Below are 60,948 nucleotides of genomic sequence, written 5' to 3'. Positions count from 1 at the left end.
GTACTATTCCAGGCATTATTAGTGGGGTAATTTACGAGATACACCTTTGGATCCATTAGCCCCTGCACTAAGCCATTTGGCTGATAGCGCTAACTCGCCCAATGTTAGACCAAGGGAAAAAAGCTTCTGGGGGGGTGGGGTGGGGGGTGTTTGGCTCGAGGTCATGGTGCAAAGGACCCTAGGGTGAAATTACTCCGAACCATGCCTTTAACCAAGTCCAGTTGCCCTTGATTTTAACTCTTCCTTGGATCACAAGGTTTCTCACTGTTCATAAATGCTATTATTGTTATCATAATATCATAATTCCGAGACAGTTATTAGAAGTTGTAAACAGGTGATTACAGAGTTGTATTGTTGTTAATTATTTCTCTAACAGAACCAGTATCTATCCATATGGGGACATGTGTTATAAACTCGTTATGAATAAAAAGTATAACATGGGTGTGTTGTGGATTCAGATCCTTTACTTTCGCAATAATCATACTAATAGCAGCAATACCACAATGGGGAAGTACTACTCCATTTACAAGGTAAAGTGTTGCATTCAAGATCTTACTCAAGTAAAAGTAGGCTACCCTAATGTATTTAAACCAGTATAAGTAAAAGTAGTTGGCGTGCAGACAAATGAGTGTGAGTGTTTAACCATCATATATTATTGGATTATTAATACCAGTGATGAATTCATGTGTAAGAAGCATTTTACTATTGTAGTTTGCCAAGTTAGTACTTGGGTAGATTAATCTACAACAATGCATCATCTTTTATAACCTTATAATATGCTTTATATATCTTAATCTAAAGAGTAATAGTAACTAAAGTTGTTAAATAAATGTAGTGGAGTATTGCAGTATTTCTCTCTAAAATGTAGTGGAGTATATAAAGGAACACAAAATGGAAATACTCAAGTAAAGTACCTCAAAACTGAACTTAAGTACAACACCTGAGAAGACCACTCAAGTATTATACCCACTGAAACTGGGTTGATATTTTGTACACCCTCAGAGTAAATAATACTAACCTTTCAAACCAGATCATGTCGCAGAAACAGAATTCAGATCAACAGACAAGCCCACAGGACTTGGCCCAGGCTCAGGAATATCTGCATAAATGATTCACGACAAAGGAAATATTGCTCAGAGTGGCTGGTGTAAAGCGGTCGTTTGTGGACTAATGTCGCTTCTTAATGCGCTGATTATCACCCATTCTTCAGGCAGGGGGCGGGAGAGAGACTCTTGGAAATCCGCTCTTCACCACCACCACCGCTGCGTAATCAGGCAGGTCCAGGGCTGAGGCGCACCGAGCCACACAGAGCTTTGCTTATTGATAAGACTCCTTGGAAGAAGAAGACCGCAAACTACCGTGCTGACCTGGCTGCGACGTTTTTTTTTTTCCTTTTCTTCAGACGTTAGGCCTGTGAGCTGGACTTTTGGGACGCATCACGGTTAAAGAGACCCACTGGGGAAAGACAAGTCAATTGGATATATTGTATTTTTGAAGAAACATCCTTGGAACTTCGCCTTTCTTTCTGAGTGTCCTGAATAGTTTAGCCTTGTATAGTTTGTCACTTGTCGTTAGGTGTTTTGCTAATTAAATGTAGGCTATTGCGCTTTTAGACGAAAACGCACACTTGTGCGCAAGTTGAACTAAATAGATAAGACTGAACAACACGTTGAAGAAAAAAACTCCTGAATTGAAAGTTGGAGGTTTATAATTCACCCAAAACGGTGGAGCTTCTTCTTCTATTTGTTTTTATTTTTTTATTTTATTTTACAAGGGGGACTTAAACGTTGCGTGCTGCTGACCGAGCACGAGCGCTTTCTTCTTCTTCTTTGGATATCTCGGCCGGAGAGACAACAGTGTGGACAGACCGTCTAGGCGCGCGCAGTTCCGCAGGGCGAGCCGCTGTCCCCCCCCGCGCGCAGTGCTGAGGAGAAGAGGGACTCTCGCGCTTCCATAAATGCCCGGTCCATCGAAGAGGCTCGAGGCTGGGCAGCAAGATGAGCTCGTGGGTCCAGCTGCTGCTCGCGTTGCTGGCGGCGTGTCTGCAGTGTGGCGTAGCCGAGGTGAGTTCGCATCAATCACAGTTTGACGAACACTTCGAGGTACTTTACCCTTCGACCGTGAAGCACCAAGTGAGTTTTAAAGGACATTTTACACGAGCACTGACACAATATAGAGCCTACCGTAAAAGTATGCTGGCTAATATAAACTTAGGCTACAATTTAAAAGCTTCTATGTAGCAAATTTCCCCTAAGAATTAGCCTGCTTCAAAATTAACTAGGCCTAAAGTATGTTTTTTACGTTTTACATTTGAACACGTAGGCCTATAATTCTGTTTTATTTATTATTTTACTTTGGACTAAATTACACACACACACACACACACACACACACACACACACACACACACACACACACACACACACACACACACACACACACACACACAGATAGACCAACATGATAATCAAATCCAGGTGATTTTAACTTTGGAGTTAGTGCACCTGCTTCAGTCTAGTCTGATAATAAAAATCCAGTCTTTCCTTTATTGCCTCTGAGAGGGGTGGCATCCTCGCAGAAAATAATAATTATTCCTTCCATTAACTGGCATTATGAATGGACGCCCAGGGGCAGGCACACACACACACACACACACACACACACACACACACACACACACACACACACACACACACACACACACACACACACACACACACGCAGAGCTCGTCCTCTGTAGGTGATGATGAGCCAGGAAACAGAGGCTGCCATGATAGGCCATTCTACAGCTGGATGCTCCACGTGGTGGAGTGATGCATTCATGGATGCGGCTCCAGATGTTGAGCGAGTGCATAAATCAGTCAGTGAGATTCATCGTACTGTGACATGATGCTGTAAAGGCCAAATGTTAGTTGCAGTAGACGACCAGGAGATACCACAGTTGCAGTGACACTTTTTTGACACCCAGGGTGAAACATATCTGGGAGGCAAGATGACACAAAATGTGTGTTGTGGTGTGAAGTATTTGTCATGCATCAACACAATTTAAATCACTTGTCTTGCCAAATGTCGGGCATCTAAAAACACATACATTAGTGATGTTTTAAGTGCAGAACCCCATTACATTTTGAGCAAAAAAATGTAATGTAAATGTAAAAATGTAGTTTAGTTTGTGACAGGGATATTGCCATATAGACACAGATGATGCACATATTACTGCTGTTTCCACCTCCAGTGAACGACTTTTGCACTGCTGCTCCATTTTAATACATATTTGTCTGTGGAACATGTTCTTTAAAACTTGTGAAAATGAACAGGCAGTAGTGATATATGGATGTGGGCTAGATGAGCAAAGTCTGACCGTCTGCTGAGGTCAAACAGGAAGACCAAACTTAACTGAGGGTCTCATCTAGGTCAAGTGAGGCTTGATGATAAATGACATTGTTATGTTCATTTATAAAAAAAAAAAAAAATCTTCAATAGAAGTAGGTTCAGATGCACATTGAATCAGATTTAGGGCTGGGCGATATGGAGAAAATCAAATATCACGATATTTTTGACCAAATACCTCGATATTGATACAGCAACGATATTGTAGTGTTGACTATTGGTGTTTTCACAAAATATTTACACAATGAGATTTCTGATAAATAATCACCAGTAATGTTGATATAATGACTAAGTGGGTAAAGGCAAGTAATAGAACAGTTACAACAGTCTGGTAAGTTCAGAAAAGTACATCACTTTACTATAATGCAGCCTTTAAAACCAGGAAAAGACAACACTTATGCCATATTATGATATTACGATATCCAAAATCTAAGATGATATCTAGTCTCATATCACGATATCGTTAAAATATCGATATATTGCCCAGCTCCAGATTGTATCTGCATTTCTGCCTCCGTTGACATTTTATCTGTGTTTCCGACCCAGGAAATTCATCTCCACAATGTAACACCAGTTTCAGCCACTTAAAACTAAACGGGGTCAAACACACACAGTTAACAAGTCAGTCATGGGAAGTGGACATTCAAACAAGTCAAAAAGAGGGCACAACCCTTTGTGAGTTTGCCTTGTTTTCATCCAGACATATGGAGGGGTATGGATATTGCTTTCAATTAAAGTAAAACCAATATAAAAGAAGGGGGGAAAAAAACACAAGCACAGAGTTTTTGCAGGATGTGAACTGGCGTCTTTAATTCCTCCTTTCATTCACTGAACCCTTACAATTTAGTGTATGCATGTAGTCTACCATCACCATGACTACTTCACATAAAGCTAGATTTAGGGTTGAAACACAGCTATGATGGATGACTTTAAATTCCTATCATCAACCAGTCTTTTTATTTTACGGCCTGGGTAGGCAGATGTAAAAGAAAACTCAAACTTGACAGGCCAAGTGTTCTAGAGGGAGAACGTTACAAAGGCTTTGACATATACAACCAGGAATTCCCCCATGTCTAATTTTAAAGTTATAGTATGGCAGCTGTGAAATGTGATGGAGCATGTATGCAAGGCTCAATCACATACACACACATTATCATAAGAGAATAGGTTTAAGACACATCTAGTCTTAAGAGTGAATGATAATTTAAAAGCTGCTAATATATGAAGAAGTGCATATGTACATTCAGCTGTGGACCACCAAAGAGGAATCCAGACATTTTCATTTAGCGAACACAAACTCATCATTATCCTTAATTGCATCAGGCGCCTTTCCAACTCAGAGATAAATTATGACAAAGGAATTAATTAAAGTCACATTTATCCACACATTCCAGTTTTGCGCACGTGTAGGCGCAGTTTCAGGCAGCAAACTCGACCCCCTAATTATGTACTATTAGATGTTCCTCTCCTCCCCTGCCCACTGCAGCCGCTGCCTGTACCTGGCATTCCTCAATATGTCCAACAAACCTTCAGGGCATGCGAGCTTGCTTTAGGTGATAAATGCTTGATTATGTCAGAATTTGTTTTCCTTTGGACCATGTTAAAATGGCAAACAGTATACGGGACAAGTTGAATTCTCGTGATATTAAAATGGAAATGTTATCATATGACAATATAGGGAGCAGTTTGGTTATACAATACAGTTCTAAGTAGGGCTGGGTAGGCACCAACTGAATTGCCTCCTTAGTAGTCTGTTTTGCCAGACCTTCCTCCACAGCGCTGCGGAGGAGGGTCTGGCTAGTCCACACAGCATTCCAGGATGTGAGAAAAAGTGCTCTGGTTTATTGGTATTTCTCACAATCGTCATGGGCGGCGCCGGACAGAGCCATGGTGCCGCTGCAAAATAGCCTCGGGAAGAAACTTGTTTTGGTGGAACATGGGTCCGTTCAAAAGTTTTCTTAGTCGTGCAACAGAAAACTCAGATTGGACAGATAGTCTAGCTAGCTGTCTGGATTTACCCTGCAGCGATCTGAGGAGCAGTTAACCGTAGTCCTCAGAAATCCACCGGAGTTATAAATGCCAACACAAAGAAAGCAAAAGGTATCGGACCTCCGGCTGAAAAGATCCCGGAAGTGGAATGTCGTGGATATAGACTACCTCCTTAGTATCCGAATATGGAAAAGTACCTCGTCATTCAATACCCAATTTCAATACCTAAGGAGTAAATCTCATCAGCGTCAATGAGCCAATAAGCATGCAGCATGCTTCTACCAAGATCTAATAATGCTGGTGATTGGCTGTCTAACGTTACACGTCGTAGAGACACGCAGGAAAAATGTCTACGTTACTCATAGAGACGAGACGAGATGAAAAATAAATGAAAAGATTTGTGCCGTAACTTGTGATGTTGTAATTTCTTTTTGGTTCATAAAATTGATATTGAAAGTGGTTTTGCCGTACCTGTTTAGGAACCGGTCTCAAAGTCACAGTATTGGTAACGGTACAAGTATCGAAATTCTTTTGAACGATACCCAGTCCTAGTTCTAAGAAGTGGTACTGCTAGGTCTCCTGTGTTGCTGTAGATTGACAGTAGGCCAACATTTAGTATTATGCCTGTCAAACAGCTGTCTCTCTTATAATGAATAGGATCCTGCTGTTGCTTACTGATATCATCCTTTTATGATCTTGTATATCTTAGTACAGGTCATAATACATTTCCCTATAGGCACCTATTTTATTAACTTGATATATTGAATGTATCGTAATCTCGATCTCGTGGTTGCACGTTGAAAATTACCATTGTGTGTTTAAACATTCCGTCTGTGGATTTTGAATCTGTTTACATCTGTTTTGTTTATCAGAACCAAAGTGTTTATTTAGTATTTCCCGCTTAGACACAAATTGTCATGACAGCAGGCAGGCACCACTGTGAACAAAGGCACACGTCCTATAATTAACATCAGACACAATTAGCCAAGCAGATGGGTTTGCTCCGTTTGGCGAAGGAAAGAAATCATCATGATGACTCCTCAGGGGCAACGACAGCTCTGCAACAGAGATGTAAGTGTAATGCAGCAGGCATTTCCCCGCTGTATTATTTGACTCTATGAAAAGCCAACCAACAATGTGGGAAAGTCAATGGCGTATAGTACGGGCCGGATGAGAATACATGTCCATGCATGGATGGCTGCTTCCTTTGGCTAAAACCTGCTTCCCGTAGGGATTCATTATATTCTCCAGAACCTGAAGGGAATCGTACACACAGTTGACTGGACTGGACATCCATTATAAAATCAAACTGTGTTTAAAAAAAAAAAAAATAGATGTGTAACCTTTCACATATGATATATATTCGCTGATGTATGTTAATTATAAGACCGTGAAGACTACCACCAGACCACATTTGCTCCTTTGAGACCATCTCCATTGGTTCGCGAAGCAAATGAAGCACATCCACAGCATTTAAACCAATGTGAGGAAGTGTCTCGACCCACGTCTGATCCTCGTTCCATTTCAACCCGTCTTTTATTCATCTATTATCCCTCTTTTTTTTCAGATGCACCTCCCTTCTCTCCATATCACTCCTTCCCCCACTTCCTGACTCCTTCCTGGCTCCTTTGACCCCTAAATGTTAGCAGATGAGAAGACACAACGCCAATAGTCATTCACCCTGCTCTTAGTGACCATTGTGTGTCTGCTTTGGTTAATACTCCCCCCCACCCTCCCACCACCACAACCACCCCTCAGCTCTCTTGACCATTAATGACTCGGGGGTGGGGGGGGTTAAACCCACAGACAGTCCATAGAATCACAATTTTGAGCTGTTGCTTGGTTTCTGGTGTGGCGGTAAGGCTGGAGTTATCTTATCCTTTTGTTATTATCCACACAAACAAAACAAAACAGAAATTAATTTTCCTTCTATCAAGTATTTCCTGTGGAGCCACAACCTGATATTGTTTATAGTCTCCATGCTATGAAACGCCATTGTCTTCCAAAAACTAAAAAAAAACCAACATAAAAGCCAGTGTTCATTCCGTCATTGTTATAAGCAGAACGAGTCAGTGTAGATGATGTTTAAAGGCCTGAACAGTAACAGTAAACTGAATTTGAATATGAGTTTGAGAAAGATCTGCATTTTTTTGTCACATTTTTTTAAATTCAGCCAAACTGAAGTATTTACAGCCGTCACTGATGTGAATAAAACCTCTCACAGCCCCAGAGAGCATCACAAACTTTAAGGTAACCTTATGTTAGTCTATGTTTTGAAGACTGACAGCAGCTTCATGTTTCTAATCTCGGGGGTTGGTTTTTGATAGAAGGGATACCATTTTGTTTATATTTTGACCACCCTTGTTTGTGCCCCAGACGTGCTGCAGTCTTATTCCATTTCCTCAAAGGAGTTGTTTGGAAATCCTCAAAAAGCTATTCTTGTAGTCTTGTGCACTTCTAAAAAAACAAAGTCTAAATGGTTATGTGCCTTTTCCTTTTTTCCCATAATCGTGTTCTAAGACGGTCCAGAGTAATGTATGTTATTTCTTTGCTCTGTTATATTAATTCCTATACACTTGTGTGTTTCAGGGGGAGCCTCTGCCTGCAGCCCTGGTGGAGCTGGTTAGAAACAGCCCCATCTCCTCCATAGAGGACCTTCAGCTGCTGCTGCTCACTGACTCCGTAGGTAAAGACCAGCGCATTCTCATATTACTGTTGATACATACAGTATGCTGACACCGGACTCCGTATTGGGGTGGTATTATGGATCCTAACACAGTTACTCTCTGTCCAAATCTTTATTTTAAACATTTTCAACTTTATAACCACATGGCGCTAACTGAATCTTTCCTAAACCATTTTTTTTTAATGTATTGTATTAACAGTATTTCTAACCAGAATACTGGTGGGTTGCCTAATCTTTTGTATGCATTTAACACAAATTCATAAAGATCATATTTTGGCAACATTATTAAACATCGTGTTATCAAGAGTTCACTATAATAATAATACATAAACCGCGTGTGGGCAATGCAATGAGGAACTGAAAACTATCAATAAGTGGCTACTTTTCTACCAGAATTGTGACTTGTAAACATAAACAACTCAGACAAACAAACGGAGAAACAAGAAGCAGGGATAATGCATGTTCTTAGAAACACGCACACACCCTCATGAAAAATACACTAGAGTAAATATTGTAACTCTTTCTATCTCAGTCTATTTCTCTCTCTCGGCATGTGCATGCTCATAAGCACAAAGTGACGTGAACTACCCCCACACCCTCTTTGTTTCTCTCTCTCCTGTTTTTGTCTTCTTGTGCATGCTCACATCTACACACCCACACGCAAGGTCTTGAACTCCTGTTTTATCTCTATACATGCAGAGGGCGCTAGAAGGCCTTAGCATAAAATATACACCACATGCCGAAAACAGACCATTCATAAATCAATTGTTGTGTTTATATAAGTCAAATAATGTTTGTTTATTGTTTTGTCTCAGATGAGGAGGACGGGATTTCTGCAGCAAATGGAGGCCATAGACTACCAAGGAGCCTCGGTGAGCCAAGCCCCCTTTCTTCCTTTTTTTATTCCCCCACAGTGTAGAGGTTGAAGGGTTTCTTGTTGCGCTCAACTTGTGAATTTATTGTATGTCACGAAATACAGAGACATCCCTGCTATTACTCTCGTGGCTTCTTCAGATCTTAAAGAGCATTGTCATGGTATGGCTGACAGTTTGTGTGGATGGATATCTGTGATTCATACTCATAAACATGTTAATAGAAGGTTGGAGTGCTGACATGGAGGATTCCTGATTTTCCTCATGAATGTAAAAGTACTCCATCCTCATTAGTGGAGGACTGCGGTTGTGTTCAGTCTGCCTTCCTGGGAGTTGATTGATGTGACAAGTATGGCTCTAGTGACACGGTAAAATTCTTCCCATTAACCTTTTTTTGCAATCACGATAAAACAGATGTCTGAATTACTGGACACTAATCTACAACAGTCTGGGTGACTTTCCTGGATTCCCTCTAGCATGAGGAGATACTAATGGCTCTACATTAATCACTGCCCCCAAACTATGCCCAATATTTTATGTCCTTGTATGTTCAAACAGAATTGAACAGTGAACCTTTGTGATGCAAAGTGGAATGAAATCCTCATGTTTCTGTGTAACAGACCAATACAATGCAAAAATCAAGTTGTAGAATACTCATTTGAAATGCATGAGTTTCACATTATAATCCGCAGCAGATAGAAACAGGTGGTAGTGGATGCTGCGGTGCTAATGCAGGATAGTTGTAGGAGAGCTGCATAAGTCTTAAGCCACTATTGTATAAAATGGTAAATTGTGCTTCAATGATGAGAGCTTCTTATCGTACAAAATACACATGCAAACAAGCTAGGTGAGTCACTGTCAGGCACTGATGAATGAGTAAGCGTAGTTGAATTGTAAGTAAGTAATTTGGCCTCTTAGCAACTTGGGAGGGTTTAGATTTTGGTGGCAAATCATGAGGAGTCCCATGTGCATTTAAATTTTGTCTTTTACTTATTGCTTCAACAAACACAAATTAAAGAGGTTTTCTAAAGTCAGTGGCTAGTTCAATATTTAAATAGAGTTAAAGATAATTTTTATAATGCATGCATGTTCTGAATACTAATGCTAATATGAACACAAATACAACCAGTCATACTTAAACTCATGGGTGGATTAATGACCGCAAAGAGACACAAAGCGACTACAAAGAGACACAGAGCGACAACAAAGAGACACAAAGCGACTACAAAGAGACACAGAGAGCGACAACAAAGACACAAAGCGACTACAAAGAGACACAAAGCGACTACAAAGAGACACAGAGCGACAACAAAGACACAAAGCGACTACAAAGAGACACAAAGCGACTACAAAGAGACACAGAGCGACAACAAAGAGACACAAAGCGACAACAAAGAGACACAGAGTGACAACAAAGAGACACAAAGCGACTACAAAGAGACAGAGTGACAACAAAGAGACACAAAGCGACTACAAAGAGACACTAAGCAACAACAAAGAGACATAAAGCGACTACAAAGAGACAGAGCGACAACAAAGACACAAAGCGACTACAAAGAGACACAGAGCGACAACAAAGAGACACAAAGCGACTACAAAGAGACAGAGCGACAACAAAGAGACACAAAGCTACTACAAAGAGACACAAAGCGACTACAAAGAGACACAAAGCGACAACAAAGAGACACAAAGCGACCACAAAGAGATGCAAAATGACTAGAAATGCAGAAACAACTGCAAATTGACAAAAAAACTATGAAGAGACTCAGGGTCAATGCCCAGGAGTCCATTGTTTCATAATCCGTCCATGCTCACACTCACACACAGTCATATCTCATCCCTCAGATGCCCAGCCAGCTCAGCAGGCTCTGTGTAAAGTTCGTACAGAGGTGGTTGAGGTCACCAGGGCGATGTTGGACCGTAGCAACGCTAACTTCCTGTTATGGCCGCCCTGCGTCGAGGTGCAGCGCTGCTCTGGCTGCTGCAACACCAAGAGCCTGCAGTGCGTCCCTGTCGTCACGCACACCAGATACTTGCAGGTAAGCATTACCACACACACACACACACACACACACACACACACACACACACACACACACACACACACACACACACACACACACACACACACACACACACACACACACACACACACACACATAAACATACAGTACACAAATGTCCAAACACACACATCTACAACATCCCGGAAAGGCTGCACTGTCTTTATGTTATTCTCAGAATTAACTCTGATCTGACTCCCATCTTCTTCTCAACCTCTCCAGGTCATGAAGATCGAGTACATCAACAAAAGACCCACTTACGCTAAAGCTGTGGTGTCAGTGGTTGATCATGTGGAGTGCCGATGTCAGCCCGCTCCACATCCCTCTGTGCCCAAGAAAAAATCATCTCGCAGACAGCATAACCACCAGCACCGAAACCAGACACTCAGCCAAGGACATGGACAGGTACAATATAAAATGCTAATTTGCATCCTACCTGGTGTTTGGGGAATGCTTTTACTGCACTACGTAGTAAGGGTGGAATGGTACACAGAAGTCACGGTTCGGTTCATACCTCGGTTCAGACATCAAGGTTCGGTACAATGGAGGGAAAAGTAAAACAAAAATGCAGAAGGCAATTTTTTTTATTGTGCACTGAAAATACAGCATCTCTGTTCTCTGCAAAGACAAACTAAATTACCTGATTAATGCAACGTTATCACAACGTCTCCCGGCCGTTTTTCACCGCAGAAAGCTGCTCCCTGTCTGGCTAAAGCTAATATAGTTAGCCTGAAGAAACAAGGCGTCTGTCCGTTACGGTTCGGAGCCGCGATGCTGAAAACGTAACACTAATCTACAACAGCAGTCTTATCCACCACTCTCTCGCCTGTACTACTGTAACTGACTGGGAAACAGAAGTTTTCCCAAACTTGCGATCTTAAAGAGGCCGGCGGATCCTCTAACTCTTTAAACCGGAGCTCGGCTACATAGGCGGCGCGCCAGAGCTTCAGAGCTAAGGCGGGGCTACAGACTAGGTGTCCCTAAAGATCCCACCAACACGACTATTCTAAGCTTGTACACACTGTTAAGATACCTCAACACTTCTGGTACCTGCTTCACAATAAAAGGCATAATCAACTTTTGTGGAGCTGAGGAGTCTTACTTAGCTTTGTAGCAACTTGCCAAACTTTTGGCAATGGCTTGAATGTAACGGACGTTCATTAATATCAAAAAGCTACGCACTAAAGCTTTAAATGTGTAGGACTAACACTTTGGTTGAGCATCAATGGACTAAGCTGAGATCTAGCTGAATTTAATTTTTGAACTTGTTTTTTGTGAAAGGTCAAGGTGCACTCCAAGGATGAACTCCATCAGTGGGATGAACTGAAGCAGAACCAGAGGGCCCACCTGGAGGACCTCCTGGAGCATCACTGGAGCCCCAGAGGAGACACCTTCACTCAGCCTGGAGAAGGGTACAGCCTGGTTAGGGAAGACACATCTCGCACTGGAGAGGCTATTCCTTTTGCTCCACACTGGGCACATAACTCCACCAGGCTCCTTGGGACTAAAGACCAAACTGAGAATCAGGAGAACATTTCCTCAGTGGACAATGTTGGTGCTGAGGGAAAGAACCAGTTGGTAGAAGGTGGGGAGTTGTTGCTTCTCAACAACACTGAAGGGAAAGTTAACGAGGGAAACGAGAGCAGGGACGAAGGGACGCAAACGCACAGTCCATTATGGCAAGAAGACAGATCCAAACTTTCAAAGAGCCACACGAGTGGTTCCTCACACCCTGTCACTCCGAATCTTCGAGCCAAGCTCAGTCCTACTGAGGCACCCGGTGAGAGAGTTGGGAGCAGGTTCCGACCGACCAAAGAGCCAAATCCAGAGCCTCGAGAACAGGCGAGACGAAGAGACAATGAGACTCCCGAGGTGGTGAGGATATTACAGATCGAGGAGGAAAAACTGGAGCAGGAGAGAAAAGAGCTTCTACTTCTCCACAAGAGGCTGGACCAAGAGAAGGAGACCCTGAGACAGCAGCAGTTGAAACGTGAAGCGGAGGAAAGGGAGAAAGAAAAGGAAACGGATAGACAACATCACCTGCATGGTAAACATCATCATCATCTGCAAACAACTACAACACAGAAACCAGGTATAAGACGTTATTGAAAACTATGGGTTACTAAAAACACAAATAAGAATACTAGGGCTGAATGATGAATCGCTTTCAAATGGAAATTGTGATTTGAAAGCGATTAGCTAATCGTGAACACCGCAATTAATCGAATGTGAATTATTTAGTTAAATGTTTGGTGTAACATTTTTTATCCCCCTTTTTTATTATATGAACTGTTTTTTCTTAAGATACATGCTGGAATAATGTTACATATCACAGATTGTTTACAGAAACAGTGGATTTTTCATTTATTTTGTATTACTTTATTTAACAGAATTGTAGAAGGTGCAATATGTAGCTAAAAAAAAAATCGCAAACCAAATAGTAATCACAATATCTGGCAGGAAAATAAATTTTTCCCCCCAAATCGTTCAGCCCTAAAGAATACTAACATTTAGTAACCTGTCATGATAAAACAATGTGCTCAAAGCAAACTCATTAACAGGTTTTTATTTTTCTTGTTCCGTTAACTATTGTGCATTTTTAGCTCACAATAACCAGAGCCGCAAGAGAAAAAGTCATAGACGTTTGGTCATTATATTCATTGTAAATCCTATTCCGACAGCGACAACATCTACGACAACCACACAGCAGCCATCAGCTCCAGCAGGCCCCAGACCCCCCGCCCGTCCAAAGAAAAGGATGAGGAAGAATCGCAAACGAATCAGCAAGGCAGCTATGAGAGCAATGCTAATGTAGAGTTAAAATAAAGCCAGGTGAGTTCCTCCGGATATTTACATAATGAAGGTGAATGTAAAATTTATATTTACTGATTATAAAGGTACTTATATTCAATTCACTGTCCCAGTATGTACGCAGTTCAAAATACGTCTTCCTATGTTCCCCCCTTCAGGGACACAAAGTGAACTTGGTGTATTTCTTGGATCCAGAGGTGAAGCAGAGTGACTCCCTTCATATAAGTATTTATTCACGTGTCAGTAACCTGCTCGTCCTGTGAGATCTCCTCCGTAACACTACTAATGACTGTCTGGTGAACCTGTAACTACACCTGTGTGGAGTAAGAGGAGGGCAAGAAGAAAATGGGATATAAATTAAAAAAAGGTGGACCTGGTCAAGAAAATGCTTGGCTCTGCAACAACAGTTGCTGGTATGAAGTCACAAGTTTCATCCGGAAACTGACAAATTGTGTGCGAGCGCAGAACCTGCGGGGGGCATGAAACTGCATCGCTGTAAAACTGTGGACAATGGTGCAATTTCAAAACTCTTTTTGAAACCTTGCTTTGATATCAACAGAGAGAAACTGCACTTATACGTATGTCGACAGAACCGAGTCTACATGTGGTTTAAATGACGTTTGTCACTGAAAGACTTTTGTGATAAGAACGATGAGACGGACGATTTGGTGGAAAAATGGACATAACAATTTTGTGTCATTGAAGAATCTGTTGTATTGTAATTGGATAATCTTAGAGACAATCATCGATAGACTGCAACAACAAAGGATGTTGATTAAAATGAGCAGTATATTTCCATGTGTGATAAAACTCATACTGAGGGCTCAGTGTTGGGAAGATAAAGCTGTGTAGATTTACCCTACTAAGGCCTGATATCATTTATTAGCTCCGTAAAAACAGTGATGGTCTCTCTTTAACCATATTTAATTATATTTAACTCCTTGCAAACACTGGAATTACACAGATGTGATTGGAGGGCAAAAACATGAAAATGTTGCATTTCAAAATCTCATTGTAGGTGTGAAGAAAAAGGTGCTATCTGAACACGAGGTGATAGCGTTACACCTGCGACCTGACGTTGTGCTATGTTTCCTATTTATTTATCTCTGCCATTACTGTGGATTAACTTTTATACGAATACTGCATACAATATGTGGTTGAGATATGTAACTTTGTGCTTTGTGATGGCTGGGTAGTTCAAACTGAAAGAAAGACAGAACCAAAAAAGATAAAAACCTTCTGTGTCCTCCCAGGATCATGCAGTGTTTAACTTCTATGTAAAAAAAAACAACTGTGTGTTTGTTTTATATGCCTAAGTGTGTGGTGTAGTGTGTGTAAGGGATTGTGCCTACACCTACTGTACACTTCTGTCATGCATCTCAATACTCGTGTAGAAGCATGTATCTGTTTCTCTGATTGATAAAGACATGTCTCTCTTCCACTGAAAAAATCACATTCCTTTTGAACTCTGGCAGGAGAGGAAAGAAACACCTAGCCTACAACACATTTTTCTTTAAGTGCCCCTACTGTTTTTGTTTTATTAAAGCTTTAGTGCGTAACGTTTTGATATTAATGAATGTCTGTTACATTCAGGCCATTGTCAAATGAGTTGATACAAAGCTAATTAACACTATCAGCTCCATAAACCTCTCTCTGTATTTCTCAGTGTGGCTATGTTCAGAAGTCGTCCTGTGACTTTCCCGCGCAGAAACTCAAGTGAAGATAATTACCTCTTCTGAAGAGTCTTTGACTGATTGATGTTTTTTTTTAATCCTCCGTGTCTTCCTTGGCTACTAGCAGCTGCGTGGAGGAGGGGTGGGGTCACGTGGGCAATCATAGAAGACTTGTATCATGTGGATGCGCCGACAGTTTTGTTGTCAATACTTAGAATTCCTCATGGGGTAGACAGAAACTACACACTATAGCTTTAATCTACCACACATTGTTTTTGACATTTTAATTACAGAAAACTAAAAGGGTCAAAACAAGAACATCAAAAAGCCAAACATTTCAAATGTAGATATTGTTTTTTGTGTCCTTTATATTTCCATTAGTAACAAGACGTAGAAACACACTGGTGATGCTGTTTGTGACCAATAATCCATAATCAATCAAACATCTTAAGTTATTGAAAAACATGGCTTGTACTTTCTCCATGCCAACTTACAACTGTTACTGATTTTGTCTGTTTTATTATAAGATATGATGGAAAAAAACAGAATGTTTGTGATAACTTTGTCACTTAATGCTATTTTCAAATGGGTATAAGAAGCTAATGTGCTTAGATCTACTTTTGTTTTGTGTTTTTATTCCTTTTTAACAGTTAACCTTCTATATTCACAAATTAGCTTCCAAAAGGCCAAAGTTGTATTATGACATGTGCAATATGCTATTCAAAGAAACTCTCAGCTGCGCCAACAATGAATGTCAACACGTGATGAGCAACAGACAAATTAAGCAAAAGTGATTTTCAGTGTCTACTTTCATACTAGCTGTTCTGCGAGGTTGTTAAGGTTAGAGTAGTCTCGCATTGCCAGACCTTCCTCCACAGCACTGCGTAGGAGGGTCTGACGAGTCCACACAGCATTCCGGGATGAGAGAAAAATGTGCTCTAGTTTATTGGCATGTCTTTAAACCAATCACAATAGTCTTGGGCGGTGCTAAGCGCTGGACAGAGCCACGGTGCCGCTGCAAAATAGCCTCGGGAACTTGTTTTGGTGGAAGATGTGCTCGTTCAAAGGTTGTTTTAGTCGTGCAACAGAAAACTCAGATTGGACAGATAGTCTAGCTAGCTGTCTGGATTTACCCTGCAGAGATCTGAGGACCAGTTAACCATAGTCTTCGTAAATCGACTGGAGTTTAAAATTCCAACACAAAGAAAGCGGAAGGTAACGGACATCTGGACGAAAAGAAGGACATCCGGCGGAATTTCCGGCGGCACCGGAGCGGAACGTCGTGGGTATAGACTAAGGTTAGATGAGAAGACAGGGTTTGGGTAAGGTTTACGTCTCGTTACTTATAAAGTGAGTCACGTGTAAAATTATAAAGTAGATTATAGCTGCGTTTGGCATCATATTTATTCACTACAATGTCGCGTTGTAGCAGGGTTAGGGTTAAATCGTCTGTGTTGACGCCTACGCAGTATGCCTGTGTTGTCGTTCACTCCTACGATCTAGCATCTACCCAAAAGATTTGAACAAATTTAAATGATGACTTGATGACCGTGCTAGAGGAAGTGAAGGGATCACCAAAGTGATTACAATTCATCCTGTGGGGCACATTAATGGTTGTGACAAATTTCATGGAAATCCATCCAATTAAAATCCACCAACGTCATTAGGGTTCATCCTCTAAACATCATGGATGTCTGTACCAAATTTCATGGCAATTCATCCAATAGCTGAGATATTTCAGTCTGAAATAAAGCAGAAAACAGTTCTTTTGTAACTCCAAACTCTTAAAGGAAGGACAAAACCTTACTTTTGTATGACATCATGAACTCTCTGACTTTATACCACCTTGTGAACCCTGGTAGATTTATTTACTAAGCCTGTTTGGCATGTTGTGTCTACACAGAGCATCTGCAGCCTCCAGAGACATCATATTGACTCCTGAAATTCATTTTGACGTTCAGCACTGCCTTGTATTGAACGTTAGTCCCAGTGATGCACAATGAGGTTTGTCAATCTGACAAAGGGAGGAGAGAAAAGAAAGAGTGGGGGTTGATGTACTGTAGGTGAACTCTGGCACACACTCTCTTTGTGGTTTGTTTTTCACATTTACCCACTTGACTCTTGGCTGCAAAAACTCCCCAACTCAGCAGCCAGCTGCACAGCTTTGTCTGCTAATTATCTAGTCAAGAAGTAATCTATTCTGTTGTCTAAATGGAATCATACGAGGAATGGCTTTGACACACACAATACATGTCCTCAGATTTAAACCATATTTAAGGGGGCATAGTTACATGTACGCAGTTGTAATTGTGGCCTTCACACATTTAGGGCTTAAAGAGTCACGTTTTTGGTCTTGACTTGATGGAATTTGCATTAATCACTAGGTTTGATGTCTGCGCCAAATGACATTTTTGCAGAAAGCTTCAAGCATCTGCGTCTCACCCTAAATCCCCCTGTACGTGACTCCTGAAATTCAATGTGTATTCTGGAACTCATGCATTACTTCCAGCTGCCCTACTGTCCATCTCACACGGACGTACTACTTCTAAACAGCAGACCATCTCCAAATTCAGCATCGAGGTGGGATGCCTGTTTTTCCGCGGGTGTCCAAGCAGCTCCCTAACCCCCCCCCCCCGTGCTTCAAACAGGAGCGGGAAAGAGAAGTGCGTGTCGGCTTGTTGACTGTGACAAACATACACAGGGGTCAACCACCATGACAGTGTGGGGTGGGGTCTCTGAGGAACCAGAGACTGTGACTAAAGACACAAGATGGTCCATAGCTCACTGATTGACCTTAAAAGACGATATGGCTTGTTGGGTCTCAACAACACTTTTACCTAACCAGCAAAGAACCACTGGAACAATATAATTACCCCATCGAGACCAGAACCTGACGATCAATTTAACAAAGACCAAACTGATTATGAACCATGACCTAACCATTATCATTAGTTAGTTTCAATCAAAGCCTGTTACATAATGTAAACTGTGTTGGGCTTCATTGGTGGGGCATACTGATGCCTTTACCAGGGTTTCCGTTGGGTCTTAAAAAGTCTAAAATTTCAAAATCAACATTTTAGGCCTTAAAAAGTCTAAAATCCACTAAAGTATTGTATTCTAGGTCTTAAATAATTTTAAACAGGTCTTCATTTTTTCTTTATTCTGTCGTGTTGTAGTTCTTTCTTTTGCTAGTCCAAATATAATTTGCTGTATTATGACTACAAATGAAACCAACATGCAACTTATTTTGAAGCCAATCAGCTTTCGTGTTATTGGTCTCTTTCGGGTTGTACCACAGACATAAAACGGATTTTATTTGTTTAAATTTAATTCATAATGGTCTTAAAAAGGTCTTAAAAAGTCGTGGGGAAAATCTGCAGACAACCCTGCTTTACAGTACTCATGTTGTAAGGACATAAGTCACACAGTCACATTGTGGGGACTCATCTCACCTTTTGGAACAAACAGCGTTAAGGGGTTAAAGGTCCCATCTTATTTTCATTTTCAGGGTAAGGGTATGGTGAATGTCAGGGTAAGTCTCTAGAAACAAGTTTGTGTGTGTGTTTGTGTGTGTGTGTGTGTGTGTGTGTGTGTGTGTGTGTGTGTGTGTGTGAAATCAGCCACTGAAACATGTGGTGGGCCTCTGGGAATGTGCATCCATGCAGAACAGGAGCAGCTTCAACGTTACTTAATTAAAAGCCTGTTTAAGTTCTATTCTTCTTTTCTGTTATCTCGTTTATCGGAGGGCATTTTTTTTAAATGTCAAACTGTAAATTTTTAAACATCAATGAGAAAGCAATGCTGTGCTTGTTATAGGTCTTCTCCATCAACAAAAGAGTAATTTAGTCACAGGAAATAGTGAAAAGGTCATAAAGCATAACTCCTTTAAACTTCCATGCTGTGAATGGTGGTAGTTTTTAATGAGTTGGTGTTACAGAGCATGTGGTTTTCTATGATTACTCATCTATGGTATCTATGGTATCTCATCTATCTATGGTATCTGTGGTTAATGAGGACATATATTTCAGATGTTTTGAGGAGAAAAAATCAAATGGAAAATGTATGTAAACAACAACGACTATACTACACTATACTGCCCTGACAAACAAATGAAGACATAACTGTCTGTGTTTTGGTATGACCTGGATTCCCTGATGTACAGTAGCGAGGAAACAGCAGGCCCTTGAACAGGAGGTTACACAAGCATCCGTGTGGCGCCACACGCTCCCTACACCTTCCAGCGCTTTTATTTTCCTGTTTTTATGTACTAAAAAGGACAGGGACATGCTGTACACAGATGACCACACAACTACCCCTGTCATCAAGCACATAAACACTTACTCTGGCCTTTCCATCACCTTTGTCCTTTTCTTTTATCTTTTATGAATTTGTCACTCACTCACTCACTCACTCCCTCACTCACTCCCTCACTTACTCACTCGCTCGCTCACTCGCTCACTCGCTCACTCACTCACAGCATCCTCGCCTTCCAGGGGAACAATAGCCGACAGACGGAGACCGTGAGGAATGTGACTGTTTTCTGGGGCCGACCATCTTAAAAAAAGCCAGGAATGCTGGGAAAACGCATCAAATCACCTTACCCTTGCCTTCCATTGTCACGGTCTTGGCCAAATACAGGAGTGTGTTAGTGCCATAGGGGCATCATGACTCAGTCGGTGTGTGTCAGACTGCTCCTCAGCCTCATCAGACAGGAAGTTGTACCTAGCGATGTGCTAAAAACACAGGAAGTCGATATCAACATGCCTGGAATTCCAGCATTGTGTTCTCTCTACAGAGACAAGAAAGAATTGTGCATCGCTTATGCACATTATGTTCATGATATAAATGTGTTACAGCAATACCGCATTGCAACCTACAAACATGCATGTACGCCACACACTCACACAACCCTGAATACTCCGCACAGCCCTGTCAGGCTAGACAGATGTGCAGATAAACAGAGCAATAAATTAGATTAGGTACAATGTGAATGTGTGTGTGTGCGTGTGCATGTGAGTGAGAGAAAGAGGGTCTAGCTATACACAGTTCTGCATTCGCAGTGACAACCACCTTCTGATCTGGAAGTCAGCTGCCAAATTACTACGTCTAACCTGAAAATGTTACACCTGTAACAAATAAAGACACACAGGTCGTATGTTGTATGTTTGTATGTATGTATAATATATAACGAGTCAGGAATAAATCTATACACTAACTCATGTGATTTCAATTTTGCATATTTAAACATATTAATTTGTAGATTTGATACTACAAATATCACATCTGAAGTCTTAGAATATTATTTTGTCATCTGTGGTCATTTCCCCTTTTAGGAGTTAGGAGAGATGTTTGTGTACATTTTGAAGTTGTTACATTATTCAGCATGTCAGTTGCTACAGGCTTTAATATCTCATGTTTTCTTTTAATCTTAAGTGGAATAATATGAATACATATTAATAGCAGACAGTATACCTTCATTGATTCAGTGGGCAAAGTAATTAAAAGAAAACCTGTATGTATAGAGCATTACAATTCAACAGCACCACAAACTACATCCTCCAAAATGACAGTGAAGTTGAATTAACACCTCTTTAAAACAGTTTCAACAAAAACGGAACAATACAATCTTCATGAAGGTAGAATGTATTGCAGGACTGTTGTATCAGACTACCTTAGCTTTAGCTAGGTGTACCTAATAAACTGCCAACTGAGTGAATGTTGCGCAGTTTGCCAGCCAGCCTGAAAACTTTAAACCCAGAACTTTTAAATGTTTGTGGGGATGAGTGTGTAAGCCATTAAAAAAAACACACACACACAGTACATTTTACAAGTTTAAATGATCACAATACAAAAGTGCAGCAAACTTACATTATTTTATAACTGCAAGAAGGTGGCCCTTAAAGGTAGCTTCGACAATACAGTATTTTCACTAGCTTGTTATTTCATTGCAAACGTCTCTGTAGTACCTAAGTAAAAACTTCCAAACAATAACAGTGCCAAGAAACATAGCAGTATTAGCACATCAGCATGTAGATAGCATACTGTATATACTGTATATACATTCAGCAACACATAGGCTTCAACATTGACAACAAGGTCCTAATTCACACCTTTGTGCAAACATGCATACATGACCGCAGCGAACATGCCAGTCAATACAAATTACACATTTTTCCCATGAGTGCAGTTGACATAGTTCTGCTTTTTACCTCTTTTGTGAGAGAGACAGAGCCTTAAGGAAGTAATGAAAACTACATTTCTACACACCTAAGAATCTGTCCTTAGACATGTACATTATGTGTGTTAACGCCTTTACATGCTTGGAAATATATACATGGAAGTAAATAATTACTTTTCTGAGAATCTCTCTAAGCATAGAATATAACAATCAAGCAGAGCTGTTGATTTATATTATATAAGATTTCAAGGTGCTCTTGTTATTTCATTCCACCCTGGAATGTGTGAGGAAGTTTCCAAAAAGACAGAATTATTTTGTTTGCCATACTGAAGTCCATCCCTTAGATTTACTTGCCCTCACAGGCTCAGCTCACTACTGCCCTCCATTGGTCAGACATCCAACCTGATGTTGGTCTGATAAGACATAGAACCAAGCAAAATGGGTCCTTTCAAATGTGTCAAAACCTATTTATTATTACACACGATTGCATCTTTTCCAAATGGAAGCAGATGTAGCTTAACATAAAGTCGAAAGTTTATAAAAAAAAAACAAGAAATCACTGATTATTATTGTTAAATAATTATTATATCTGCTGAGAAAGCCTTATAAGGTCCTCCTTGATGTGCTCTTCCCTTGTATGCTGCAGGTCATGCTGTGACGCTCTCATGAAAGCTGCGGGGAGGTGGCAGTACCCAGAGGGCTGTGCGGTGCTCCCTTGAGGCCAGGGAGTGAAAAGTCCGGCGGGCTCGCTGAGGCCTGGCTGGCCGTCCATCTTATCGGGACACTGTTGGTCTTGCTCGGCGCTGTTGTGCCTGTGCGTGTTTGTGTTGGCGTCGCTGTGAGATATGAGATCCTGTGTGGACCTGGAGACACTGCGGTTGGGCAGACACACATAACCTTCCCCGTAAAGGCTGATATTCACGGGGGAAGGAGATGCTGAGGAATCCGATGGGGTTTCTTGTTCTTTCTCCTTGTCTTCACATTTGACATCCGCTGACTTGCAGCTTGGCTCCGATGACTGTCAGAAAGGAACAATGGTGTTCAGTGTGACACTTCATTGCTGCAAACTAATGAATACTATTTCTTTGACAATCTTAGCTTGCTGATTGTCATTTGCTAATCTATAAACTGATATACAGTAGACTTAAGATTCAAAATTGAATACTTTTTTGCCATGCCAACTAAGTTGCTAGAACTTACTTACAAAAAACAAAGCATTCATAGCAGGACACACATGTAGACACATATAGACACAACCCCCCCACCCTTCCTCCCCCACCCACAAATGCATACCATTTATCCCATGATAATTTTTTTTTAGATCAGTATGTGCTCTTCTGAATTGTTTTTGTTCTCACCATACTTCCCTAGCACTCAAGTCATAATATAGCATTTTATCTGACATCATTTCAATTAAAGAAATAGTTTATAATTTGCATTTGAGTGCTTGAGAAATTCTGGATACCTCACAATTGAAACTGGTTGGGAGTAACTGACCTGACAGAAGATGTACGGCCCGCTGAAGCTCATGGAGGACGTGTCAGTGCTTTTAACCTTCTGAGCAGGGCAGAGCGGGCTATCACACTTCCAGCAGCCCTCGTTCTGCTCCAGATAATTATTTTCAGCGTCCTTGGTTGGCCACAGCAAAGCGTTTGAAGAGCTGCAGGAGAGAGAGAGAGAGAGCAGAGAATTGCTAGTAATTGATCCTTTCATGTCTTGCCTGAATGATTACGTCTGTATTCCACACATTCTCCATCTTTTCTTTCATGATAGGACAATTTGTTATCATCATCTGTCTGGTAATGTCGAGTGTGAAACGCATTACCATGTTGACACTTTGTCCAAATGCAGCACTTTGCAGATGGTCGTGCTCTCATTCTGCATGAGAGTCCCGCTGCTGACAGACTGGATCACAAAAAGTACATCAGGGTTTACACATTACAAACTACAATCAGACAAACACACACATGTGCAGAATGCTTTCTTGACACACCAGAAATTGAAATAATTCAATCAAACTGTGGAATTATTCAGTCTCACCTTGAACTCAGACAGGATTTTGCTTTTGCCAGGAGACGGAACTGAGTCCACCCACAGAACTGCCCTCCTGTTTGTTCAAAATATAAAAAAATAGAGTTTTATTAAAGATGAAACATCCTGTAATTCACAACACCTTCTTTGGCATGTAGGTACAGCCTGTTTAATGTGTTTATTTCATTACAAAGCAATACATTTCTATAATGGCAACATCTGTACGTAGCGGTGCAAAGTAATGTGGTATTAGTATTTAAACTTTATATTTCAATGTTTTTGACAGGAAGTGTTAAGGAGGAAGCACAAATGCAGTGTTACGTAAATAAAGTACCTTTGACAAGCTGGAATGGTGCAGTAGAGTGTGAGGAAGACTGCGGCCACAAACACACTGATTATGAAATAGATCTGGGTTGTTAGGGACCAGGTGGCTGTCAGGGGACAGAAAACAGAATTAATGATGATAATGATGATGATCAGTCATGATATGTATTGCGATGATTGTTTTTGGCCCACGTCGTTTACATTTGAATTACCCGGACACTAAAAAATAAAAACACAATTAAAGGATAGAAAGTAATTCCCACAAGAATTAGTGACATCTGTTTCTGTATCATAGGAACAATGTTTAAGGATAAAGAAGGGGGATATTATTTGAGATTTAAGAGGTACATTTATGTTTAAACAACCTCTTTTACTAACTACTCTTAAAAGCATGTGTATTTCAGTTTGTACGGGTGACCTTGTGGAATGGACTAAACAATGAAATTTTACACAGTTCAAAAATAGATTCAAGAAAACATTACTTGACCATTACAGAAAGGGGACCTGCATTAATGGGAATGTACACACAGTGTATAGTTGTATGTTGTTGTATTATTGTACGTTATTGTATGACTTATAATTTTTGTATGCTGTATATGCATAGCTATTTGTTTTTGTTTTTCCTGTAATAATATGATATTGTAAAGTAGGGGCAGGACTTTATAAGCATTATGCTTCTGCCTGCTCCTTCTCGAACTCATCCTTTTTTTGTTTTTTTGACGGAATCGGATTGATTTGTATATGATGTATATGATGATGATGATGTATATGGTGTTTTAGCTTTGTTTTGTTTGATTTTTTTCTCTTTTAAAGTGCGTTGATTGTTCGAGATAAATAAATAAAAACTAAACTGAACTATGTATGTTTGACATCATGTGGAATGTATTGGCATTGGCTATATTTGTGTGCATGCTACTACTGTATATACCCTCATGTGAGGTCCACTCCACAGGATCGGTCCATTCAGAGGGAATTCCGTTATAGTGGGCAGGGACAACCAGCGACCTGACCCTGACCTGGTAGCGCTGGGACGGGACAAGAGAGGCATCCAGGATGCTCAGGGACATGGACCCCGCAGAAATGTTCAGCAGGACAGCAGATCCCTAAAAAAGGAATGCATATAGAATCCATTAAATGGGTTTTCATGGTTAGTATAAAGGGATTGCAATGTAGGCGTACAGTTGGACAGGAGGAAAACACTTTAATAAAAGCTCACCTGATCCTGTGTCCTGTAATACCAGACCTGATAATACAGTCTGAATTCTGAAGCTGTGTTTGGCTCCATCCATTCCACCATCCAGTTGCTGTCTTTCTTCCTCACTTTTACCTGCTGCGGGGGCTTGGGACGAACTGCGCAACAAGAGAGTTTGTCATTTCCCCAATAACATCCTATCTTATTTAGGATATGGGTCTTTCTAGTAACTCTGTGGTTCCAAAAAAATGTCTCCAAATCTAATCTCTAATTGCATAGAAAATAATGTTTCCAAATGTTAGTTACAAGAAAATGTAAGTCATTTCTACTTTAATGGTCTTACATTGAAACGCAACAACTTAAAGATTGTATAAAATAAGATGATATGTACACTTCTTATTCCAAAAAAACAACCCATTTATGTATAGGACATTTGAAATAATTAAAATTGTTGAGAGAGTCCAGCAAGTGTATAAATGCCAAAATTGTCAGACACTAGTCTATTCAGTTTGAGCTTACTATAGACCAGCATGGGGTATAAAGTATGGGTATAATACTGGGTATAGGCGCAAATTTGATCAAAACACATATGGCTCTTTTGGATCTAAATCGTTTCAGTGTGGGGAGGCTATCATTTGGAACAGTTTACCAGATGATACTTTGAATCTATCAGAGTTTTTAAAAACAGGCGTTTTGTTTTTTAGTAAATGGAAAGAGTCTTTGTCTATTTTTTTTTTTTATTTTTTTTGGTGAATATTTGGACAAGTGTGTTTAAGTTGTTTTATGACAACAAAACTAAACCAAAACCATGTTATCTGATTGTATCTTATTGCCTGGTTATAAGCAGAAGGGGATGCAGTAGTGCCCTTCAAACACTAGGTGGGGACACACATTCACATCACAGTTGCTCTGACTGCAAAGCTCCCTGCAGATTTATCGCCCCATTGTGTGCTTTTAATTTGGACACGTTATCTCTCCTAGTTATCGCTCCACTCAGAGTGATAGCGCTGAGATAGCCCCACACACACACACACACACACACACACACACACACCCCCAACACTCTCAATGTCTCCTATAATGCCGTGCCCTCTGTCTCGTGTCCACTCACTGTGTTGGTCGGCCTTAAAACTCTTGGCATTGTGTGCTGGTAGGAGCTCCAGCAGCAGATGTGAAGGCTCTATGTCAGTCAGCGAGCAGCTGTACCTCATCACTGCCCTGCTGAGGTCAGAGCTGATTTTTGGGTTCCCACAGCATCTCTTAGACCTGAAGGCAGGGATTATAAGGAGAGGGTTGAAAAGAATATACCTGGATGCTTTTTTTCAGCCTCATCCAGGTGGTATAGTTGACTTACGGTGCAGTCTGGTTGGGTCGACATGCCAGCTCATAGGTAATGAAGAGATCCACCTCTCTGCTCACCTCCCAGCTACACATCACCTCCTTCTCTCCATCCAGCACACAGTGCAAACTGGGAAACTGCCCAGTGTCTAGAGCCAGAGAGACAAAGAGATAATAACAACAGCTGCAAAATTTCACTTTTCCCATGGAAATTGACAGAGGGAGAAGATTAGAAATGTGAGGAAAAGAGATACGGAGCATGTTCTGTATTAGAAGAAAAGACCATTGTGGGGTAATGTGGTAGCCTACATGAAATATCTGAGCCAAATTGTTTTACTTAGAATTGTCAGCGTTGAAGGTAATTTGTACACATACAGAAAATGATTCACAATTTTGTTAATAGATTAGATTTAAATTTTAAACAATGCTGAATGCTCTCTTTGACTTGCCTTCTTCAGTGTGCCAGGTCACCACGGGACTCCAGTCGCTCCACTGACCCACACTGGCCCGGGCCCTCACCCTGGCTTCATACCTGCGACCCGGAAGCAACAATGGCTTCTCCAGTTTCATACTGGTGTTTGTGACGTCCTCAGACTGTGGACAGAACGAAAAGAGATGTGTGAGTTTGAGTCAATGTCAAAAGTACAGTAGGCTACTTTTTTGTTTCTGCTTCAGTTTGTGGGGATGAAAAGAATTAGGATTAGCAGCTAGCTAAAAGTCAAAAATACCGTTATTGTTTTTAGCCAAACATGTTTTCATGCTAACTGACATGGTGAACATGGTAAATATTACACCTGCTAAACATCAGCATGTTAGCATTATCATTGTGAGCGTATTAGCATGCTGATGTTAGCATTTAGCTAAAGCTTTGTGTCGAACTACAGCCTCACAGAGCTGCTAGCATGGCTGTAGACCCCTGAAATGTGTGCTATTATACATGTTTCTTCTTTCTTTGTTATCAATAATAAATATAAAGCAGAATATTTCAGAACTTGCCATGCCATTCTAAAAAACGTTAGAAACCCACTCCGTGTTTCCCACTAGAGTCTTGTGGTCAAAAGCTGTTGGCGGAGTAACGTTAGCTATTGTACAGTATGTTTGATGCTAACCGTCCAGTTGTCCTGTCTGTCTGTCTTAAAGCTGAGCTGATATGTGAGGTTTTTGTTAAGGGAGGGGGAGGTGGCATAGGGGCTGGACCAACTGAGCCATCTGCCTCCATCACCTCCATCATGTGTGGACAGGTTCACTGGTGGACGTGCTCTCACTGTACAACACAAAAAACAGAGGCAACAGTTAAAGTTATACAAATGATTAGTATTTAAGTATTAAATTGTACTCATAAGCACAATTTATTTCCAGTATTATCTTCACAGTACAAGTGACAGTTATGGTTAACAGATAAACTCACAGTGCTGAGAAAGATCCAGAGGCTTGTGTGGGACAGATGGGCAGAGGCTGAGTGTCTTGTTCTTGAGGAAGAAGCCAGTGTGTTTGATGCCAATGGAAAATGCACGGGTTTCATATCGACAATGGACAGTCCTGTGCTCACTTGCATTTTGTACTTCAGCACCGTGAGGCATACACTGCTCCCTGCAACGACACGGACACAGAGCCGTGGGACAGACATTTACATATCCCCCATAATCCTACATTATATTCTATGTCTCTACAACAGGGGCGTAGCACAAAATTCTGGGCTCTGTAGAAAGGCATTTTCTATGGGCCCCACCCCGCATCCACAGGTATTCATTCTAGCATCTTTTTGGGCCCTCCTCACATGAGGGGCTTGGGTACTCAGTCCCCTTTTGCCCCCCAGTCCGACGCCCCTGTTCTACAAACAGCCACACCCTACCTCGTAGCTAAACATCCTCTTTGTTCCTCCTGCTCTTGTCCTTACCTGTTGTTTTTTGTCTTGAACCAGAGCTGCAGTTTAATGTTTTCATGTTCCCTCCACTTGCAGTAGACATAGGACTCGTAATCGTTATGGCACTGTAAGGATTTCAGCAGTGGAGACACTGTAGGGAGGAAGATGTGATGTTTTCAGGTAATTGGACAATTACTGTGCTAAATGACTCTTAATTTCTATTGTTTTGTGTGGGATTTATACTGTAACCAGTGGTTGACAAATTGTGAGAGTCTTTACCTAAGTATAAGTAGTTATACAACATTATAAAAAAATTACTCAATTACAAGAACAAGTCCTGCATTCAAAATCTTACTCAAGTAAAAGTATAGAAGCATTTGTATATTATATGATTAATGTGTGATGAACAAATTGATTTGCAATGAAAACAGGTTTAAAAATTACTTCAACACACTTTTTCAATTTTCATAAGAAAAGAAAACTTTAAAGACTTTTTTCACTGAACAATTGATCAAATTTTAGAGGTTGATAACATGTTTGGAGAATCATTATTATTTGCATATCTGCAATTTAACTATCTGTCGGATGAAGGTAGTGTAGTAAAAAAAGTACAATATTTCCCTCTGACTTGTGGTGGAGTAGAAGTACTTAGTTACAATCAGTGGTTGATTGTAACTTGTAACCATCCCTTATATTTGTATATCTTTATTTATATATATGATGTATCATTCTTTGCTACCTCCAACTGTGCAATATGTCATCTCTATTCATCCGCACCTTACTCATCTGTATATCTGTGTTTTACTGTCTGTTTATATAAGGTTGTTTATTGTGTAAATACGGTTGTTTTATTACTATTATTATTATAACTAATGATATTCTATTTTTCCATTTCCTATACTTTATGTATATTTTTTCTCCTATGTCTACTTAATGTGTATTTGTGTTATTCTGATGTGTGTAAATTTATTTCTTTGAGCTGTTGTAGCACAGGAATTTTCCCAGTGTGGGATTAATAAAGTCTATCTTATCCTATCCTATCACACAAACAGTACAAAACACATCCCAGAATATACATATTTAGCTGAGCAGTTATCCAATTGATAATCTGAAATATTCAGACTGAAACATTTTCAACAATGAATTCCTGAACAATCCCGATTGTGCCAGGTGAATACTGCGGAGACTTACCGTTCTGTAAGCTGCTGCTCTCGTGGACGGTACAACAGTCTGGATCACAGAAGAGAGCCAGAGGAGGGAGCGTTGACCAAAGCACAACCCAGAAGAGAGGCATCATTCCTGGGGACACACCAGGTAGGAGCCCCTTTTTTTTCTGAGCCGGTCTCTGTAAAAGGTACTGTGTGTTTTCATATCATCCCAAAGTCTGTAGATAAGATAAGAGGTCGGGCATATACAGATAAAGTGAAAGAGATAGAGAGAGCGAGAGAGAGACAGAGAGAGAGAGAGAGAGAGAGAGAGAGAGAGAGAGTTCATTTACTAGAAATAATGAAGAAATGACTCATGACCACACTACCAGTACTCACTTCCGCTTTAAGAGTCTGCTTGTTATGATATATCACCACACATCCGCCTGCCTCTTATCTATTTCTATCACATGTGATAGGTCCTGATAGGAAAAAAAAATACAAATGCTCTCACTGGGCCTTTTTTAATTTTTGGGCGACAGAGTGATCCTCAAACTGACCAGAATCAGTTACAAAAGGCAGTTAACGGAGACTTGTAAATCTTGTAAAGTGCTGATACAACATAGCAGACACAGTACTATGAAAACATTCTCTCAGTTTTGCCCAAATTTCATGGACTACTACATGATTTTAGAATTAAATATTTTGTCCTCGACTGATAGTCTTTTTAAAATTTGTTTTTAAAATAGTATGATACAAATTCTGTTTCCATTTAGTTGTTAGTGTCCAATGTATTCATATTTTAGATTATTGTTTTATTTTTTATTTTTCTTTAACATTTGATTATCTGTACCCAAAAGCACCTGTAAGTGGCCCACTTATTTAAAGTAACTGTGTGGTTTCAAAATGTAAATCCATCCTGCACCCTAAAATAAAAAATAAAAAAATCCATTAAGATTCTTTATCGGGTTCTAATAATCATAATATTAAGTTTAGTTTATTATAGGATCCCCATTAGCTGTGCCCTTAAGCACAGCTTCTCTTCCATTCATTCTGAATGGTTATTGATTATAACTATAAACTGAATACGAAAAGTATTTTAAGAAATGTTGCATACACATTAACTGACATGTTTAGTTCCTTATTTATTTGCCAGCAATCATTTTTCTATTAAATAGCTTTCTAATACAAAATCATTATCTTACAAAGATTTCTAAGTATTTTCAATGTTGATTAGATCCCAAGTGACACAAATAATAAATACATTGAACACAAAATCTTAGTGTGTGTAGAACCTTTTAAGTAAGAATATCTTCAAATAAAGCAAGAAATATGCAATTAAAGAAAGGAGAAATAACATGAAAAGACAACACAGTTAAGAAAATGAAGAAGAATGAAAGAGGGATGTGATCATTTCAGCCCAAAGATAAAAAAAGGGGGATTTGTAAAGGTCTGTCAGGCATAACAGACTCCCTCACTTCTGCCTTTCTAGCTGCTCTTTACAGTAGCAGCTTTGGGGGAAAGCCCCTCCAGGAGAATGTGGAAATCCAACACTGACTTTGAAACCCAAAAATGTGGTGCAGTAGGTCGCACAGCAGCAGGTCTGACAGCGACGCTGACATGAAAAACTATCAGCCTGTTGAAATCAAAGGCAAACTGAAATTAACCCAAATGCAAGCCGATGGAAAACCTGCATACGTAGGCAAATGACAATATGCATAAATCATTTGAGTAGACATGATGAAATATGCTATTACAAAATTACAAAATTGTACGCTGACTTTGGTTTTTGAATGATATGATCAGCTTTTACACGCAAAATAGCTAAATTTCTTCCAGTGTCACTGTGTTACAAAATTCGTTGTGAAAATTCACTGTAATTCAAGTCATGTCTGAATCACAGGATGTCGACATGTCGTCACTCATCCACTCAACACATTTTATCATCAGCTGTAATGAAGAGCTTTGACTTACTCACCTAACCTATCCTTTCACATTAATTATCGTGTCCCGATACCATGATGGCAAATTAGAGCTGAATATCAATACACATGAACTACTTTTATACAGTGATATTTACAGCATACAGGCAATTTCCAGCTGTGAAATCAAACATTAATTTAAAGTCTAAATGTGAGCAATATGACAAAAACTTTAAAAACTTTAAAAACTTTTTAACATTTTAACATTTTAACATTTGTGTCCAGTAAATGATCTTACTTCACATAATGAAGACTGGATTTCCTCTGTCTGTCTGTCTGTCACTGTTGCCGCCTTCTTGTCAGCCGGCTCCTCTTGAACAATGTCGAGAACTCTGTGGGAGTTTCCTCTGTGACTAGTTTCCCTTCTCTGTCCACTGTGACACTTAATGCCATTTTCCTTCTTTGCATGATCAGCTGTTTTAATTTGCTCTTGTAATTGATTGCAAAAACTCAAATTATTTTGGACAACCAGCTGCTATGACGCCAACATAACCTATGTTGGGGTCATCCTAAAGACTACAAAGTGCAAAAATACATGTATATGATGAGAATATTTTGGAATTATTTAGCAGGAGAAAGAACTGCAATTCCAAAGACTTAAAGTGGACCTGTTATGCTATTTTTTTAAGTTCATACTTGTATTTTGTGTTTCTACTTAAACATGTTTACATGCTGTTAATGTTCGAAAAACACTTTATTTTTCTCATACTGCCCATTGCTGCTGCACCTGTATTCACCTTCTGTCTGAGATGCTCTGTTGGAGCGCCTGTCTCTTTAAGCCCCCATCCCGAAAAAACCCAGTCTGCTCTGATTGGTCAGCGTTTCTGCGTTTTCGCATCTGTGCTCTTTGCGCATTTGTACCGGCCGTTGTGGTTGCAGCCAGGGAATGACGGTCATGAAGTACACTGTATACCCAGATTTAGTTGTAATTAAACTTGTCAGTGGTCACTACTTATTCTTTCATGTTTTGTTAAAAAACATATATATTACTAAACCACATTAGTTGTTTGTAAAAATCAGCTTATGTATGCAGTGCACAGATCATGTTAAGCAGAGATAACTAAGGATGTTACGTTTCTGTATGGGAGGGGCGGGGTCATTTGAACTGTTCTGTGCTGAAGCAATACAAGGGCTCATGGGAAAAAATATACATGTTCTGGACAGTTTCTGTCCCAGTTAAAGAGTGTTTTTTAATGTTCTGTTAATGTTTTGGGTATGCATTTATGTTACCTGGGTTTTAGTTTTGTACGGTTGATTTAGTGTTCATGTTGATCTACATTTATTGTTGTACCATAACGGAGACCCCGGGGTGGGGAGGGGGGGGACTGATGGCCTCTGGGCAGTGACATACTGTAGTTTTCAGTGGCGTATAGTACACAGATTGGAAATCATAATCTCTGTCTCCCGAGTGAAACTTTCCACGCAGTGCAATACATTGAAAACGTACAATGTTTGTATGTTTCCTTTCTGTTTTAACAAATGTACTTAATACATTATTCTTAGAGTTATGCTGTCATAATGGACAACAATCAATAGTTAAATGAACAAATTATTTCTTTAGTAGTGATAAGTAACCTAATGTTTTGTATTTGTTATGTTTCTTTGCATGTTTAAAGCTATAGTGCGTAGTTTCTGTCGCCCCCATGAGGAATTCTAAGTAATGACAACAAAACTGTTGTCACATCCACATGATACAAGCCTTCTGTGTAAGCGCACCATCCCCACCCCTCCTCCATGCAGTTGCTGGTAGACACGGAGGATAAAAAAAAAAAAGATGGATTCTGTAGAAGAGGTAATTATCTTCACTTGATTTTCTGCGCGCGAAAGACGACACCATCTTCTGAACATAGCCATACTGAGAAATACAGAGAGATGTTTGTGGAGCTGATAGTCTTAATTGGCTTTGTATCAACTCATTTGGAAATGGCTTGAATGTAACAGACGTTCATTAATATCAAAAAGTTCCTCACTAAAGCTTTAAAGTGACTATGTAACTTGTTTCTAAAGCTGTCATTTTTCATACAATGGTCTTAAATGACCTGTAACAACAAACAAGACTAACAGTGAAAAGAACGCTATTTTTATATAGTTTTTAGTAAGGCGGATTTTTCTTGCAAAGTCACAGAATGATTGGCAGCAGGTAGACGGCGCTATAGTCACACAGGTCACAGATTTTTTTGTTTCACCGAAGTGTTAGCGTATGTCAGCGGAGCCAGGTAAAAGGAAGCAGGAGATTTCTTTATATAGACCTAATTGTATTTTAATGTTATTTTAGAAGTTATCTGTTGTAGTTACACTGACGGTTACAGTGACACTGGGGCAGGTCCATCACGGAAAAAAAGGAAATTAAATGAAGAGCAACTAAAAGCTAAAAGGTAAAGTGAAAGTCAGGCTTTTAACAGAGACAATTACGGGATTGTAAATGATTTAACCCCCCCCAAATTGGCCCTCAGGTATGTGATATGTCTATTTCATTCATAAAATAACTTTACAATGCACAATGTGGTTGTACGTCAGTAGCCAACATTAAATGACGTCCCCCTTCTATTTAGCGTGGACGTATTCCTTTTAGTTTGTGCGTTGGCCTACTATTTTCTTTTCCCTTGCCCCCCTGTAACTTTACTTGTGTAAAGCGTCCATGGGTTTCATGAAACACGCTATATTAATCTAAGTTATTATTACGTTGGTTGCTACAACAAACTCTCAATAAAAAAAATGCTTTGACTTGTGAACCAGTGACAGTGACACCCGGTTTATCTCATGAGACATCCAAAGTAGGCTAACTTACCGTATGCAACACTTAAAATACAACGATGCATCTGTAACGTATTCTTTTATTGTAAATGAATGATTTTCTGTCTGAGCAAAACATTCACCGCGACTATATGACTCCCCTTAATGCTAACTTGGTAATACAGTGGGTAATACAGCACCATAAAGAAAAGACCTTTACAACAGCAGGTGTGGTAAAACACTACCAGTTTTGTCCAAAGCGGCCGCTAGAATCAACACAAACTGAAAGTTACATATAGCCACTTTAACTTAACATGCTTATTTTAGACATGATATTTTAAACATGACTCCAGAAAAAAAATAGTTAATGTTTACTAATGATTTTTAGTAATGACTATAATGTAAACTTGATTTGTCTACTTTATCAACTTACCGCTCTGTGTTAATACAACTTGACCTGTTAAGTTTCACCTTGTGCCTTAAGCAGATGACTGTAAATAGACATCCCGCCAAGATTGGCGTCGACTTGAGCCAAGAGAAGAAAAAAACTGTAAATAAAATCTGCTGAATCAAGAAACAGTTTTACCTTACTCAGGCCAGTCACATGTTGTCTTACATTACTTTTACATTTTCTGATTAAATGCAATACATCAAAAGCAGTTTTGCTTTCTGGTTACACAGAGGATACATGGCTACATATTTTGGTTTCATTAAACAGCCTACTGAAGATTTGCCAGCTAAATAGAAGTATCAGTGGTTAATCGACCGCATGCTTTGAGATAACTGCACATTTCCTTTTTTTTTTTAGCTCTGCCACATCTAACCGAAACCTCTGTCTCTAAGATATACTGCTCAGAATGTTTGTTCACATTTTGAAACAATTACAAATGACCACAATTATATTATTGTGTACAGCTACTGTCCCTTAAACTGTCTTACTTAAGTGACTTTAAACGCCCTACAAAACTGGCCCGACCTCGCTGCTGTCAGTCAAAGGTGGGTGTAGGGAACTTATCTTCAAAGTGTGATCATGTGGTGCACCCACTTCTTTTGAGGGGGAACAGTTTCACAACTCTGTTAGCAAAATGTAGAATTTTGTCTTAAGACTTTACTTGTAGTGAAAGCACGAGTTAGATGAGATTAGATTACAAATGTAGATTAGATTAGATGGACAAGAGAGTAAAATAGTTTATAAAATATCTATTAATGATCTGCATGATGGAGATAAAAGTCTAAAATATCCCATCTATATTATTTGGTTATCAATGAATTGAGCATATTTGCAGTGGCGGAAAGTAACTAAGTACATTTGAATGTACTTAGAATGTACTCTGTAGAACTGTACTTAGGTACAGTACAATATTCAAGTAGTTGTACTTGATTATCTCTTTATTTTATGCTACTTTTGGTCTCTACTCCACTGCAGTTCAGAGATAAATATTGTATTTTTTACTCCACTACATTTATCAGACAGTTATTATTTTACAAACAAAACATATGATCAGCTTCTAAAATATGGTGTATTAATACAGAGCAAACTACAAAAACACGATATAAGTGGTTAAAATTAGATCCACCTTAAGCAGCTACAACATTAAATTGGCTCTTACGTGTGAAAGCATCAATTATAATATTATGTATAATAATATTTTGCTGATAGTTCTAGTGTACTTTTAGTTTTTTACTTTTAGTGTACAGTTACACTGTTCTACTGCTACTTTTACTGAAGAATCTGAATTCGTTCAACCCCAACAGGGAGAAACATTATGAAAGACTTCTCTAAACAGATTGAGATTGGTTAGTCCACAAAAGAATATTGAGTCAGAACACGATCAACCACCAACCCATGTTGGTTACACAATCACTAAATTCAATCAATTTTATTTATATTATCAAATCATAACAAGAGTTATCTCAAGACACTTTACAGATCGAGTAGGTCTAGAAGACCCAACAATTCCAGTAATTCCCCCAAGAGCAAGCATTTAGTGCGACAGTGGCGAGGAAAAACTCCCTTTTAGGAAGAAACCTCGGGTGGTGAGAAAAATCAAGAAACCTCAGACAGACCCAGGCTCTTGGTAGGCGGTGTCTGATGGTGCCGGTTGGGGGTGTGATGAACAGTGGCAATCATAGTCACAATAAAGATAATGGAACTCTGACTAGAAATAGTAGATGTGGTAATTCATGACGTAGCATGGCACTGCAGGGCGTTACAGGCTGTAGCATGGCACTGCAGGGCGTTACAGGCTGTAGCATGGCACTGCAGGGCGTTACAGGGTGTAGCATGGCACTGCAGGGCATTACAGGGTGTAGCATGGCACTGCAGGGCGTTACAGGGTGTAGCATGGCACTGCAGGGCGTTACAGGGTGTAGCAGGGCGTAGCAGAGCGTTACAGGGTGTAGCAGGGCGTAGCAGGGCACTGCAGGGCATAACAGGAATAAATCAGACCTTTACTGACCATTACACTCAGTCCGAATACGCACATTTCTAACACACTGCACATCTTTAGACTAATAGACTAATATAACTACAATAAATACTGTTTTCTCTTTTTAGCTGTTTCAGAACATTTAATACTGATTCAAATCATTACAAAAATATATATAAGTCACAAAATATTTATTTAAACACCTGTGCAACCTGTCCAACCTGTGCAATATTCACAGCTTGTGTCATGTAAATATGCCTTGAATGTATATATTTATGAATTTATATATTTCATATGTCCTTTTACATTTACTACTGACTGTGTTTCTTCAATGGAGCCTCCCAGCAAAAGTATTTCACATGATTGTACTTGTGCTTGAGTGACATAAAATAAACATCTTGAATCTTGGAGTGACTGCATCTAATAGGATAACAAACTGACATTTCACAAATAAAAATGGGGCTTTTCTCTCAGTTTGCATCATCACTTGCAGCCCCTTTCATGTTCAACCATTAATATTAATTCCTCAAACACAAATGAGAAACAACTTTGACTCATACATGCCTTTCAGATCTTCTTTCTCTGAAGCATTAACAGTCTCATACAAAAAGAGCTCTTTGAATGCTTACTGTCTTGTCCCCACCCAGCCCTGCTGCCAATTGGATTGGACCTACTGTCGCAGCACGCTATGCATTACATGTATGCTACAGTTACACTCGTCATTTCAATATGGCTTTAAAGTCTTGATGTTGTCCGACACGTCCAGCAGTTTACTTGTCTCGAGTCGTCTTGCAGTTTTGGCTTGATGCCTTTGAGTCATGAGGAAGACAAAACAAACGGCAAAATGAATGTGACAAAGATGAAAAATGTAAAGGACATTTTAAGGCAAGAAAAGCCAGAAACATGCATGCACTGCATCACATGTTTATGACTGGATCTAAAAAAACTAAATGCTGGTGAATTTATTGTTTATTGTTTCAGATCGAAAAGCCAGTTCATGTGAAATCAACTTCATTACTCGCACTACTTATTATTCAAAGCTGACCCTCTCCCTCTCTCTCTCTCTCTCTCTCTCTCTCTCTCTCTCTCTCGCTCTGTCTTGACCTCTGACTTCCTGCTAACAAACATATGTAATGCCTCAGCTTGAGAAAAGTTGATGATGAGTGAAGATATGGCAAGACCAATTCCTCATTTCAATTGCTGACACTTTGCTGTGACTCACGCAATTCACATTTGCAATACTTTACACTTTAATTTAAATCTAATGGCCGTTGGTGGAGTTGCAATCTGCAAGAAGAAAAATCTATTAGATGTCATGTGCATAACATGAAATGCCCTCTATTTCTTTCCCATATGCACAGGTTGTCATTCTTTTGCATTGCAATACAAACATACTGCATATTCAACCGCGGGCAACTGTTGCTAGAGCTGTCAGTATTAGCACTTCACAGTTGGTTTGGCATGGCTCCAGACAAGTTGGGAAGACTAGAATAGCTTCTTTCTCTAGAGACTTTTAAACAAAACCAACCTTCCTCTTGTTCTCAGAAACGATGAGGAACTTGCCAATTCTCTTGCTGATCTGTACATATCAGCTGCTTATGAAGAAGAAGAAGCCTTTATTGTCATTATATTACAATTAATGCAACAAAATGTTGCGCGCCTCTCCCTGCAGGGCTTAAAATAAACTATATTTCACAAATCCGTAGATACGTAATATAAAAACAACAACTCATCAACGACAAACATTCATTATAAAACATAAAACAAGGGCAGGTAGTTAATAAAAAATTTCATAATAAATGTATTGCACAGATCAGTAAAATTAATGTAAAAATAATAATAAAGTGCAATAGAATGTGAAATACAGAATCAGAATACTTTATTGATCCCCTCAAGGGAATTATTTAGTTGCATTTGCTCATAGTCAAATTCAAGGTAAAATAAGAGTAAGAAAAGAGCAAGTGTATGAAGTAACAGCTACAGCAAGAAATAAATACAAATGTTAAGTAGAAGTAAGTGAGATTAGGTTAAAAGTGAGATTAGGTTAAAAAGATTGTTTCAAATGGATTGTATAAATTCTATTGTAGTGCAGTGTCAACATAAATACAGTTCGAACATAAATAAGTACAGTGTGAATGTAAGTAGCAGCAGTGAATAAATAACACCTTTGCACCTTTGTAGCTGATACATTATTGCACCAAGTAATTATTGTACATAATTGTCCAAACATTTTGAGATGTGATGTGGAGATATGTGCTGTGAGACCAGTTTTAACTCTAAGCGTGTAACACTCAGAGGGAGGTGTTATAAAGTTTGATGGCCACAGGCAAGAACGACCTCCTGTGGCGCTCTGTGGTGCATCGTGGGTTTCTGAGTCTGTCGCTGAAGGTGCTCCTTAGACTGACCAGTGTATTGTGGAGTGGGTGGAAGGAGTTGTCCAGGATGGAGCCCGGGGTGAGAACTGTCTATAACAATTTTTTTTGTTGCTCTGGAGAAGTAACGGGTGTTTGCAATGTCCTGGAGTGAGGGGAGAGGGCAGCCGAAGATTTTTATGTGCGGTGTTGATGACCCTCAACACCCTGAAGTGCTTGAGGTTTGTGTGTGTCAAGATATGACATATGGTCAACGGGCATGGTCGAATGATGGGAAGAAATATGTCAGAATATGGTATTTTGCAAAGAAACGCTAAATAAATCTTTTGCGTCCAAAAATGATAGAACATGAGCTACATAAAAGTGAGGTGAATAGTGCCAGTAGAGCGATCGGACTGTAACTTGAGTGTCGCACAATACATCAAAGTATTCTCAGGGCAAGTCATATGAAAATGTGGCAAATGTCATCATATTTTAAGATACTGCACATAGGTCACTCTTCTACTTCTTACTGTACATGCATGTTGCTTATTTTCATATCATTCAGCCGTTCACTCTTGTGAATGCCTTAGTTAATCATACAAAAATGCAACAGTAAAGAAAAAAAACCTAAACATTATAATAAAGTCACTTTGAATATTCCAGGCAGCGCAGCAGTGCCATTTCAACCTCAATCGTACCACCTAGTGATCGCAAACCACAACTGCTGCTTAGTAGGACATCTCTGCTGTAGATGGATGGATGATAATTGATTGTAGAAAATGTAAATGATTGTAGAGGGTATATTTCAATCTTTGTTCAAAATATTTTGTTGTCATTTTTTTGTGAACAAAGCCTTACATTCCTAAATAATTGACTGAATTGGACACATTCACAGGACAGCAAAAAAAAAAACAAAAAAAAAAAAAAACATCCAGCAATGCTGAGTGCAGATGTTTGGGTTATCTAATTAAGCAACTATCTCTGGGAGTTCCAATCGCTTTCTGTTTGAATGAATTTTATCTGTTAGTAAATAACAGCAGTCCCAGAGACCATCATCACCAAATGAACTGTCAACAGCCACAGTGTGTTTCCACACACACACACACACACACACACACACACACACACACACACACACACACACACACACACACACACACACACACACACACACTCCATTCGATGGAGAGTGGAGTTATGTGGGGTAGGCCTTTCGGAAGAGGTGAGTTTTGAGGGTGGTTTTAAAGGTCAGGGAGAGAGCAAGAAAATAATGCGTATGGTAAAAGTTGTTGCTTGAAATTTCCAGTAATACAGTACATATTGACATGGTTTACATGACTGAGCATGAACCAACAGGAAACGTTTATTTCCTCTTCACCACTAACCTCTCCACCACTATACATCCTGTTCAGCCTCGTTGGCAAATGTGCAGAAAACAAAAGAAATCATAATAAAGTCATATTTTATTAAATTTTTTTGTTGGCATTCCCCTGCCTCTCCTCTTTCACATCTTCACCTGCAAAGAAAGGCCTAAAATGCCCCAAAAAATAATCTAATTTTTTTAAATTGTTTGTTTAGATGACTTTTTTGGTCGATGAGGGTTGTTCTTTTCACGTCACAGCTCAGGCCCTACTAAGTATAACCAGCGTGCTCTGCTGGGTTTGTACACTGTTTGTGGATGTGGTGCTCCTTTACTGCTGTCCCACTTTGTGTGCCGTTACAAATCCTGTCTTGTAGCTCTTACAGGGCTGAACATGAGTTTATGATCTCAATTACAGGTCTTTGTTTGATTTTATGAAGACATATTCACCCTTTTGGCATTTTTGCACAACAGTTAAGCAAATGTAATTCACATTAAAAGATTAAAGATTTTGATGGCTTGACATTCAGGGATCAGAGCATCATCTGCAAAATGCGGTTTTAGGGTGGAATTCCGCTTTCACCTCAGAGAGAGGAATCTCATTTATGAAGACGCAGAACAACTCTCACAGCATAAACAAGCAATGCAATTGAAAACAGGCAGCAGCAATTTGATTTCCACACAGACAAGTCATATTCAAGGATTGTATCCGACATCTGCAATCATTGTTTTGGTGGACTTTGTTTTACAGGTTAAACAAAAAAATAAATTGATCAGTAACCACAATATGATTTTAATTCATCGAAATCAGTCCTTATGGTATTTATACACAGCATGATCCGAATGATTGGACCCATCTGGTGTTGTTGAGAAATAGTGCTGCTTTCGCCATTGCACAGCCATCATCCTGCTGGTGTAAAACTAAATAGTCTTTGAGGCTAATGAGAATGTAATGTAAATTAATGAGCTCAATAGTGAGTGTTTCAGAGGGAGAGGGGGGACTAGAGCGGGAGAGGGAAGGGAGAACGTCAATTATTGGACTCCTTTAAAAAAAAAAGGTTAAAAACTGTACTTGTCCAGTAAGAATGCATTATAGTAATTATAAAGTAGTTGTAGTTTAATCTGAGCAGAGTGCTCTGGGCTGATAAACAGCTGGAGGAGACATGTCTTGCTCTCTTCCTCTTGTCTCATTAATTTTGTGCCTTCTCTTTCTAACACGCACGCACGCATGCACGTACGCACACACGCACGCACACACACACACACACACACACACACACACACACACACACACACACACACACACACACACACACACACACAGTAACAGCACAGTTGCCTTCCATTACTGCCTGTTTCCCAAACTCACTTGAAAACAATGAAAGCCTAGACTAGAAATCACATTGAAATGTATGCCTGTGTCAGCGCTGGTGCGTGCAGCCATTGAAATGACATGAGCACTCAAAAGTGTACACTTAACAATGCATGTAATAGCCTGGGAGCAATGATAGTACAACCACTTCTCTTGCTTTTCTCAATTTCTGCTCCAGATATCATTGAGAAAAGTCTGGAATCCAACAATGATTTTTTTTTCTGGATAAATAATTTGCGTCGTTTTACTTTAGAGAGTGTGCACTCACTTGCTCTTGTATTGTATTGTATTGGTGCTTGTGCAGGACTGACAGCCAGTGTCTGATCTGCAGCTCTGGAGTCGACTAAAACGTAGCAACTTGAAATCCCTCAAAGCTGGAACTGCGCCCATACAGTATGTTTATCTATTTTACAAACGTACAATATGGAAGTGGGCTTTCGCTCGCAGTAATAATCTATGTACACACATTCTGGAGGATGGTTCGCCTGAGAATCCCATGGTGCAGCATAGTGTGTGGAAAACAACACATTACAGGGAAGCCTTTAGCCATATTTTTTGAAAGCTTGATTTTAGTAGGCTTTTGTGGAAATGGACTGCCACTGAACAGCTGACTAAAGCTATTTTTGAAAGAGAGACAGGAGTCCCAAGATTAAGCTCTGTGTTGGCCATCATCCACCCTGCTGAAGCGTCCTTGAGCAAATTAATCCTCACCTTGAGAAAATGAATCCTCGCCTCGTCAGCTCCAGAGTACTGGAGCTGACCCGGACCTCTGACACGCAATGCAAAAAGAGATTTTCAAATGCATCACATCTGTATTATCACAGGTCCTTTTATGCCCCTCAGGCCCTACTAAGATGAATAAGACTTGACCCGTAAATCACTACCTTTTCACAAAACCATGCCCGGAAGGTCTTTTACCATGCTACACTTCTTCAGTGAATTGAGCGAGGGATTCACTCGGCTAAAACGACCACAAAGAAATGCAAAATGACTACAAAAACAAGTACAAAGAGACAGAAAACAACCACAAAGAGACGCAAATCATCTACAAAGAGACACAAACCACTCCAGAGACATGCAAAACAACTTTGAAAACAAACGAAAAAGACTATAAAGAAACACAAAAGACCAGAGAGATGCAAAACGACTATAAAGAGATGTATAACATCTACAAAAAAATATCCAGGGGTCTCATTTATAAATGTGGCGTACGCACAAAACGGGGCTGAAAATGTGCGTTTGCCACTTCCCACGTAAAGGTTGTGATTTATAAAAAAAAAAAACTTGACGGGAGGATGTGCGGTCCTCCACGCAAACTCTGATCCATGCGCACGCACATTTTGGAGACAATGGGAATTGGCGACGCAGATGGTGAGGTGGTGAACTGAAGTCAGACTGCAGAAAGTAAATGTGGGAATAACGATTACTCGTAATATGTTCAAGTATTGATGCCTCATGCACATTTTTTCACTCCATATCATCCACGTTACCACGAAGATTAAATCCAGCAGTGCTATTTGCGCTTGTACTAAGTGATTCTTGTTCCATAAACGCCTTGTAAAATCCAACTGAAATCTTTAATAAAAAATCATTCTTAATGTTTAATCGTTGCTGTCTCACCGTCACATTGTCTGCTACGGAGCGCAGGAGGAAGAGATGGCCCGACTGCATGGAATACAGGATCGCATCAAATACCCTAGCATTAGATAACGGCAGAACACAGTGTAAATAGCTAAATATGTCTTTAATACTGTGCATATATCATCAAATGTCAAAGTCTGGAATTACAGCCGTTAAGCTCTTGCGCAATCGTTACACTTAATGTCCTTAATTGGTCCTAACTTTAATACTGTTTGTGACAAAACTTGCATGAAGAAAAGTGTGTTTGCCTATTAGACTTTCGTCTTCAGATTGTATCTCGGGGTGGGGGGGTACCATGAAAGTTGATGCTGTGATTTTGGCAAGGTGTTAACAATCACAATATGTTGTAAACATATAAATACTGTGGTGAACCCGTGCGTAATACTGCTGGCCCTGCAGGAGGACTACGGCAATGGAAGAAACAGGAGAAAAAGAGGCTTCAGGGACCATGATGATGACTGGCTAATATGTCGATTTAAATTCCCTAAAGCTGCGCCCTTGGATCTCTGTACTGAATTGGGTCCAGTACAGAGGGCAACGTGCCGGAACCGTGCCATCCCGGTCCATCCCGGTCCAAATACTGGTCCTCCCCACTCTGGGGGCAACCGGCTGTTTCCAGAGGGAAATATATAATCTTCAACTTTATCACTAAGGCTTGTTTAGATATAATATATAGTTCTGTTAAATCTTATCATATAGGTCTGGTATATCGAAGCTGTCCACGGGTGCCGTAATGCCTGCCGTTTTGGAAGGTATTATTAATATAGGTAGTCTATAGGTCAGGTTTCCCTAAACTGTGCGAGAACAGGACAAATTTATAATTCAATTTGCAGCAATTCTTGAACGTCTGAGAAGTTTTTTGCTTTTTCCCCGCCAGTCATCATGATTCGGCATGATTCAGCGCAACGAAAGAACAACTGCCAGGGTCACTAACATACTGATCAGCATTCATGAGGTGCTTTGCATTCACTATTTATGTATAAAAATGGGCGTGTACAGGGCGGGATAAGAGTACGCACACTTGTGGGTAATCTGTGATTTATAAAGGGAACATTGTACAGATGTACGTACACACGGTTTTATAAATCTGAATTGTTTTTGGCGTACGCCATTTTTGGCTTTTGGGCGTACGTACATTTTTAGTAAGGATCCTACGCACAGTTTTATAAATGAGACCCCAGGGCTTTACATTAACTTTTTTGATCACCAGCCAACATGGCTAGTCGATTTTTAAAGTTACCAGCCAATCAGATTTTCCACGAGCCACGTTTGTTTTTTTCCTTACTAACTTTACTACTTAATTTCAGATCCGTTGGTCTTCTCTGTTCCAGCGTAGCTCGTAATCGGTCCATCAGTTGTCTGACGTGTCACGACTTAGTGTTCATGGGAAATGTAGGATTAGTGCTACAAGCAGTGTTGTCAGATAAAGATTACATTTCCAAGCCAAAGACACACAAAATCGCCCAAATTTCTTGGCAGAAAACAGACCAATCTGGAAACACTGACTTGTTGCAGCCGGCCGATTCAAACTGACGCTTCGCTGCATTCATCACCTGCCAAATTGGCTAGTAACTTTAAAATGTTACACGCCAAAGGTTAATTTTGACCCGCATTTGGCGGGTTGGCGGGTGTCATTTGAAAGCCCTGGATGCAGCCATTGTCTTGCATGACTTTCAGTCAGTGTGTGTTGCTCCTATATACAGTATGTAGGAGGGGTGGGGGGTCTTTTACATGCCCAGTGGCTTGTTGTTTCATAATGGTTGCATGCAGTCAGTGACATTACAGTACCATTTACATCACCCCCCCCCCTTAACTTTCTGAAAGGCACATGACAGATCAGTGGGTTTTCACAATATCATCATCCTCCATTCAGACTTCTTTTTTCTTTCCTCTCTCTCTTCTTCGCCATCCTTTCATCCGAGTGCATTTAGCTAGAGGCCAATCTCCCCACCCCCCTCTTCCCTTTCTCCACATGTCCTGTAAAGGCCCTTATGTCATTATCACTCCATCCTTTTCTTAGCATACCATGTTCCCCAATTCCATTTTTCTGATACCAGCTCTTACAAAACTACGTCAGCTCTTCTTACTTCACCTTCTCTTGCTTCTCTTTCTCTGTTTTTTCTCTCCCGGCCCTTTGTCCACCGGCTCCGGCAAGTCCAAAGTTAATTGCGGTATCCGTACTGCAACACACTAACACAGGATTGGATTACAATGTGATTTAATGGATGGAAGGACATTTTCCTTACTCTGAAATTGATTGTCTCCAGGGACGGCGGCATGTGACGGCTTGACATGGGTTGTTCTTGTATTTCTTGGTGGCTGTGAAAGGTTACAGTTGTAACGGAGTACAGAGAGAGTTGTGTGAAGTCTGACAGCCCCTCTGTTCACAGCGTGAACATACATGTTTTCTATGCTCTCTACCTCTTTGCCTTTTTTACCGTTCATGCTACTACCTCCTTGTCTCTCCCCTCTAACCTTTTCTAACCTAATCTTTTCTTCTCTTTCTTCTGTCCCTGCATCCTCAGTCTTCCTTCCTCCCTCCTCTCTCCAACTTTCCTCTCCCTCCATTCCCTGCAATCCCTCCTCCTCCTCTCAAACATCACACAATCCCCTCCTATCCCAATCCAGCTCACCCTCGCTTTCTCCCTCCCTCTTCCTTTATCTCTCCCTCCCTCTCTCTTTCTCCCCTTCATCTCACCTCCAGCCAGCCGGAGCAGCCTTCTCCTCTTGGATCGCACAGCCCGCCTGCTCTCGTCCACTTTCTCTTTCTCTTCATACCTCTTACTCTCTCTGCTGTCTCCTGTCTTTTAGCTCTTTTCTCTCTCTTTCTCTCTTTCTGTCCTCCACTTCTCTCCAGCCGGCAGAAGCTTGCACGCGTGCCACTCTTCCTTCAACTACTGAGGATTCAGAAGCACTCGGGACTAAGACCCTGTCACCGGAGGTAAGTGTCTACGGTATGTCTGTCTGTGTGTGTTGTGGTCATTACCTTACATGCATCAGCTGCTGCTTTAGTAGGCGGATGACTGGTGAAAAGAAGAGAATAAGGGTAGTGGAGAAAGCCCTCTGTTCTGCAGTATATGGCAGAGAGACATGAGAGGAGATTGAAAAAGATGTAGAAAAAGGCAAACAGCGCTAGATGATGGTGAAGATAATTGTGTGTTGAGTGAAAGAAAAGCATGGAAAAAGAAAGGCTATTTCAGTGCAGGAGTCACAACCGACTGCTGCATCGAAAAAGACAAAAAAGAGTGAGAGTTCACAAAGATGGAAAGAAAAGCACAAATTTAAATGGAAGAAAAACATTAAAAATTAATTAGAGAGCAGCCAACAGAGAGTGAGCGAAATAATTAAAAAATGTGAATGGGATGCTGATGTTTCCCCGGCGTAGCAGCTGAATGCCCACAAATGCAGCTGTGCCTGCCTCCTCCTCTCCCGTAAGAAATCCCATTCACAAACAGGACCTGAAAACAGGCGATGGTGATTGGTTCCCTGAGCTCTGTGTGTGTGTGTGTGTGTATGTGTGTGAAAGACAGAAAGGAAGGAGGAGGCCCATTTCATTCCTGTGCGGGTGATACTGAGGCTTTGGAGCATATGCTTGAATGAAACTGCAGGGTATGTGCTTATACATTAAAATTACCTACAGTCCATACTATACAGGAATGTAGAATGTAGAGAAGGTTGTGATGTATAGTGACACTGCATTTAAATTTCTTGATCCATTTTTTTTTATTGGCACAACATAACATCACAATAATGTGTGTGGACAGACTGAGTGGTGATTTTGCACCAGACTCAAACTTCTTTTTTCCCTCCCAAGTCTTTCTCCCTCATTGCGTCATTCTCAGTGCTGTTCCAGATTGTCATCCCTCTCCCCGCCACCGCCACTGCAACTGCCACTGCCACAATCTCTCTGCCACCGCTTACCCTCTTAGATTAACAGCTGTCCAAACAGCATTGCTCTCATGCCTTGCCAATGCAGGCCAATTAGAAAGTGACAGGGAAGCTGTTGGTGCGTAAGACTAGAAAGGCAGGGAGGAGATGCAGAAGGTAGAAAAATGGAGGTGAGGAGGAGAGGAGGAGAGATGGTTAAGATACCTTCTCAGGTCACAATGTAGAGAAGAGTAGGCCAAAAAAAGAGATGAGAAACATATGGCAGAAATTTGATGAGAATTTTAGGAAGCAGAGCTTGAGATTTTTCACAGAGTAAGGGAAAACTTTGACCTGCTGTTGACACTAGAGGAAAAGTCAGTAGAATATATCCTCTAGGTACCTTGAATATCTGTAGCAAAGTTCATGGCAAGAAGAGCTTGTACGAATGGTCATAGTAGGTCAGAGATATAGCTTGGAGCCATTCCATGTAATGCGTTATGAAGTGAATATCATTTTTAATTGTGTGCCAGTTCCAGTGGGATGAATAACTTTATCTGCATCAAAGGCAGACATAAATGGTTTGATCCAGACTGGGTGAGGAAAATGTTATTTCAATCTCGTTAAATTAATCTCAAATCCTCATTAATGGAGAAAGTTACACATTATCCATTAGTCCTTTAGGGCAGCCACACTTCAAGAATCAGCAGGGTTGAGAGGAAGAAACAGTTGTGTCATCTGTATATACACAAAACTATATATTGAACATTGGGAATCATGTAAATAGAAAAAAGAATAGGGCCCAGAATCGATCCTTGAGGTACACCACAAGTATGTTTTGTAGAATAGGAAATAGAGAAATAGTCAGAGAGATAGGATTTGAACCACTCAATAGATAAATTGGTGAAGAGAGACTGATTCATGAGAGTAAAGAAAAAATGTAGTCAGCCCCACTACAGAGGAGAGCATAAAAAGTAAGTAGCCATTATTGTTAAAAAGAATTCCTCTTTTTTCCCCACAACAGGATACTATAGATTACATATAGTCTACACCCCTCTGGACTTTTCTCCACTCTCACGTCCCTATAGACTTTATCACCACTTCTCCATTAGATATAAAAGTCAGGTGTGATGCATGGTAGCATATCCTTTCCTGATTTCATTGGAAATCAGTGATTTAACGAGCGTGGAGCTCTCTGGAGTGTGAAATACCCAGGTGTGATATAATGCTCCTGGGGGATGAGTTTTTGCGTGTGTGTGTGTTTGTGTGTGTGTGAGAGAGAGAGAGAGAGAGAGAGAGAGAGGGACAGGCAGGTGGAAAGGAGGTGTAAATGAGTGTGTGGGAAGGACAATGAAGAAAAAGGATATGTGTTTAAATGTGTGTGGAACTGTGACGTATTGATGCTGGGGTGTTTAGGGACACATGGAGAACCAGTGAAGGAGAAATTTCAGACTGTGTCAGTGGGATTGGGACAGGTGGACTGGGAAAGGTATTTAAGCACCATAACAGTCAGACTGGGGGTTCAGGCTCAGCCTGTGTATTTGTGTTTATATTTGTGTGTGTATTGACAATATGTGGTCTAGTTGGTCCTATTAAGCGCTCTGATTAACCGCTAAATGCTGGTTTGAGGTGGCAGTGGAGATGAAAAATAGTGTGTGTGTGTGTGTGTGTGTGTGTGTGTGTGTGTCTGTGTGTGTGTCTGTGTGTGTGTTTGCACTTTCCCTATTCTGTCATAGCACAATTTGTCTATACCGCCACATAATTGCTCATGATTTAGTATATTATGAGGTGAATGATCCAAAGAGGGCTTGCTTCAATGGTTTCTTTTGAAAGATTGTGCTAAAAAGTGTGACTCCTTACACTTAATGATTATCATTAATGGGGCATGCAGATATCTGCCCTGGTGTTTCTAATAATTATAAATCAATCCAAAAGTGTGAAATCATTTAAAATATAATTAGGTTCAATGACGGGTCATTTTAAATATAAAAATCCCCACTGGTTTAATTTCCGACTCATTCAAATGTCACTAATGTAAAACAAGCCTAAGAATTTGCTAGCGGCTCTGTCAGGCTGTAACACGGTGCTTTGAGCTAAATGCTAACCTCGGCACGCTAACATGCTCATAATGACAAGGCTAGCATGTTGATATTTAGCAGGTAGAAGGTTTATCATGTTCACCATCTTACTTTAGCATGTTAAAGTGCTCATATTATGCTTTCTGGCTTTTTCCCTTGCCCTTTATTTTGTTATATATCTTTTTGTGCATGTTATAGGTTTACAAAGTGAAAAAGCCCAAAGTCCACCCCAAAGGCACTTACCATCTTCCAGAGGAAACACTGTTCACAAACTGTTCCAAACTGCTCTATTGTAGTCCAACCTTTACTTCAGAGACAAACGTGGTCACTTTGTAACACACGTTACAATGCTCGCCTAGCTGCTAGCATGGCACGACCTCATGCTCTGCAACTGACAAGCTAGCAGTGCTTACCTAGCTACTGCGCATGTGCGACTCCCAACAAAGATGGGAGGAACAGAAGTGAGATGTCTCACTCTGTAGCTAAAACAGAGAGCTCAACACACAGGGTGAAAAGAGGAGCTGCAGCAATGTGCAGTACAAAAATATGGTGTTTTCTGAAAATTAAACCATGTAAACCTATTCTGGTACAACCTCTAAATACAATTATGAACCTGAAAATGAGCATAATATGAGCACTTTAACTCAAATTTGCGAGTTAGCGCTTAACACAAATTATAGTTGATAGGCTGATGGGAATGTCATTGGTACAATAGAGCCAGAGCGCTAGCATGGCTAAAAATGCATAAAGGAACAGAAACACACACAAACCTCAAAATGTATCTTGAAACTGCCCATTGAAATGGATTAATTATCTGTTCCTACAGATATATCGTTCAGACCTGCATTCAGACTTGGGGCCCTATCTTTCACCCAGCGCAATTGACTTTGTACACCGACGCATGTATCATTCCTATTTTGCACCTGACGCACAGCGGACTTTTCCCTCCACAGACTCACGTCTGTAAATTAGGGAATTAACTTGCGCTCCCGGGGGCGGTTCAGTAAAAAGAGGAGGCGTGTTCCGACGCAAACTTTCCCTAGTGCTATTTTGCAGTTTCAGAAAACAATTCTGCCACAGACCAGGAAAAACCTAGTCTAAAGTCAGTGGCGCGTTATTCAGATGCTATTTTAAAGGCTCATGCTTGGCCGTAATGTAGAGTGTGCACACCGTGCATACACTTTGCTTCTCTCATCTCACGGACCCAGCAGTTCCCATTTTTGCAAACCATACATAAAATATGACCTTGTTTTACACAACATTTCCATGAATCATGGATGTGTTGATGACATAAATGAGGAAATATTAGAGGACTTAAGGAGATGTGATGTTGAACTGCATGTGCCGATGCCACTTAACTCAAATGCCCCAGCAGCAGCACGGGAGAGGAGAGACAGAAGAGCTGCATCGTCTATAGTGAGGTAATCTCGGTCTAATGTTAGACTACATTGCAAAAATATCACCATGCATTCATAACCTCGTGATTCAGTGAGAGTGAGCCCAAAACATTGGAAAGTATGTTTTTGTGACATTTCTTTATTTACATTTTGTCAAAAAGAAAAATCAATAGCAAACGTAGGTCTCCTCGGCTGTGAACCGCTCCTGGCGTGTGCCCATGGATGTATTAAGAGCGTGCGCCTAGCAAATCCTCCATTATAATAGAAATCCGCCATGGAACAAAGGGAATGTGAGATAACTCTCTGATTGGTTTATTGCACGTTACGCCCAAACTACACCTATGAGTAATGTAGCTACTTCAGACCAAGTGTCCATTTATCCCGCTGGTATAATAGCAACAGCGCCCGAGGTCTGCCCACAAAGCTACTTGCGTTTGGCGTTTGATACTTGCGTTTCAGATCGTTAAAATAGGGCCTTTGATGTGAAACCACACACATTGCGAGCAGTTGGGGCATGATTGTGTGCATGCATATGTGTGTGTATACAGTATGCTTGTGTGTATTCCTGTGTATTGTCGGGATCCTATCTTTTGTTCTACACTGCCAATTGCCCTCTGGTTGTCTATTTTCTCTCTTCTGCTGTTCTCCGTTGTGTGGAGACATACAGTAACGGTGAATGTGAATGTGTTCAAGGGTATTCTGTGCTTCAGCTCATTTGTGCTCTTACACTAAAGAGTAACTCCCCTTTAGTCAAATGTTCTTTAAGCAAAGCACTTTTGTTTCTTAAGAGAGAACTCAGGTCCAAAAGGTTGTTGAGTTATTTGAAGAGTTGGGTGTGTTTCTATGTGTTCTATGTGAGATTATTTTTAGTGAGGTCAAAAAGTCGATACTAACTTTAAACCGTCACAGAAGTCATCCCGGTGCAACAGGAGTCAGCCCACTTCCAATTAGAAAACCTGTGGCCTCTTAAATGAGATCATTAATGAACCCATGGTCAGATGGGAGCGAGAGCGAGCAAAAATGGATTGAGACGTTTCTTATTATAGAGCTTGATCTTTTTTCTTTTCTTTTTTTTAGGAAAGACAAATTAAATAGGATGATGATGTGACCTATTTTGTCAAAGCCACTTAAAGCCTCCATCTTTGGGGAACAAAGTCATGGTATATATAGAGAGAGTGAGTGAACAGCATCCAAGGGTAAACGTTTACTTGGTCAACAAATTTGTTCTGAACATCAGTGCTGAATTATACAAATCCAATCATTTCATTGGTTCTTATTTAAGACCACTTTCAACTGGTTTTATAATTTTAAGGGTAAATTATCATGCTATTGTGGAGCTTATATGGACACACTTCGTAGACTACAATCTTCATTGAAAACAAAACAGGCCATTTATCATTCATAGAAACATTACTGTATATTAACAAACACATCTGTACCTTATTATTACATATACTGCTAAGTTGACCATGATTACACTTCCATTCTAAAAGGAACAATATGGGTCTAATATCCTTGATGAAATAGTTTAATATTTCTGGAAATATGCTTTTCACTTTCTTGCTGAGAGTTAGATGAGAAGATGGAAACCACTCGTTTCTAAGAGTGGTATAAATCTTCTCATTTAACTCTTGGAAAGTCAATGAGCTTATTTCACAAAATACACAAAACTATTCCTTTAAAGGTCAATGATACCTTAAATACATTGCACAATACATAGACCTATTGTATGTGATTATTTTACTTCAAATTTTAGAAAAATGTCCATGAAAAAAACGCAATGCATCCCTTTGTGTTTTAAAAAACTTAAATCCAAAACAGAACTTTCCAAAAATGGAGCACCACTTTACATTCTTTACCTGTTCGTTTCCTGTTCCGCATCTAATGTTTTCAAACTAGGATTATTCAAAGTGAGTGAAAAGTTCTTAGCTCCCAGCAGCAACACAAGAGAACAATTGGGAAAAGGAAGAAGTGCCGTTCAGGCCCAGTGCCCTATATGCAAAGCAGAGTTATCTTTTAACAGCTCAAGCTAATGTAGAGCAACGAACTGTCAATGGTCAGATGGAATTGCATTATCTACCCGTGAACTGAATGACAGCTCATCTCAATAGCTGAGATTAGGCAAGATGAGCCGTAGCTGTGGCCTTGCAAAGCAGCATTCGTTGTGAACAATATCCATCAATCCCCCTTTAGTGTCATATCCAAGACCACATCCCGCCCCTCAGGACCAAAGGCCAGGGGAAGTTTTCCTTCCATTTATCGCTTCCTCCTCTTCCTGTACTCCCCTTTCGTCTGACCTTTATTTCCAATTCCCTGACTCTACATTTAATTTAATCCGCAATCCTCATCCCATCACCCATACTCGCTCCTCCCTGGTGCAATCTCTGCATTATCGCCTACTTTGCTGCTCAGCTCTATGCTAACAGAGCGTAGGCCTAATAAGTTCTGCTGCTAGCCCGATTTGTTCAGGCCAAAGCCAGGGCTGGGGTTGATGCTCACATCTGACCTGATGCTGACCCGAATCCAAAGAAAATGTTTTAACATCATAACTTCCCGCCTCTTTCCGTATCTCTCTCATTCTCTCTCTTGTACACACGTTTACTGAGGGGTGGAAAGGTTTAAAGGTGCGACCAGGCAAAGGGTGCAAGGAACATGTTATGAATTGAGTAAAATATGTGTGCATGTGTGCTGTAAGACTATACTTCATAAACAGAGAAGGATCATAAGAAAAAGAAGAGACTGGAGAAAAAATAACAGAATCAACTGATACTTAACAGATTTAGTGTCGCATTTTTACAATATTGTCGGAACTCAGGATAGACATTTAAAAAAGGAAGATTCCGCATAATTGATGCAGCAGAACCAGAGATATCATAATTTTTATTCCACACAATTATTTTTTCAAAACCTGGAGCCTACATTTCCTACAATGCAACTGAACTGAGAACAGTTCGATCAGAATTTTGGTTGTGTTGTTAGTAGCGGCTAATGTAACTTTGAGGCGCTACCCTCAAAGGGATGTCTGGCAAGGTCATCATCATCTTTCTAACTCCCCCCCCCCCCCCCCAGATTATTTTCATTTTGAAATTTTGAGGCTGAAAGTCTTCAAGCTGACTCACTGGAGGCAAATGATCAGAAACGTTTTTCCACATATGCCGTCGTACCTACCAAGACCTGTACAAAGAGTTTCTGACTCCAACTTGTCACACAAACACATTGTATGTTTGACATTCTTTTTTAAAGATGCAGCTCTAAAGTTATACATTTTGAATATAAGACTTAAGATTGTTTTGACTATCATACTATTATGAACTATTTATGATCACCATTTTGTCAGCAATAGCCATTTACTGCATTTACATTCTGAAACACATAGACCTTTTCATTGTTAGTGATGGAGTCTGCCATTACCGTTCTGGATTCGATTTGATGTCTTTGGATACCTGACCAAAATTTAAAGTTCACATGGAACTTTATTCTCACAGAGGGAATACTAAGGATCCATACCTCTGTGAAATACAGCAAAGAAAATGATTACAGTCTGTCCCGACTGAGGCCTGCGTTATCATCAGTGTGAGGCGTTGGAGTAGAAGGTTGGAGACAGATGATGCTTTCATGAGGCTTTCCTGTTTCTATGGACTTTTGTCACGGGGGTTGAGTGGCACGTGTGCTTTTGTGTTAATGTGAAAGTGCATTTCACATTACCTTACTTATTTTATTATGTACAGAAGCTGTATGCTCATGGAGATGGGGCATTTTTACGGAGTCGTATACCGTCATAGAAGACTGTATCTCTATTCAGATCCTCCCCTGAAGATATACCTCAATTACACTGTCACTGTCTTTTGTGGCTTTATGAATGAATGCACATTTCTTTCCTTTATGTGAATGTGCATATTCCATCCTCAACCACTTGCCTTTCCCCCCATTTTCCATCCTGCCCTCTTTTCTTGTAAGAACGCTGGCCTCAGCAAACAGGCCTGAGGCAAGTCTGAGTGTGGAACGAGTGTCAGAATGAACATGAGACACTAAGAGGGTGTGTGTGTGTGTGTGTGTGTGTGTGTGTGTGTGTGTGTGTGTGTGTGTGTGTTGTGTGTGTTGATGTGGAAGCCCCTTTTGGAGCTAGTGTCTTTTATGTATGAGCAGTCGAGAGTGTGCTACTACTGCTGTAACTGTCGGGGTTTTCTGCTGCAAGGTCAGTGGAGCTCCCCCCCCCCATCTCTCTGTTACTGCAGGAGTTGCTGTAAGTGACAATAGGGTGTCAGCTGCTGCTGCTGCTGACCAGGCATCACTGCCGGGGTTAGGAATGCAGGGCAACACACACATACTGGCACAAATTGGCCTCCATGTGCACACTCATGCGTGCGGGCCAGCGTTGCTCACTCATGCAGATGCCAGTTCAAATGCATGTACACACACACCATGCAACCATGCCACCAGCGCTGAGAAAAGTTTATTGATGAGCGCTCGAGTTGACGTGTGGATAACTATCCTACTTACTCTCGTACTCCACCAAACGCATCATTATCCAGCTGTAAAGATACAGTCTATATTTAGACGATCCGAAACAACCACCAAGCTCACTGCAGTCACGTCATGTATCAATGCACAAACCACTTGTGTAATGATGCACAAAATGAGTTGGATGAATAATAGTCGACAAGGTTAATGCTAGTTGCAAGTAGCAGCTGAAGTAAGAATCCTAATTATGATAGAAAGTGGATGACAGTGTAGTCTTTCACAAGGTCAAACTTCTCTCCTTAAGAAGAAACAAATCTGCTAACAACCATGTAGGCGAACGCCCCCAAACACCCCGACCTCATGTACGATGAATTTAACCAACTTGAAACTGTGGCTTTAACAATCCCTCCTCTCCTCGCTGCCTCTTTTCTCCCCGCCCCTCCCCCCTCTCTGCTCTCCTCTCACATCACAGACGTGGTCCAGAATACAAATTGTGTTTTCTTTTCTTTATTTGGGTAGCCTATAATGCTGTAGGCCAGATGAGAATGGGAGACGGGAATGAATGCGTCCCACCAAAAGAAAAGTGGGGCGACAATGAGGTGGCAAAGCTGCTCGACAGACAAAAAGACAAGATGACAAAGAGAGGTAGAAATAAAGACACGCTGAGAGGGAGACAATATTGTAGAGATGAATAGAAGATACAGGAACAGGGAGAAAAGATACAGAGACAAAAGGTAAAATGATGACAAAGGAGGATGTACTTAAGATGTGTTCTATAAAGGACAGGCTGTTGAATAGTCTTTAAAGATGTGGTTCATTGTTTGTTCCAAGCAACAAAGATACAAATCTCCTCAATAGTGTCCGAAAGCTGCATGATGCTGGGGGGGGTGTTGATTCTCAGTGGGATTGACTGGACAAGTGACCGTTTCACATTACAGCGAGTCCTTTGATTCCATGTTCAGATCAAAAATATCAATCAATGATGCTTACACAGGGTACATCAGATGTGGCCCGTGCTTTACAATAAAAGGCAACGAGAAACTCCGTCCTGCGGAAAAAAATTATATTCCATTTTAAACAGGGTTCTAAAGTTTCTATATGCCATCATTTTGTAATTTGTTTGAGTCCTGCGTTGCTCTCTGAATTTGGATGTGACCTATGGCGTATCTTTTGCAGCTACGTGTTTATGCTTTACAAAGCCTACTTTTTCACAATTCATCACTGTATTAAAGTAGCACTCATTTAGTAGCACATATTTAGTACTGCACTTCCATGAAGTTGGGGTAGAGACTTATTAAAAAGAAGAAGGGTCAAAAATCGAAGTAGCAGACACCGAGATATCCTAAGTTTTAATTCCCTAGTATGTGTGAAGCTCCAAATATGCTGTATCATACGTTTCCCATAAGGCAACTCAAGAGCAACTGTTTCATTAGACCCTCCCTAGTCTCGCATTGCCAGACCTTCCTCTACAGCGCTGCAGAGGAGGGTCTGGCTATTCCACACAGCATTCTGGGATGGGAGAAAAACCTGCTCTGGTTAATTGGCATTTCTTTAAACCAATCACAACTGTCTTGGGCACCGCACGGAGTCCCGGTGCCTCTGTAAAATAGCCTCAGGAAGAAACTTGTTTTGGTGGAACATGTGTACATTCAAAAGTTGTTTTAGTCATGCAAAACAGAAAACTCAGATTGGACAGATAGTCTAGCTAGCTGTCTGGATTTACCCTGCAGAGATCTGAGGGGCAGTCCTCATAAATCCACCGGAGTTTAAAATTTCAACACAAAGAAAGCGTAAGGTAACGGACATCCGGCTGAAAAGAAGGACATTCGGCGGAATTTCCGGTGGCAATCCTGGAAGTGGAAGGTCGTAGATTTAGACTAGACCCTTCCTGCCTTATAAATGATGACTTCTTTAAGACTTCACCGCTGTGTAGTTCAATGGGCCGTACAGGCATTAGTATGTCATAGTGAGTGGAAAGTGCCTTTGAGCAGGACACCAAAAGCGGCTGTTCCGTCCTGACAAGTACGAGACCTGTGATACACTCATTGTAAGTCACTACTCTTAACCAGGCAAGGTTTGTCCTGTGCCCCTCAGAGACAGCACACAGTGAGTAAGGCCTGAGAGTCCATCAACCTTTATTAAAATCAACAGAAAGCGGGCCTGTCTGCCACTCACCCCATAGGATCCCTCGCTTTTTCACTTGATGGAAGGGTAAACACTGTCAATGCTTCACTCAAGCTGGCCCGCTGCGTGTGGCGGCTGGCATAGAGCAAGACAGAGCGACGACATTAGAGGAAACAAAGCAGGAGCAGGGAGAGAGGAAGAGGAGGGAGGGGAGGATCGGCACCAAAAGGCCAGGGGGGATTTGTTTGTGTGATTGTGTGTCTATGCTTCATATTTTGTGTGTGTGTGTGTGTGTGTGTGTGTGTGTGTGTGTGTGTGTGTGTGTGTGTGTGTGTGTGTGTGTGTGTAGACCACTGCCCGGAAGGAGGTGTGTGTGTCTCTCTGACCCCATTTACTCCGGACTGTACCGTTTTTGTGTTGCATTGCATTAAGTGCCACACCAGCTACAATACACACACAGACACAGACAATCAATGTTGTTCTTGTTTGATTTAGGCTTTTCCCTAAACAAAGCTCAGTCAAACTGGACTCCATCACTTTAAAGCAGCCAAGAAAAAAAAAAAAACCTTACATCACACTGCTATGAGCCAGCCAGGCATGACGAAGACTGCGGTATTTTCAGCCGGGGAGACACAAACTCTCTCTGTCTCTCTCACACACACACACACACACACACACACACACACACACACACACACACACACACACACACACACACACACACAATGCCTCTTTTATAGCCCTCTCTATGACGCTGCACCTCCAGTGACAAATAACAGTATTTAAAGATTTAAAAGAGTGTAACTCGAAGAGGAAATAGGTTAAAGTGTGAGTGCCTCAGTGCTGTCGCAAGTGAAGGTTAAAGGTCCCATGTCATGAAAATGTCACTTTATGAGGTTTTTTAACATTAATATGAGTTCCCCCAGCCTGCCTATGGTCCCCCAGTGGCTAGAAATGGCGACAGATGTAAACCGAGCCCTGGGTATCCTGCTCTGCCTTTGAGAAAATGAAAGCTCAGATGGGCCAATCTGGAATCTCCTTCTTATGATGTCATAAGGAGGAAGGTTACCTCCCCTTTCTCTGCTTTGCCCGCCCAGAGAATTTGGCCCACCCATGAAAGAGAAAGAGACATCATGGCTTGAAAACAAGCGAAGTATGGCAGTTGGTCAAGGCCACACCCCCACCCTCCACCTTGCTTAACTTTTCAGTTTGGATGCAATGAATCCATCAGCGTGAAAGAAAATCATATGTGTGTGCGTGTGTGTGTGTGTGTTTGGCAGCACCCTGGCCTCCAGGCTCTCTGTCTCATAATGCTGAAGAATAAAACAAGAGAACAAGACAGTAAAAAGGATGAAGCGGCGTTGTAAAGAGACAGAGGAGGGGTGATCACTCTGACTGACATGCAGCCTGCAGGACGGTGACTCTGATCACAGAGAACACTTTCAAACAGACATTTCCCAGTCTAAGTTAGTGGCGTGTGCATCATTTGAATTCTGTTGGTGAAGCAAACTACAAGCTATCGCATCCTGTTCTCAACGTGTTGATTTTCAATTTAAAATTCAAAACAGGATAACGATATGCAAGGTTGATGACTACACGTAGTTTAGCAAAGCGGGAAGTGGTATCCCTCGTGTCAGAGTGGGTTTCCTTCCACAGCCCAAAAACATGCAGGTTAGATGAATTAGGGGCTTTTAATTGCTGGCAGGTGTGAGTATTTGTATCTGTCATATACTGTATGTGTCAGCCCCGTGATAAACTTGCATCCTGTTCAGGATAAGTTGCCTCTCACTCAGTGCATGCTGGGATGGGCTGCAGCCAACCTGCGATCCTGGAAGGGATAACGTGAGTATAAAAGTATATAAATATTAAATTAAAACCCAACTCCGTAAAAACTGTTTTGTGATCTACCGTCAGGATTTGCAGAGACTCACGGTCAGCAGCACAGCAGTCAGACCTTTTTCTACAGCTCCAACAAGCAATAAGAACATGTTTGTGGGCACACTAGTTAAGATTGACTGACTTCCTTTGTTTAAAGATATGCAGGGGAGGAGATGAGGAGCGAACTACAGGTCAGAAAATGCAACAAGTGTATTTCTAGTATTATTCCCAAGAATACGGTTTCTCAACCTTGACTTCCAGCTTTACACACACAACATCCTAAAACCGTTCTCTTTTCTGCTTGGTGGAGCAACAGAAGAGTCCATCTCAATGTTTCCCCTCATTCAAACATGGTTTTATTTCACCAGTTCTTGTCCCCGGAAAAAATGCCAACCTAAGTACATGCTACGACTGAAAGAAAGCCACTTTGCCCAGCTAGTTAAGTATAACTTACTCAGGAATAACAAATAATTCCATGCAATAACACTTTATAATCTAGACACAAACTGTTAAGGGTAAAACTATTATGCAGCAGAGGTGGGGGGCTAGATAAATGAGAAATCAGCATTGTTTGGTTGCATTTCAAAACTTTTTATCTACTTTGCATGATTGAAATGATGATGATTAACAATGGAGCTATTTCCATTTTGTGATAAATGCAGAAACCGCACAAATCTGCCCCTCAAGTCAGGCTCACACAAATATCAATATGTACAGTAATTCATTCTGAAATTCTCCTTGGCTGTTGCAAATGTCTTACTGATTTCTGCCGTGAGAGATGACTTCCATTCACAAACTCCCATTGAGCTACAATGATTCTCCTGTCTCTCCCAGCAAGTTATAATAGCATTCTTATACCTCATTGAGCCTAGAGGCAAAATTATGATAGCGCAGGCTTGAGAACTATTGATGCTGCTGTCTATTTAATCGGCTAGATGAATTAATCTATTTGGAATGAGAAGAGAGAGGAGAGGAGGAGAGACTAATGGCTTGGAAGAGGAGCCAGTGGACGAGGAAATGGCATGGTTTACACATTTGTCACGTGGCGACTCAGACCTCAAAAGGACTGGACCACACTTGTTTGTGAGTGTGTTTCTGGGCATATTATATTATATGTGAAATATTGACCGAATAACTATATATAGTTATAGATTATATAAGCCTATTTATTAGTCACAGTGTGACAACACTATAATCTGATCAGGCATTCTAGCAAAGGCTGACTGGCAAAACATGACAGCTAGTCAGTATTTCCTGGAAAGAGAGAAAAGAAAATAGGAGAAATGCTTGGCACAGTGGGTGCAATGATTGGCTGCTCAGTGTGTGTGTGTGTGTGTGTGTGTGTGTGTGTGTGTGTGTGTGTGTGTGTGTGTGTGTGTGTGTATGTGTGTGTGAGCAACATCCTTGTTCTCCTGTGCTCATAATTCAATGCACCCCACCTGGAGCACAAGAGCCCCTCTGCTGTGGCCAAATGATCCTGCCAGAAGGATGGAGGGACACAGGAATGGAGGAAGAGAGATAAAACAGGAATAGGGGGGATGCAAAATGTGCCAGAAGAGGAGGAAAAAGCAACCACATAGATGTGTGTTGCTAAGAGAAAATAAAAGCGTAAAATTAATATAAGGGGAGTTGGAGATGGGAAGAAGAGAAAGAGAGTCAGGGAAGGACAGCCAAATGAGAGGGTGGAGATGGATGGAGAGGCAGCCAGATAGATGAGGG

At 40.6% G+C, this 60,948-nt stretch overlaps 3 protein-coding genes across 9 annotated transcripts in view; 2 read left to right on the top strand and 1 right to left on the bottom strand.

Annotated features, from left to right (window-relative positions):
* Positions 1-1,122: 1,122 nt before the first annotated feature.
* Positions 1,123-15,250, top strand: pdgfbb (platelet-derived growth factor beta polypeptide b). Of its 3 annotated transcripts, none has more exons than XM_031320687.2 (8): positions 1,123-2,063; positions 7,969-8,065; positions 8,881-8,937; positions 10,783-10,976; positions 11,223-11,405; positions 12,282-13,092; positions 13,682-13,832; positions 13,970-15,250. In XM_031320687.2, exons 1-7 carry the CDS (start codon positions 1,998-2,000, stop codon positions 13,813-13,815), a joined length of 1,542 nt encoding a protein of 513 aa, XP_031176547.1. In that variant the 5' UTR covers positions 1,123-1,997; the 3' UTR covers positions 13,816-13,832; positions 13,970-15,250. The 3 variants fall into 3 exon arrangements, with proteins under 3 accessions (XP_031176547.1, XP_031176548.1, XP_035852715.1); XM_031320688.2 differs by lacking the exon at positions 1,123-2,063 and adding an exon at positions 7,534-7,629 and having other exon boundaries at positions 7,969-8,061; XM_035996822.1 differs by lacking the exon at positions 1,123-2,063 and adding an exon at positions 7,534-7,629.
* A 6,053-nt stretch (positions 15,251-21,303) lies between these two features.
* On the bottom strand, positions 21,304-31,866 carry csf2rb (colony stimulating factor 2 receptor subunit beta). 5 transcript variants are annotated; one of them, XM_035996812.1, is made up of 17 exons: positions 31,777-31,856; positions 31,035-31,192; positions 29,956-30,038; positions 29,603-29,710; positions 28,445-28,562; positions 27,956-28,137; positions 27,657-27,811; positions 26,997-27,141; positions 26,564-26,696; positions 26,321-26,475; positions 25,234-25,367; positions 24,946-25,120; positions 24,028-24,124; positions 23,703-23,769; positions 23,488-23,567; positions 23,160-23,322; positions 21,304-22,680 (listed from the first exon to the last, which is right to left on the bottom strand). In XM_035996812.1, exons 4-17 carry the CDS (start codon positions 29,706-29,708, stop codon positions 22,246-22,248), a joined length of 2,145 nt encoding a protein of 714 aa, XP_035852705.1. In that variant the 5' UTR covers positions 29,709-29,710; positions 29,956-30,038; positions 31,035-31,192; positions 31,777-31,856; the 3' UTR covers positions 21,304-22,245. The 5 variants fall into 5 exon arrangements, with proteins under 5 accessions (XP_035852705.1, XP_031176527.1, XP_031176524.1 ...); XM_031320667.2 differs by lacking the exon at positions 31,035-31,192 and having other exon boundaries at positions 31,777-31,866; XM_031320664.2 differs by lacking the exons at positions 29,956-30,038; positions 31,035-31,192 and having other exon boundaries at positions 29,603-29,768; positions 31,777-31,866.
* Positions 31,867-46,102: 14,236 nt separating this feature from the next.
* Positions 46,103-60,948, top strand: part of pvalb6 (parvalbumin 6) — a 50,781-nt gene continuing 35,935 nt past the window's right edge. The window contains exon 1 of the mRNA XM_031320734.2: positions 46,103-46,368. The gene's annotated coding sequence lies outside the window, so the exon portion shown is untranslated. The remainder of the gene's footprint in view (positions 46,369-60,948) is intronic.

This window comes from Sander lucioperca, chromosome 21, assembly GCF_008315115.2.
Source record: "Sander lucioperca isolate FBNREF2018 chromosome 21, SLUC_FBN_1.2, whole genome shotgun sequence".
Classification (NCBI taxonomy): domain Eukaryota; kingdom Metazoa; phylum Chordata; class Actinopteri; order Perciformes; family Percidae; genus Sander; species Sander lucioperca.
Note: the sequence above shows the minus strand (reverse complement) of the source record. Positions and strands in the feature narration are given on the sequence as shown.

What these genes read in the sequence shown, in the direction of transcription:
- pdgfbb (XM_031320687.2), top strand. Translation starts at nt 1,998, where the DNA reads ATGAGCTCGTGGGTCCAGCTGCTGCTCGCGTTGCTGGCGGCGTGTCTG. An exon ending in TCAGCCAAGGACATGGACAG is followed by an intron (nt 11,406 to 12,281) that starts GTACAATATAAA and finishes TTTTTGTGAAAG; the next exon opens with GTCAAGGTGCACTCCAAGGA. An exon ending in AACTACAACACAGAAACCAG is followed by an intron (nt 13,093 to 13,681) that starts GTATAAGACGTT and finishes CTATTCCGACAG; the next exon opens with CGACAACATCTACGACAACC.
- csf2rb (XM_031320667.2), bottom strand. Translation starts at nt 29,708, where the DNA reads ATGATGCCTCTCTTCTGGGTTGTGCTTTGGTCAACGCTCCCTCCTCTG. An exon ending in TTCAAGACAAAAAACAACAG is followed by an intron (nt 28,138 to 28,444) that starts GTAAGGACAAGA and finishes GTGTCGTTGCAG; the next exon opens with GGAGCAGTGTATGCCTCACG. An exon ending in AAATCCTGTCTGAGTTCAAG is followed by an intron (nt 23,568 to 23,702) that starts GTGAGACTGAAT and finishes TTTGTGATCCAG; the next exon opens with TCTGTCAGCAGCGGGACTCT.